Below are 72,089 nucleotides of genomic sequence, written 5' to 3' on the forward strand. Positions count from 1 at the left end.
TGAGAGGCCCGCGTACCGCAAAAACAAAACAAAACAAAACAAAAAAAAGGAGATAGACAGGGAGGCCCCATGAACAGATGGTGAGGATAGAAACTCCATTCTGGGTGGAAGTTCCAACAGCTGGGACCAATATTCCCACTTGTGCTGTCACTTCCTACAGCAAGACAACAGCCAACTAAGATGATAAACTTGTAAAGCAAACCTCCCCGAGCTGAATCAGCTTTGTGTTCCACTTTCAGTTACACCAGGAGAATCCCCTACTGACCCTCGTTCACCCAAGATCCCAATTCGGCCTGTAACCCTGGGAGCTCTTCCTTAAATCTGCCCCTCCTCTCCTGCCCCCAGCCCGGCCTCTTCCTCCCTTATCTCATCGCAGGTGAGGAGGGCTTGAAGAAGAGGAACAGCTTTCATGAGCCTCCTGCTTTCTCCTTTGTTCTTTAGTTCATCCATAAATAACTCAGGATAAATCCAAGGAAGAAAGTGACAGAACCTTAGGGTTTTAAAAATGCAAACCCATGATTTATCCTGGAATCTCAAACCCAAATGCCCTTAAGGACCCGAGGGCGGGTTGGTGGGCGTGAGAGGAAGTGAGCTGAAAGCTCTTGCAGACTACGGGACTAGTGTGTGTCCAGTGCCACTAGAGTTTTAATTTTTGAAGAAACATTGGAAATATAGGTCCTTGTGTGATATCTCCTGGTTTGCAAATAGTGACTATTGCTTTAGAAAAAAATCAAAACACTATGCAAGCCCAAGAAAGCCCATTCGTACGCTTTGCAACATCTAATATGTAGTAATCTTTTTATGCAGACAACTACTCAAAGTATTTTGATTCCTCCACTATGCTAGAAATTAGAAATATTAATTTATTGGATGAGTTTGGTTCACGAATTTTAAAATCTTCGATCTATGACCAATCACAGTAGGTGACCCATGACCTCTTGGAACATTTTGCAAAAGTTTTTTGAGCATGCTCTTTTCTGCAGAAAAGACCCATAACTTTCATTAGTGTTTGTTTCAAAAGGGTCCTTGACCTAAAATATTAAGAATAAAATACCTACAAGTTATAATATTTTATAGACATTGTAATTTTTTTAATGTAAGAACTTATAGATTCTGAGTTGAAAGATAAGGTATTTATGAACCTAAAACTCTTACTGATTTCTTTGGGTTAGAGTTATTGTTAGTGTCATTTCTTTCTCTCTTTTTTTTTTGCAAAATGATTTCTCCAGATATGTTATAAAAAAATGTAAGAAACATCTTAATAGTTGCGAAGATTGGAAATAACCTGAATGTCCATCAACAGGAAAGTACATACAAGTGAATATAATGCAGTTGTAAAAAAGTTCTCTTTCTACGAATGTGGAAAGATCTCCAAGATATATTGTTGAGAAGACAAATAACCAAACAATATGCAAAACTATGTATAGTATGCTGCCTTTTATGTCAGAAGGGAGAAAATAAGTTTTCTGGAGGAAACTGTTGCTGCCATAGAAATCAATGCTGTTGTAACTGCAAGACAAGGATGCCCACTCTCACCACTTTTATTAAATATACTATTGGAAGCCCTAGCCACAGCAATCAGACAAAATAAAGAAAGAAAAGGAATCCAAATTGGAAAGGAAGAAGTAAAACTGTCACTGTTTGCAGAAGATCAAAACAGATGAACAAGAGATGAAAAGATGAAGATTTGAATTTCAATATGATAAAATTTATCAATTAAATTTTTTTTTCTTTATGGTTACTAGGGTTTTTGGGGGGTTTTTTGTTTTTTTTTTTGTTTTTGTCTTTTAAAGAAATTCTTCGGGGACTTACCTGGTGGTCCAATGGTTAAGACTCCATGCTTCCAGTGCAGGGGGCGTGGGTTCAATCCTTGGTCAGGGAACTAAGATTCCACATGCTTTGCAGTGTGGCCAAAAAATAAAAATAAAAAAAATAAGAAATTCCTTCCTCAAAGTCAGAAAGATATTAATCTTTATTTTCTTATAAAAAGTTTAAAGTTCAGCTTTTGACCACTAAGTCCTTACTTAATCCATCTGGAGTTAACTTATTTGCGTGCTATGAAATAGAGATCTAATTTCATTTTTTTTTATATGGAAAACACACTTTTTCTAGCTTTGTTTATTGAATAGTCCCTCTGCCATGCTACCTCCTTCATCATTCCCAAGTTTAATTCTCCATAAATAAACTCTTCCAAGAAAGGTGTGTCTCCACGGAATCAAGAAGGACAACATCTCTGGTGAAATATCTGGGTGACTCAGCTGAACACCGACTTTATTTCAAGTCATCCCAAACAAGAAAAAGCCAAAGTGTATGCATTTGTCAATAAATAAATATATACACACAATTATACTGGGGGTGAAATGATAAAGAAAATGTGATGACTGATAGGTGTCCATGAAATATAGAACTTTCTTGCAGTTTTGAAAAACTTCACCTTCATCTTTGATGAGAGGTCCAGGGATGCATGCAAGCAAGAGCAATCCTGGATTCCTTATGAGCCATGGAAAACAAGATTTAACCTTCCTTTCCACCTGAGAAAGTAGAGGGAACAAGGCTCAGATTCTGGCAGTGGGTAAAGAAATATACTCTCAACCAGGCTTGTTCTTTCCTGATGAATGTTCGGTTGCAATTCCTCAAATCAGTTTGTGAAATCAGAAAGATTGTTTCCAAGACCACCTGGAAGAACTAACAAGAATATATTTCTCTTTTCATTCACATAGGATCCAGATTAATTGTAGAAAACTTAATCCAAGTAGCAAGAATAGGAACTGAAATAATCATTAGGGCCCTGAGGAAACACTCCTATTATTGAAGTGGACTCCATGATGGTTCTGCTTGGGCTCTGCTCCAGGGGAAGTGCTGGGTGTCGTATTGAGATGCCCTAGTGCTATGGTGCTCTGCGGAGCCTATAGGGCTTGAAGTCAGGCTGCTGGAGTTTGAGTTTTCCTGCACACGAACTTCCCTCTGCCTCCCTTTTCTCATCTGCAAGGTGGGAACAGAAGTGGGGTTGTTTGGGGTACAGTGAGATTCCAGGTAGGGTCCTAGCCTAGGGTCTGACCTCTTTCAGCAGCTCATTATTATTACTATTAGTCTCATTATTACTCTTAGTAATAATAGTAGTAATTATTATTCGGCATTTTAATGATGTCTAGCTGACTTGGGTTTTCACGGGCAAAGCTTATAAATAGGACATTTTCTGTGCCCAGTTAGGGTTCATGCTTATTTCCTTCATTTTAATCCACAGCAACATGCCGTTAACCTCTGATTTCTTGAGCCTGGACCTAATCTGGAAGGTCAGAGCCATATTTTAAGGTAATTTCATGCTAGTTACTATGGGACTTCTGAGTTTGTGAAAGAAAGCATGCTTGGGTTTGTACTTGCATCAGATCCTACATGACTTCATGGGGAGATTTGGTTTTAAGGGTCATTGAGAGCAGATTGGGCCATAGCCTTTATCTCTTTTTTCAGGTATAAAAATGAAATAACGAGAAAATAAAACACAACAAATTACATATTTTTGAATAGTCTTCAGATAACACAGCTGTCTCTTAAAACTTCAGTCCACAACTCCTCTCTTATTTATTGGCCAAAGCAAGTCACAGAGCCATGCCTGAGTTTAAGAGGGTGGTCGAGGGAAACTCCTGCATGGTGGAGCGCTGAATATTTGTGAGCACTTGTACCCATTAGAGGCACAGTGTGACCCACTGTACTTGCAGTTTATTTATTTTCTAATATTTTTTTCTCTAAGGGTCCCAGCACATGGTTTGTCCATTTAAAATGACTGAGACATCTCTAGGGAGGGAACTACGGGAGAAGAGGAAAGGAAAAGCCCACAAACCCCACAGATGTACTTTTGGGGAGCAAAGATGCCATCTGATTCCTCCAGGTAGAGTGAGCAGACAGCTGCCCTCACAGGACCCGGGTGGCAGCAGCATTTTAGAGTAGAGACAATAATTTCTGATTCTAAACCTCTGACCTGCCAGGTGCATTCCATCCTGTCTCGCCCACTCCATGCTTTCCCTCTGTCCACTTCCGTAAGCCCTCAGGTCAATTATTAACTCATAGTTTTGTTTTAAATTCTATCCCAGGATTCCATTACCCGCTTCTACGGAGGGGGGACGTCTCTCTTCCATTTCTACCCCGATGTCTCCAAGTGGTTAGTGAGGGTGTCCTGTTCCAGGCCCTGAGGCTGACATCCTGCAGGTCCTTGGGTGCCATCAGGTCCTGGCAGGAGATCCGCTGACATTCTTGGCCTCAACTCCCTACCTGCACCCAGGCTCCTTCCTCGCTGAGGCCTGGAGAGTGTGCGGTCCTTGCCCGCAGTCCCCTCTGGTCCCCATATGGGCACCTGGAGACATTTGGATTCTGTTCAGGCCACGTTCGCCCCGAGGGGAGCTCAGAGCTTAGACCACCTCTGGAAGCTCTCTCTGGCTTTTCCCTCTTCTAACGGTGCAGTATTTGTGTTCCTGCCTACTCTCAAAACAGCCAGCCTTCCCTAGGCTCTTTTTTTTTTTTTTAAACAGCTTTATTGAGATATCTTTGACATATAGAAATTATATACACTTAGGATGTACAACTTGATGTTTGATACAAGTATACATTATGAAAATATCACCAGGATCACGCTAATAAACGTCTCTGTCACTCTACGGTTGCCCCTAGGTTCGTGGGTGTCCCAATTTAATGGGGTGCCTGTATCAGAACCTACCCCCCTCCGCAGAGCGCGGAGCAAGGGAAGGTAGAGGCGCTGAGCTAGACCGCACCCCTTCTCTTCCTTGACCTCAGAGGAGGACCGGGGAGAGTGTGTGTAGGGAAGGAAACCAGTTCTCCCGGTTGTCCCGCAATCCCCCACCTGTTTTGTCCCACACCTGATGGAGTGTTCTTTGAACAGCAGATTAACGTCTGGTGACTTTGATTTCATGAGTACGAGTGTAGGTGGTTGCAGGGGCACAGAGGAGAGTTTGGTGCCGTAATCTCTAGCTCTGCCAAAACATCATACTTTACACATCACCCTATCACAATGTCTATGGAGCCGTCTGTCTGCAGGTTTTCCCTAGAGAGTGGTGCTACATATTTGTAAAACAAATATATGGAAAACTCAAAGTCCAAGGGCCCTAACAGAGGTTTCAACACTGTCGTCTTGATCTACGTGGACTGGATGTCCTGCTCACTGAAATTCACATGTCTCTGGGTGTGTCTGGTGAAACTATAGGGACAGGATGCAGGAATCTATTTGCAGTTTTGGAGAAGTGAGCCCAGGGGACAAGCATAGCGAGGAAGGAAGGGAGGACATCCTTGTGTCTGTCTGAGACTGTCCCGTCGGTCTGGCCCCTTGGCCGTGAGTGAGAACCTGATGGCAGGAAAAGCTATAGGCATGAGCTGAGGGTACAGGATTCCCGGAGGACTTGGTGAGACTCCAGGGCACATGGAACTTGTTTTAGAGCAAATACAGTCCTGACAACCAGATCCCAAAGGTGTCTGAGTGAGACGGGGTGTGTGTGTGTGTGTGTGTGTGTGTGTGTGTGTGTGTGTATGAGACTGTGAGTGTCTCAGCCCATGGATGTGTGCAGGGCTAAAGTCCTTCACTAGCAGGTAGAGCTAGCAGGTTATCACCAACAGCCTGGCTTGGTCTGAACCTACTGGCTCGTGAGGCCAGAAGACATTTCAGTCAGAGAACAGTCCCCTACCCCAACACCCCAAAAACCCAGAACCCTGCCAGGAATTTCAGACAGAGGTGAATTCTTTAGAAAGCATTTTATTGGGGGGTTAATTGAAACTGCACATATATGAAGCATACAATTTGATATGTTTTGACATGTCTGCACCTGTAAAACCACAATCACACAAATGCCCCTTTGTAATCCTCACTCTGCCCTTCCCTGCCCCTCCCCTGACAACCTGCTTTCTGTCACTGTATATTAGTTTGCATTTTACAGAAATTTATATAAAATAAATGGAATCAAGCAGTAAATACTCTTTAAAAATTGTGGTTAAAAACATATAACACAAAATGCACCCTTTTACCCATTTTTAAGTGTACAGTTCGTAGCATTAAGTACATTCAGAATGTTCTGCGACCATCACCACCATCCATCTTCAGAACTCTTTTCATCTTGCAAAATTGAAATTTTGTACCCGTTGAACAGTAACTCACCATTCCCTACTCCCTGCAGCCCTGACAACCCCCATGCTACTTCATGTCTCTGATTCTGACTACTCTAAGTACCTCATATTAGTGGAATCAGACAGTATTTGTGTTTTGTGATTGGCTTATTTCATTAGCACAATGCCCTCAAGATTCATCCATGTTGTTGCATATTGCAAAATTTTCTTCGTTTTTTAAGCCTGCGTAATATTCCATCGTGTATATAGACCACACCTTATTTATCCATTCATCTGTTGATGGACACTTAGGTTGCTTCCATGCTTTAGCTATTATGAATAATACTGCCATGAACGCGGGTGTACAAATATCTTCTTGAGACCCTGCTTTCAGTTCTTTGGGTATATACCCAGAAGTGGGATTACTGGATCATATGTAGTTCTATTTTTTAGTTTTTTGAAACTCCATACTGTTTTCTGTAGTGGCTGCACCATTTCACATTCCCACCAACAGTGCACAGTTTCTCCACATTTTTGCCACCACTTGTTCTTTTTTTTTTTTTAATTAAAAAATTTTTTTGCCTGCGTTGGGTCTTTGTCGCTGCACGCGGGCTTTCTCTAGTTGCGTCAAGCCAGGACTACTCTTCATTGCGGTGCGTGGGCCTTTCATTGCCATGGCTTCTCTTGTTGTGGAGCATGGGCTCTAGGGCGCACACGGACTTCAGTAGTTGTGGCGTGCATGCTCAGTAGTTGTGGCTCACAGGCTCTAGAGCGCAGGCTCCATAGTTGTGGCGCACGGGCTTCGTTGCTCCGCGGCATTTGGGATCTCCCCAGACCAGGGAACCCATGAACCCATGTCCCTTGCAGTGGCAGGTGGATTCTTAACCAGTGCACCACCAGGGAAGTCCCATTTTTCTGTTTTTTTTGATAATAGCCATCCTGATGGGTGGGAGGTGGCATCCCATTGTAGTGTTAATTTGCATTTCCCTAAGATAAGGGATGTTGAATATCTGGGAATATACTTATGGCTGATTCTGGAGGAAACTGTTGCTCTCATAGAAATCAATGCTGTTGTAACTGCAAAAAATTTTGGAGCCTATAATGGCAGTCAACCACTGTTCTCTTTACCAAGGCTGCCAAAGGCTGCTGGAGCCTACAGCCATCTCTCGCTGATGTAGATGCTGCTAAAAGCAGAAAGGAAGGTTTATGCTTCTCTTTGTTCATCTGCCTTCCAAACTCTTCTTAGGACTTCCCATTGGCCACCTAGCCCATGGCTGGGGCAAGAGCATCTGGGAAGTGTAATTTGCAAAGACCCAGCCCCTGACAGTCGAGAACAAGGTGTGGAAGGACAGGAAGTTATCACATATCTGCTGCTGCATCTTTTACTTCTTTGCTGATTAATGGTATTTACCTGCACAATTAATTACTTTGCTCTAAAGCATTTACTCCAATGAAGATTTCAAACACTTTATACCTTCTCTTATTAGGGTCTATTCTATCAAGGTAATCTGAAGAGCTTAAGCCAGATTTTCTCTTCCGAGTCTGCTAATGGAAAACACATAGCCACCCACCTTGCGTGACTGCTTGAAGGTAGTTATTAGCCTTTTTTTTTTTTCCAGATGGAATATTCTCTTAACCTACCCTCGTATCAGTAGGATAACATCATATAACTAGGATAACTTATTGTAGAAGAAGAGGTCATGGGTTTTGCATGGCACTCCTTCAGAGGAGGAATGGAATTACAAAGGGATTGGCTTTGAAAATCTCAGCAGCTGTCTCTTTCTGATTCCTGACTAGCTGGAAAGCACCGTCTGCTAGGAACATCCCCATGTGAGCCCATATTTTTGGAAAGCCTTCAGGGACACCTTAAATTAACTACAGTCATTCTCTGAAGATGAGTAAGGGAGTAGTCAAATTAGTGCAGAAAATTGATGCCATTTTCTCTGATATACTTGTTCACCTCCTGGAGGGAGAATTTTTTTAGATAACATTTGTGGAACAGAAAACATGACTTACTTGAAAGTCTGCTTAAATGTCATATGCTTATGTATATGTATAGCTGATTCACTTTGTGATAACAGCAGAAACCAACACACCATTGTAAAGCAATTATACTCCAATAAAGATGTTAAAAAATAAAAGGGGAGTATTAAAAAAAAATGTCCTATGCTAATTCTTGTCCCATTTCCACTGAAAATATTTTGATACCATTATGACTGTATAAGCCAAATTTGGGGGAGGTGCATGTAGGGTGGATGATTGTTATGGGATGTTTCTACAGCTGCTCTAATGAGGGCAAAGGTCACAGTGGCCTAAAGGGAAGGGTATTTCTTTCTTTTTTTTTTTTGGTAGTTACAACTGTTATAAATATCACATCTGCATTTTATTTTTTTAAAAAACTTCTTATTTTATATTGGAGTATAGTTGATTAACAGTGTTGTGTTAGTTTCAGGCGTACAGCAAAGTGATTCAGTTATACATACACATATATCTATTTTTTTTCAAATTCTTTTCCCATTTGGGTTGTTACAGAATATTGAGCAGAGATCCCTGTGCTGTACAGCAGGTCCTTATTGGTGATCTATTTTAATATAGTAGTGTGTGTGCATGTCAATCCCAAACTCCCAATCTATCCGTAGGGGAGGGTATTTCTGACTCATGTCCAGTGCAAGAGTAAACAGCTGTGGCGGGGCCCCTCCATGTCAGACATCCAGGCTCCTTTGGTTTTATTTCCCTGTTAAACTTAATGTGTAGTTTTTAATTCCACTGCTTGTTCTAGCTCCCACTGCCAAGACCACCTGCCAGCCAGTGGAAGAGGGGAGGAAGGGCAAGGCACACCTGTTCTCTTCAAGGGCACCTTAGAAACTGCTCACTTTACGGCACTCATGTCTCAAGAGTCAGAACTTAGTCACGTGGCCCATTTAGCTGACGGGGAGGCTGGCAAATGTAATCCTCAGCTGGGGGAGGGCTGTGTTCCACTAAAACCTGGGCTTTCATTACCAAGGAAAGACTGGATTTAGGGGTCATAGCAATCTCTGTCAGAATAATTTATTTTCCATAGTTGTTTTAGATTCCCAGTCTGACATCTCTGCCATATCTGAATTTGGTTCTGATGCTGGCTCTGTCTCTTCAGGCTGCATTCTATGCCTTTTAGCATACCTTGTAATTTCTTTCTTTTTTTTTTGGCTGGGCTGGGCGGCTTGCAGTATCTTAGTTCCCTGACCAGGGATTGAGCCCAGGCCCTTGGCAATGAAATCACCGAGTCCTAACCACTGGACCACCAGGGAACTCCCTAGCATGCCTTGTAATTTTTTATTGAAAGCTGGACGTGATGTACTAGGTAAAAGGAACTGAGGTAAGTAGGCCTTATGGTGTGAGGCTTTGTGTTTGTCTGCCTAGGAATTAGTCTGTGTTTAGCGTTTACTATACCTGTGGAGGCTGAAATTGCCTATGGTGTCATTGTTTTTATCTCCCTGGCTTTCCCTGGGTTTTCTCTGCATTTCCCTAGAGACTTTTTCTTAAATAATGTCTAAGATGTGTGGGTCTTTGGGCTGTGTTTCCCCGTTATCATACAGGAGCCATACTGATGTGATGGTGAGGTGTGGGGGAGGCATTGTTTTACAATTATCTTACAATTGTCTTACAATTAGGGGTTAAGTCTCCTTAGTGAGCCTGGGGCTGTGCTTCTCCCCCAACCCCTCAGGTGGGATAGAAAGCCTGGATAGGAATCCAGGAGTCTGGAGTTGATATTTCCCTTTTCCCCGTGTGCAAGGTAGAGCAGGTCAGAATTGGGCATTTCCCTTCCCTCTGGTGTGTTAGGCTTAGATAAAACCCCAGATAGTTAGGGAAGTAGTTTCTCCCAGGGACAGCCCTCCTTAAGGAGAGCAGAGTGTCTGGTATATTTCAAAATTGGTTCCTTTGCCCCCTCCCCCTGCTGCAAGCATGAGGGGGGTTTCTCTGACCGTCACCATGAGGACCTGGTTCACCCCCGGGAGGTAAAACTCATGGAGACGTAGGGCCTCCTATGACTGGACGCCTGGAGTTTATACCTCCCAGACTTGTGCACACTGAGCCTCCAGCAGTCACGGGTTTAGGTTTCCCTGCCCCAGTGTCTGCTCCAGGAGGCCGTTGATTCTTTGCATCCACCTGTCTGTCACTTCACTTTGGGGGCAGAGCTTTGCCCTGTGATGAGGATCTGAGACGAGTCACTGGTATTCAGTTTGTTCAGGCTTTTCTTCTTACCCCAGGCCTGGAAACTGCTCATTTGCTTTCTGTCTCTTTGAAGCTGCCTATTCTGGACATTTCACATAAAAGGAATCATACAACATGTGACCTTTTGTGTCTGGCTTCTTTCACTTGGTGTAATGTTCTTTAGGCTCATCTATGCTGTAGCCTTTATCAGGACTTGATTCCTTTCTATGGCAGAGTCATATTGCAGTGTGTGGAGAGACCATGGTTTGCTTATCCATTCCTCCGTTGGTAGGCCTTTTGGGTTGTTTCCATCTCTTGACTGTTTGGCTGTGATGCTGTTATAAGCAGTTCTATACAAGCTTCTGTGCGGACAAGGGTTTTCTTCCTTCCTATAGAACATGCCCAGGAGTGGAAGTGCAGGGCCACCTGGTAATTCTTTAACTTTTTGAGGAACAACCACCACAATGGCTGCACCATTTTACATTCCCTCCAGCAATGTATGAGGGTTCCTATTTCTCCACATCCTTGTCAACATTTGTTATCTCCTCTTTTTTTCTCCCTTAAAGTCATCTTAACAGTTATGAAGTGGTGTCTCACCATGGTTTTGATTTGCATTTCTTTTTTAAAAAATTTTTATTGAAATGTAGTTGATTTACAGTTTTGTGTGAGTTTCAGGTGTACAGCAAAGTGATTCAGTTATATATATATATTCTTTTTTTACATTCTCTTCCATTATAGGTTATTACAAGATATTGACTATAGTTTCCTGTTCTATATAGTAGGTCCTTGTTGGTTATCTATTTTATATATAGTAGTGTGTATATTTTAATCCCAAGCTCCTAATTTATTCCTCCCCCCACCCCATTTTGGTAACCATCAGTTTGTTTTCTATGTCTGTGAGTCTGTTTCTGTTTTGTAAATAAATTCATTTGTATCATATTTTTTTTTTAGATTCCACATATAAGAGGTATCATATGATATTTGTCTTTCTCTGTCTGGCTTACTTCACTCAGTATTATAATCTCTAGGTTCATCCATGTTGCTGCAAAGGGCATTATTTTATTCTTTTCTATGGCTGGGTAATATTCCATTATACATACATATATATATATATATATATACACATATATATATACATATATATCTGATTTGCATTTCTGAAATGACCAATGATGATGTGCTTGTTAGCCATCTGTCAGGACCTCTTCATATTATTAAAAAGTATTGAGGTTCCTCAAAACTTTTTGTTATGTAGTTACATCTAGTGATACTTATCATACTTAGACACTAAAACCAGGAAATTTAAAAAATATTAGTTATTAATTCTTCTATAAACAGCAGTAGTAAACTCATTATGTGTTACCACCAGAGCGATGACATCATCACATATCATGTAGCTTCTGGAAAACTCCACCATACATTTGTAAGAGAATGAGAGTGAAAAAGGTAAATAACATCTTAATCACAGCTGACCCTTGAACAACACTGGAGTTGGGAGCAATGACCCTCTGTGCAGTAAAAAATCCACGTGTGAGTTATAGTCGGCCTTCCGTATCCATGGTTCTTATGTATCTGTGGTTCCTCTATATCCCCGATTCTGCATCTGCGGATTCAACCAACCAGGGATTGTGTAGCACTGTAGAATTTACTTTAAAGAAAAATCCACATAGGGCTTCCCTGGTGGCACAGTGGTTGAGAGTCCACCTGCCGATGCAGGGGACACGGGTTCGTGCCCTGGTCCGGGAAGATCCCACATGCCGCGGAGCGGCTGGGCCCGTGAGCCATGGCCGCTGAGCCTGCGCGTCCGGAGCCTGTTTTCCGCAACGGGAGAGGCCACAACAGTGAGAGGCCCACGTACCGCAAAAAAAAAAAAAAAAAAAAATCCACATGTAAGTGGACTCATGCAGTTCAGACCTGTGTTGTTCAAGGGTCAACTGTATTATGAAAAAAATTTTGATCTCATGGACCTCCCTCCCCCAAAATGAGTAATGATAATCCAGTTTTATCCAAGTAAGATAAATAAGATTAAAAAAATTTTTTTTCTGGTCTTATATTCATCTTAACATTAGTTTCCCCAGAAAACATATACTTGGGGGATGTTGATGATGGAACCTGATGGTACTTGGTTGGTCACAGAAAGGACAGAAAATGGTTCTTTAATCTAGATATGGACCTGCTGACTCCTGCCCATTTTTTTCATAACATTTTCCTGCCCTTTCAGAAATGAAAACTGGCTGCTGATTTAAATTTTTCATTAATCTTCATTATGTGATTTTGTTTAACCTGGACATCTAAGTCAACTGATTGAGAATTGAGATTTTTGGCAAAAGTCTGAATCTGCACTGAAATCTCAGCCCCTGAGGCTGATTTTTCCAGTGAGAGTTGAGGGTGGGAGGCATAAACCCCATGGTTCTCAAAGTGTGGCCCTGGACCAGCATCATCAGCATCACTTGTAACCTGTTAGAAATGTAAAGTCTCAGGCCCCACCCCAGACCTGCTAACTCAGAAACTCTGGAGGTGGGCCCAGCCTTCTGTGTTTTTTGTTTTGTTTTTTATTTTTGGCTGTGTTGGGTCTTCGTTGCTGCACGTGGGCTTTCTCTAGTTTCAGAGAGCAGGGCTACTCTTCCTTGTGGTGCGTGGGCTTCTCATTGTAGTGGCTTCTCTTGTTGTGGAGCACAGGCTCTAGGTGCATGGGCTTCAGTAGTTGTGGCACGCTGCCTCCGTAGTTGTGACTTGTGGGCTCTAGAGCACAGACTTGGTAGTTGTGGTGCACGGGCTTAGTTGCTCCACAGCATGTGGGATCATCCCAGACCAGGAATCAAACCCATGTCTCCTACATTGGCAGGCGGATTCTTAACCACTGGCGCACAGAGAAGTCCCCCCTTCTATGTTTTAACAAGGCCTCCAGGTGATTTTGATTTGCTCAACGTTGTGCTAACAGTTTGAGGATCACTGGTGTGACCTTGTCCATAATCACATGCTCTCCCACCCCACTCCACCCCGACTTCCTTCTTTCTTTCCTTCCATAAACATTGAACGTATTGCTCCCTTATCAGTGTTTTTATGACACTTCTTTGAAAATGTACACATTTGCACATTGTGTGTCTGTCTGTAAACATCAAATTCGTGCTGGCCAAACACAGAGTATCATTTATAGCAATCCAAGAGAAACTAACTCTTGAAGTGGCCCATTAGTCATGTACAGCTGAAGCTTTTTGACCGAAATAATCCATTACCTAGGATCTAGCTTATACCCCTTCTCCTGACATTAACTCCAGTGAAATCTTTTCAAATATTGAAGCTCCACAGTTCCAAGGGCTTGGTTGTCCTCTTTTGGTATTACCCAAAGACTATTCCCCCATGGACTCTGTTCTTTAGAAACTCAGAATTGAAGGTTCAGTGGAGGGGGGCTAGTTTAGAGCACTGAGCTAAGGTCCAAAGCATTCCTAGTTACCAGTCCAGAGTTCTTAGGGGGCATTCATTAAAGGATGTGATCAGGAGAATGGACTAGTCAACCAGAGGCTGGGAAAGGACCTACATGGACCGAGGAGCAAGGTCCAGTTACATAGGGTAGAGAGCGTGTGTGTCTATTTACATTAGTGCTAGGGTTTTCCTTGGGATTTCTAAACTGGGAAGTTGGGATGAACTTAGCATGAAGCTACTCTTCTTTGTATTATACATGGCATGGAGAGAGTTCCATGCCGGTCATGCTTTAATGAACACATACACATGAAAATGGGACCAAGAGTTCTGGTTTTTCCTCCCTGTTCCTCCAGTGACCTTGGACTTGCTGCCTACGTGCAGGTCAAGCTCGCTCGTTGATACTACAGAGCTGGCTTCACGATGGGGTTGCAGGTGCCTGGTGTCCTGTGATGTGACTTCAGAGCTTTCCAGAACCCATGGGATCAGGAGATGCCTCTTGGATGAGTGTTCAGCTGCCTTGATTTTGATTGTGGTCCATGACATCTGCGGGTTCTTCTTGCCCTTGGTTTTCTAGATTGTCCTTCTGTTCTTCTTCCTGTAGTGATATAACAAGTCATAGTCATGGGTGTAATGCCACACCAAGAAGAATGTGGTCTGTGCCCTAAACGGATGTGGGTGGAGCATTCAACAGAAGCCCCCATTGACCCGCTAACTTTAAATCCCACCCCAGGATATTGTGACCTTCCCACATGCTGACCACCCCTCTAGAGATCAAGACTGGCAGCCCTGGGGTCCTCACAGCGTGATGGTCCTATCATTGTGCGGTGAGTGGGGCTGAGAAAGAGCCTGAGACCCAGACCATTACAGGTGTGGAGGCTGGGTGGGTCTTAGGGAAGGGGCTACAGGAGGGGGTCTGCTCCAGGGCTACTCCCCACGGGGTACATGACCCTCACGTTACACGTCATCCTCGTGTGTAGTGACAACAGTCCCCCGTAACACTCTAACATCTGGTGTCATCCCCAAGTCAACCCTCCTCCTTAACCCTCACTTCTGATCAGCCACGTGAACTTGACTCACGTATTTCTCGATTTTTTTCTCCTTTTTAAAAAAAAATTATTTTTAATTTATTTATTTTTGGCTGTGTTGGGTCTTCGTTGCTGTGCGTGGGCTTCCTCTAGTTGCAGCGAACTTGGGCTTTCTCTAGTTGCAGTGAGCGGGGGCTACTCTTCATTGTGGTGCACGGGCTTCTCATTGCAGTGGCTTCTCTTGCTGTGGAGCACGGGCTCTTGGCGCCTGGGCTTCAGTAGTTGTGGCTCGCGGGCTGTAGAGTGCAGGCTCAGTAGTTGTGGCTCACGGGCTTAGTTGCTCCGCGCATGTGGGATCTTCCCAGACCAGGGCTCGAACCCATGTCCCCTGCATTGGCAGGATTCTTAACCATTGTGCCACCAGGGAAGTCCTTTTCCTCCTTTTTAATTTATGTCCACTGACCTAGTTCATGCTCTCCTCATCCCCTGTATGGATTTATTCCATCGTAACATAATCAAACTGCCACCACCATTACCCACCGTAACTCCAGCCTCTATTGTGGCCAGATTCTTCAGAGGGCCAGTGCTACCATTTATCGCATAATTGGGCTTCTGTGGCTCGCTGTCGTCCTCAGGATCGGGCCCGAGCTCCTCAGTCTGGCCTGATCTTCCAGGCCTTGGTCCCTGGCCATTCCCACAGCACCACTGTCACCACTGCCCCGTGCACTTTACACCCCAGTGTTCAGAACTGCTAGATCCTCCCAGACGTCCTCGTGCCCTTCAGGCTGCCTTACGTCTCCTCCTGCCCCTCTGACTTGCAGCTTCTCCTGCCGTTCTTTATCTGGCCGCTGGTATCAGCTCTGAAAGACTTCTGGGTGTCCCCATATAGGATTAGGTTCCTTTCTCTTCGTTCCTGTAACACCTCAACCTTAGGCTTTAACAAATTACATTTAAAGTCTCAATTTTTTTCCCCTTCTCCTCCACTGATCTGTAAGCTCCTGAGAGCAGGGGCCATTCGTATTCATCCTTAGGCCCCTGGCAAGTGCCTGGTACATAGGAGATATTCTAGTAGTCATTTTAAAATTGAGATATAATTGACATAGAACGTCGTGGAAGTTTAAGGTGTACCATGTGTTGATTTGATACATTTATATATTGAGATGTAATGAACACCGTGGTGTTAAAGCTAACACTTCCATCATATCACATAACTGTCATTTCTTCTTGGTGGTGAGAACATTTAAGATCTAGTCTCTTAGCAACTTTTAAGTATATAATACAATGTTGTTGATTATAATCACCTCTGCTGTGCATTAGATTCCCCAGAACTTATTCATCTTCTAACTGCAAGTTTGTACCCTTTGACCAGCATCTACGTAGGAGATACCCTATCAAAATTTTTTGGAAGTATACGGAAGACAACAGCTGCCTAAAAGGAATAATAAAACCAACTAGCCGTGCTAAGGGGTTTTCATGAATTGAAAACTCCTAGTTTTCTAGCTTGCGCTGTACCATAAGAACTTTCTGTGGTGATGGGAATGTTTTGTATCTATGTTGTCCAATAATGTGGCCACGTGTGGCTATCAAACACCTGAAATGTGGCTGGTGCAACGCGTAGACCGAATTTTTAATTGCATTTAATTTATTTAAGTTTAAACTTAAATATCCACACGTGGCTAGTGGCGACCCTATCAGACAGTACAATCCTAGACTTCCCCAGCCCTTCCTCAGCCCATGGGAACATCTGGTTACTTCCTAATTTGCTCAGAGCTCCCATGGGGCAAGGCTCCAAGAACTGGTGTGTTGGCAAATGTTTAACAACCAGCTGTCTGAAAAAGGCTGCCTGTTTCCATGGTGTAAAAACTCCCACCACTCCCAGTTTCAAGCTACCTTGAATACAGAGTTGGGGAGGGACGTGCAGTATAAAACCATCATATAGATCGTATTTCCTCGATACAGATACACAGATGCAAATAACCCTGAGAATAAAGTAGTAAAATGCAGTAAAACAATTAGAAAGTGATTAATTTTGAGTACTTATTAACTTTCTCTTTTAATAAATTTATTTATTTATTCATTTTTGGCTGCATTGGGTCCTCGTTGCTCTGCGCGGGCTTCTCATTGCGGTGGCTTCTCTTGCTGTGGAGCACAGGCTCTAGGCTCGCGGGTTCAGTAGCTGTGGCTCGTGGGCTTCAGTAGTTGTGGCATGCGGGCTTCAGTAGGTGTGGCTCGCGGGCTGTAGAGCACAGGCTCAGTAGTTGTGGCGCACAGGCTTAGTTGCCCCGCGGCATGTGGGATCTTCTCAGACCAGGGATCAAACCCGTGTCCCCTGCATTGGCAGGTGGATTCTTAGCCACTGTGCCACCAGGGAAGTCCCTGACTTTGTTTTTAATATAATTTATGTAACTGTAAGTTTATATAATTTAATTTTTAATAATGGCTATGCTTAAAAGCAGTTCTCAAAATGCCAGAACATCTAGCTTTTGGCTCTCAGGAGCTGGGGTAAGTCAGCTCCCAGTAATTGCTTTAAAAAATTAAAAAAATCAAATGTAGTATTTCTGTTTGGCCACAAGAGGGCACCATCAGATGAAATTCAATTCTAGGAAGGCTTTTGGACCAGCTCTCTGGGTCAGTTTGAGGTGTCTGTTTAGGTCTCCTGGAAGATTGCAGTTCTGGGAGATCTTGGAAACTCATATAGTTTCAGGCAGTTCTTGGTTTCACAACATCAAGTCCAAACCTTTCCCACTCCCAAATAGCTTCATCCCTTTGTGTCCGAAGGTTTGGGTCTTTAAGCTACCAAATACAAAGATCCTTGATAGGTACTAGGTCCTGTCAGTGAGGGAAGGAGAGGATCTGTCTGTGCAGTAAAAATAGCGTCTTGGGCAATTTACCTGCATCATCTCACAGAATCCTGTAAAAACGCCTCAGGAATTGGCTAACACGTAGAGGGACTGGTAGGTTGCCGGGTATGCGAATAATTCCTAACACGGAAACCCTAGAGGGCTTCTCCTTTGCGTTGCAATCATTTGTGCTTTTTAATTGACGGAAGGAAAACCAGGAGTTTATCGTGGGCCTGACGATCAAGATAAGAATGGAAGGAATCTGATGATTTCTCTCTGGCTAGGCAGGCTGGGGGGTCGGAGGGCTTTGGTTCTTGGCGGGGGGTGGGGGGGTGACTCTCTGTCTTCTCAGGGTCTTCTGGGGGGTTTATATCAGGGTTGGCAGAGTGCACCCGGTGAGGAGGGGGTAGGGGATGCCCTGGGAGGTGAGGAGAGTGACAAGCTAGGTCTCCATAGTCCTCTGTCTAAAGAGAGGGAGAGACTGACTCTGTGTGTGTGTGTGTGAGAGAGAGAGAGAGAGAGAGAGAGAGAAATTATTTCACTCTCTTGATTCTTAACACTGTCAGTGCAGTGGGTCTCAAAGTTTGGTCCCTGGACCAGCAGCATTGACATCACCTGGGCATTTGTTAGACGTAAATTTTCAGGCCCTACCCCAGACCTGCTGAATCAGGGACTTTGGGGGTAGGCTTGGCAGGCTCTGCTTTAAGAAGCCCACAGGGAATTAGGAATTTGGGATTAACAGATACTATATATAGAATAGATAAACAGTGAAAACCTACTGTATAGCACAGAGAATTACATTCAGTATCTGGTGATAACCTATAATGGAAAAGAATCTGAAAAAGTATATATATGTGTATTTATATATATCTGAGTCACTTTGCTGTAACCCTGAAACACTGTAAATCAACTGTACTTCAATTAAAAAAAACAAGCCCCCCTGGGAGATTCTGATGCACTCATGGTTCAGAACCACGGGTCCAGCTCGGGGTTGTCTAAACTGGATGTGTATGTATTAGATGCGACTGAGGAGCTTTTAAAAAGTACTAACATCCCAGTAACAACAGGGCACACAGTATGTACATTGTGGTCCCATTCACATGAAATGGCCAGAACAGGCAAATCCATAGAGATGGAACGTAGATCAGTGGTGGCCAGGGAATTGGGGGGGGAGGGGGATGGAGAATTGGGAAATGTGGTGTTTCTTTTTGGGGTGATGGAATGTTCTGGAATTAGATACTGGTGGTGTATACGCAACAGTGCTGAAAACCACTGAATTACACACTTTAAAATGGTTAAAATGAAGAATTTTATCTCAATTAAAAATTAAAGTACTGATGTCTGGGGCCCACCCAAGCATTGGTATTTTTTAAATCTCACCGGGTTGTTCTCCTCTGCAGCCGGGAGAGTTAATGCAAATAAGTCCACACGTGGGGTCGCGTGGGTCAGGTTCCCAGCCTAGGGGGCTCTGGTGTGAGCGTCTGCATTGGGGGGTGAGGAGCGCAGGAGAGGACCAGGGCTGACGCTGCCCTTGGTTCTCCGCTGCCAGGTGACAGGGGCAAAGAGGTCCTGGGCACTAGACAGAGGTTGCAGTTTGGGCCTCTGCTGTGCAACCTTGTCCACGTTGCTTAACCTGCCAGAGCTTGTAGCAAAGGTTTCAGGTTGCCATAATGTTCGCAAGATAAGCATGGACCCTGGCATACAGTAGGCGCTCAGTGGATGTTCGCTTCCTTGGCTTTCCCATTTCCCTGCGGCTGTAATTCTGTGGGTTGACTCTGGGAAGGCGTGCACTGGCCAGTTCTCCCTCTGCTGCTCCCCAAACCCCTGGTGGTCAGGGAGGAAGGGGGTGGGCTGGGGGGGAAGGGGTCCCTGCCCCGGTGCTTTCCTGCGCGGCGCTCCCCCTCCCTCCAGCGTGGGCGGGGCTTCCTTGCCCACCCGGGACTCACCATTTCTGCTGCCAGGTGAGGCCGGTCAGGAGGAAGATGCTGATGAGCAGCAGGATGCAGCCGGCCACTGTGGACGGAGAGGAAGGTCAGGGGAGGGGGCCCCGGGGCTGAGAGAGCCCGTCCCCTTGTATCCGTCCCCACCCCCAGCAAAGGGCTCGCTGAGAGGCGAGCGCTGCGGGTTTTGCCGCCCGTTTTCAGAACGCGGCTCCCTCCCGGCAGAGTTTCCCTGGAGGCTCCAGGACCAGGGCCTGGGGGTGTGGACTGGAAGGGCACAAACCTTTCCTCAGGGGGCTCCACTCTTTCTGTGAGGAGCAGCTGACAGGCACCCTCTTCAGAAAGGTTCAGAGTCCCCGGCCTCAGTTAAAGAGGCCGTGAGTGAGGCCCGCGATGGGTAAAAGAAATGTTGAAATATAAAGATGCATGATAAACACTTAGCATCTCCTGAAAGTGTTGTTTCCCAGATGCTTCTTTCCTGTGGTCCTGAAGCTGTCAAGTTATCCATACGTCCATCTGTCTATGTGTCTTAGACGTGCCTCAAAGCCTGTTTTGCTCCCCTCACCCCCTCCCCTTATGAGATATAATTGACATGTAACATTGTCTAAGTTTAAGGTGTGCAATGTGTTGCTTTGATACACTTATACATTGCAAAATGTATTGTAATTACCATTTCTTTTTTGGGCCAAGAACATTTCAGATTTACTCTTAGCAACTTGCAAGTCTACAATACAGCATTGTTAGCTGTGATCACCACGCTCTACGTTCAATCTCCATACTTGCTCCACTTCTCACTGGAAGTCTGTGCCTCTGACACCCGCCTCCCCATTGACCCCACCCCCAGCCCCTGGTCACCAGCATTCTGCTCTGTTTCTAAGAGCTCGGTTTTGGTCTTTATTTTGTTTTTTTCTCAAAGCCCGTTTTTGCCTCCCACCAGGAAACACCTGGAGTGTTGGTGGCATGCTTCTCTCTTCCGCTGGTTCCACCACATCCCCGCACCCTGGCCTCCCCTCACACGCAGGTGCCGGGTATTTTGTCCTCTAGGATCTGGTCGGGAGGCACTGGTTGAGGCTGGTTTGAGACCTCACTCCTAACTCACTACAACCGGTGCCTGTGATTCCGAGTCATGTTACTATCTGGATTCGTCTTTGACTCTTATAAACATTATATAGTGTAAAGAGCTAGTTTATAGTAACTAACCAAGCAACTCACCAACCCACCAAGCAAACGTCCCCTGGTCTCTGTCTGGTGCACGTTTGTCACTACCCACCTGCGATCTGATACTCGGTTGTAAATATGAACGTATCCATGGTCGCGGCCACTTCGGTGGGTGTTTGGAAATCTGTGCAAAAGAGAGAGAAGGGTGCTAGTCACTGCTGGTCGTGGGGCTGCACGGGCTGGGAGAGTCCAGGCTTCTCGGGGCTGGGGGCTTGGAAGCCACTGGAGAGCTAAGAGAGACCAGGGGAGCCTGGGGCCAACATCTGAACATTTCGTTCTTCTGCCTCGAGGCGCCGCCCTCATCTTGTTTCTCCTGTGACACTGGCGGCGTTTGAGGACTGGGAGGTTGCCCGCAGGTGTGTGATCATCTCTGGTACCTACGGGCAGCTCCAGGCCAACTCCTCCCCTTATCCTGCATCATGGTTTAATAGCCAACCTTTTATCTTCCAAGAAACTGCAGCCGTACCTGTGGTACCTGCCATCCTCGTTGTTACGGGAAAATCAGTTTCACTGCCAGGGGGAGCATCCGTGCTCTCCTGAGGCTCTTCATCACCTGGAGGAGAGAGTAAGGATGCTTGTGGAACAGAAGGTGGGGAGTGGAGGTCTCATGTCCACTCCCTCCCTGTCCTCCTCAGCTGACTCCAGATGCACTAGCTGAGGTGTGAGTCTCAGTTCTCGGTTCCCCATTAGGGTCACAGCGAAGTGGCTCAGTGGCCACAGCAGAGCAGGAGGGAGGGAATTTTGTGACCCTGACCCTGGCTTTCTACAGAACTCAGCAAGTTTCTCCCCACACTGCCTACTCAGCTCTGGTTTCCTTCTGTGGCTTGGAAACGGGTCATCATAATACAAATACCATCAAACCATTAAACGAAGTAGAAATGCACAAAAGGAGAGCTTTTCTCTGGGACAGGTTCCCCGTTGCTCGTGGACACGCCTGGCGTGCAGTGTGGCTCATGAGGGTCAGGCTATGGGAAAGAAACACGGAAGCCTCCCTAGAAGATCCAAGAGAGAGATGTGGGGTCTGGGAAGCGGGGGTGAGCAAAGAAACCACTAACAGGGTCAAATGGAAGTGACTTTTGACTGTAGAAATAGTAAGACTATTTCAGAATGAAAATAGCAGAAGACCTCAACGTAGGTGGCTTGTCTGCACGTGTGAATGAGCGTGCATGCGTGTGCATGTGTGTTTGTGCTTGAAAAGTCCCTTCCCTGCACATCTGCACTTTGGCAAAGCTCAGGTGGGACTCACACAAGAGGAGGGGGCATGCTAATGGTGTGGCATGGCACAAATAATGGATTTACATTATGTATCAGCAAGTTGGAAATGTGTGCATGGCATGTGGACTTTCCTTTTTGAATGAGGAAATTTTGGTAGCTTAGAGTCAGAAGGAAAATTTCAGGATCAGCTAGAAAAGGGGGCAGCAGGATCACCAGTGAGGTAGCACCCAGGGGGCTTCGGAAGACCTTTCTTCCTCTTCCATCTCCTGTTTATCCCCATCAGGGTACAGGGGACCTCAGGTGATGAAGACCTTGGAGTTTATCTAGTCTGTTTTCTAGAATGAGAAAAAACAGAGGCCCCAAGACAGGAAGAGACTTGCCCAAGGTCACGTAGCGGGTGGGTCAGGGATTCCAGGCTGGTCCGCCCGACAGAAGCAGCGAGGTGGTGGACCTGGCGGGGGGCATCTCCATACCTGGAAACTGACTGTTCTCCCCTTCACTTATGCACTCAAGCTTGGTCTGGGTCCACCTCATGTTCCCATAGATCATCTTGCAGGTGCTCTTGGTAGGGCCTCCCTGTAGGGGCCTGAATCCCTGAATGCACTGGTAGTAAACTGTCTGCCCCGCCATGAAATGGTAAATTCTCTTCAAAGGTTCACGTTCATATTCCCATGGTGGAGGCTCCTTGCAGTCACCTGGAAGAGGGAAAGGAAATTCCAAAGGCAAGCTGGGGAGACATTGTGAGTCCCGGTTGCCTCTTCCTAGAGACTGGACCATGGTTCTTACTCTTTTCTTTGTCCCCTTCCTCCCTCCCTCCCTCCCTTCCTTCCTTCCTTCCAGTAAGTATTGATAACATCTATGTGTTAGGACCTTTGCTAGACATGGTGTGAAAAGGCATAAAGACCCAGTCCCCCTGCAAGGAGCAGACAGTGGATCTGGTAAGGAAGCACATACAGGCAGAACGTGGTGAGGATGACAGCCAAGAGACAGACGCTTGCTCTCGGAATGCAGAGAGATGAGCAATTACTTCTGCTGATGGTGAGAGATTTGATAAGTAGACAGGCGTGCGAATGGTGGTCTCAGTTTAGGGCTAAAGGCAGGCTCAAGCCAATCTGGGCCAATGAAGTGTGGAGACCGTCTGGATCCCCACTGCTAAGTGAGTTGCAGCTGGTGGTCATCTTGGGGCCACGGCGGAAGGACTGGGGACAAATCCAAAGCCAGGAGGAGGGGAACACTAAGATGATCTTGGAGAAATGGAGCCTGATCCCTGATCAAGCCATGCCTGAAGCTTGACCCAGGTGGACCCTTTTAAGGGCTCTGAAAACTCCCATGCCCAGTAACTTCCCACTCACCCAACTAAAACCCAAGCCTGGCTGACCTTTAACCTCAGAGATCATGTCCTGCTCTGATTTAATCCCAGAATCCAACCCCTGCTCCCGCCAAATCTGGACATATGGACCACAGGTCCCTCTAAGCCCAGAAGTGTGAAACTGCATATATGCTCTGACCTTCCACAACCCCAAGGACCCATATAACCTTCCCCCGTGCCCTCTGTAACCCTCTGCAGCAGGAGGCCGAGTGGTCCCGTCCAGGGTGGTCTGCTCAGTGCAGCACCTTGCAAATCATGACTGAACGTGTGTTTCAGTCTCAGAACCAAATTGCCTTTACAGTCAGTAAAATTCATAACCATCTGAACCCATTTGAATTGGGTTTGCTTCTTTCAAGTGAAAACCTCCACATTAAGACAATCTGTGAAATATCCCTTAGCCAGAGCCAGCTGGTTATCTCTTGAGTAAGGACAGTAAACTTTGACCTCTTGAGAAAACTTTCAGTAATTGTGGAAGGTGATGTGGGAGAAACAGAGAGAAACAAATAATTAAATGTGTTCGGAAGCCTTGTTCCAGCACAAAGTCAGAGTGAAAAGGGCTGCAAACAGTATGTTGCAGAGTAGTCCTTGGGTTAGTCATTGGGTTTTAGTTTTTTTAATTAATAGAAGCTGAAAATAAAGTCAGACTAGTTTAAATAATCAGTAGCAAGATCCCTGTTCCAATTCAGGAGACCCAAGGCCTTATTTCAGTCCTATTATGTGAGTTTAGCCAAGTCTTTAAATGTCTCTGTGTCTCAGTTTATTCAGTGAATTGAAGTAATATTTCCTGCTCCCTGACTCACTGGCTTCTGAGGTTCAAATGAGATTATATACAATGTCGTAAAGTTCTTCGTAAGGTTATAAAATTAGCGTAGGACCATGGGGTCTTGTAAGGTCAGCTGGTCCCCCACAAGGCTCAGGTTTTCCTAATGGACTCTCTTTCTTCCTGACGTTATGGCTTGACTTCAACATTTTTTTTTTTTTTTTTTGCGGTACGCGGGGCCTCTCACTGTTGTGGCCTCTTCTGTTGCAGAGCACAGGCTCCGGACACGCAGTGGCCATGGCTCACGGGCCCAGCCGCTCCGCAGCATGTGGGATCTTCCCGGACCAGGGCACGAACCCGCGTCCCCTGCATCAGCAGGTGGACTCTCAACCACTGTGCTACCAGGGAAGCCCCAACGTTATTAATTTTGGGAAGTTGGGGCAGCAACTCGCTAGGCCACAGCCTATTAGCTAGGAGGTGTTTGTCCGCAGCTTCCAGAGGCACCAGTGTGGCACCGCCCACTTCACAACCCTGTCCTGTAAGGAATGTCTGGAAGTAAATTGCTTTGCTTGGAGTTCACTGCCTTGTACTTAAGGGGAAAACACAGCATCTCTTTGAGGGCAGGGGTGACCGTCTACTCAGGTTTGTATTGTCTGGCCGCAGTGCCTGGCACAGTTTGTCCCCAAACATGCTTTTTGAATTGAATTGAAATGAAGTGAATTGAATTGAGTTCTATTTGGCCAGTTCCCAAACCCGGAGGCAACCCAGAGCCCAGGTTGGCTGCTGTAAGAGTGGCTTGAAATGCTGAGCAAACAGCCTGCAAACACTACACAATAGTTCTCGTCCACATGACATCCTTAGGAAAGAGGACAGCAGGACAGATCCTCCTCCTCTGGGGCACACATCCTGTACCTGCAAGAGAATGGGTCCCCTCTTACCTGGAAGGTTAGCTTGGCCTGTGGGCTGCATTTGGCTCTGCATTTCTGTGGTCTTTTCTTCATTCTGTTCTTTGAGTCCAGGAGTAACTTGTTTTCCTGGAGTCTTAGGGGAGGCTAGAGAGTATGGATGGAATGAAGAAGATAGCTTCACAAAAGTTTAAAAGAGAACACGCTCTTCATGTATTCATTTGCTCAAAAAGAGAGTTTTTCTAGGGTCTGTGATGTGCCAGGCAATATCGGGGGATACTGGGGTTATAAAGGTGATCCCCACACACCCTGCCCTTGGGGGGCTCTCAGGGGGCCTGTTCCTGGCCAGTGCAGCACTGGCCTGTCAGTCAGGTTTCCTGTACATGATGTCAGTGGCCTACAACGTGTTTCTGAAGGAGCTGAGATTTTTCTGGTGGAATTGTTTGTGTCTGTGTGTCTCTCCAAAAGGGACGCCATTCTGGCCATCAACCCCATCAACACTGTACGTGGGGATGAGTGTGGTAGCGAGAGGAGCTATTAATTCAACAGCCCGCCCACTCCTCTGTTTCCCAAGGCAGTTCATTTAAAAGTTAGAGAGAGGCCCTCCTAAAGCAATGACAATGGTGCAGCCACTATGGAGAACAGTACGGATGTCCTTAAAAAACTAAAAATAGAGCTACCATATGATGCAGCAATCCCACTCCTGGGTATATATCCAGAAAAGACGAAAACTCTAATTCAAAAAGATACATACACCCCAATGTTCATAGCAGTACTATTTACAATAGCCAAGACATGGAAGCAACATGTCACCGACAGATGAATGGATAAAGAAGATGTAGTGTGTGTGTGTGTGTGTGTGTGTGTGTGTGTATAGTGGAATACTACTCATTCATAAAAAAGAATGAAATAATGCCATTTGCAGCAACATGGATGGATCTACAGATTATCATACTAAGTGAAATAAGTCAGTCAGAGAAAGACAAATATCATATGATATCTTTTATGTGTGGAATCTAATCAACAGTGCTAATAAACTTATTTACAAGACAGAAACAGACTCACAGACATAGAAAACAAACTTATGGTTACCAAAGGGAAAAAGTGTGGGAGGGATATATTAGGAGTATGGGATTAACAGATACACACTACTATATATAAAATAGGTGAATAACAAGAATTTACTGTAAAGCACAGGGAACTATATTCAATACCTTGTAATAATCTATAATGGAAAAACATCTGAAAAAGTGTGTGTGTATACACAAAACTGAATCACTTTACTGTACACCTGAAACTAACACAACATTGTAAATCAACTATACTTCAATTTAAAAGTTGTGATAAAATGTGCATAACATAAAATGTACCATCGTAACCATTTTTAAGTGTACAGTTCAGTGGCATGAGCTACATTCACTAGCTCATTGTGAACTAGAATTATTTTTAGTTGTTTAGTAATTATTAGTGTAATGTCTGTCCTCCCTCCCTCCCCCCGATGTATAGGTTCCTTGAGGGCTGGGTCTGTCATATCCCCAAGTATCTGGAACAGGCCTTGGAACTAGGAGACACTCATTCAATATCTGTTCAGTGAATGACTATTCTGGGAACCACCAACATTAGTTTCCACGTAGATGGGGCGGCCAGTTTTTGTCTGTAGGGCCGTGCGAATAATAGTTGAAGCCCTCTCTCCCTCTTTGCTACAGTTTTTCTCCTTCCCTCCGGGGTTACAAATGGAAACACTTACAGGTGCTGTCGCAGTGGCATCTGTTTTCCCAGGCAGAGTGGCTGGAGTTTCCTGTGCAGCGCATGAAGGGCGACCTTCTGCGGAAGCCTTTCTTGCAGTCACAGTTTATCATGGTGCCCACCTCATACCTGAGGACCTTGAACATGGCGTTTCTGAGACTCGGTGGGTCTTCAAGACAAACATCTGCCAAGACAAAAAGGCACCTTAGGAGTGAGGAGCTTCCAAACATGGGCACATGATCGAATCACACGTTCCTTCGCTCGACTTAAGGGGTTTTGTATGTACCCCACTGTTTCCTGGAGAGAAACTAAGGCTGTTGAAGTTTCTTTAGAAACCTTCATATCAGAGATGGTTCAAAATTTAACTTCAGCCAAGTTCATCTCCAAACTACAGTGTCTTTCAAACGAAATGAATAGAAACGAAGGAGGTTTTATTCTGAATATGCCTCCTGCTGAGCAAGTATAGAATGAGGGGGCACAAGGGACATGAGCAAAGGGAGGGACGAACCACATTGATTTAACTGAGGGATGAGATGTGTCTGTGAGAAATACTTTGAAGGAAATAAAGATTGTCCGACTTTCTGTATTTAATGATTCTGTAAGGTTGTTTATCTTTGAAGAAATATTTGTAAAGTGCTTCACTCAATGTCTGGTGAGTAGGAAATGTGTGTTTCTCACCCACCTACCCACCTCTAAGTTTACCAAATTCCTTCTCACACCACGAAGACCTGACCCTCCCTCGCCCCCCACAATAGTCACTGGCTTCCCACTAAAGACACTTGAATAGTTGAACACCCAACTATTATGGGAGGAAAAGGTGCTGGTCTCATCAGAGCAATGATTCCATTGTATATCTCGCGACAGATTCTCCTGCTTCAAGAGATGAGATTTTTCAGGAAAAAGTCACAGGCTGGATAAAGGAAGCGGACGGGAAGGACCACAGGAAACAGAAAAAAGGGAGGCAGCCAGGGCTCCCGCATCTGGCCTTGCCACCCAGCAAACGGGCACAGGGTCCGGGCAGGTTGCTGCACTCGCTGCTGGCAGAGGACCACCTGCCGATCGTCTGTTAATCACTCAGGGTGGAGTGGAGCTTCTCTGAGCCCTCACAGTCCGCCCAGCATCTTGTCATCCTGGAGACCACCCCCAAGCAAGATGCGGGACCCTCCTGACACCCTTAAGAAGGGGAGGTGAGGGGCTTCCCTAGTGGCGCAGTGGTTGAGAGTCCGCCTGCTGATGCAGGGGTCACGGGTTCGTACCCCTGTTTGGGAAGATCCCACATGCCGCGGAGCGGCTGGGCCCATGAGCCATGGCTGTTGATCCTGCGTGTCCGGAGCCTGTGCTCCGCAATGGGAGAGGCCACAACAGTGAGAGGCCCGTGTATCGCAAAAAAAAAAAAAAAGAAGGTGAGGTGAACCTGGACAGCTTGTCCCACCTCTAACCAAGAAGGAACTACACAAAAGCAGTTTGAATAGCTCACTGGGCCAGCAGTTGTAGAGGAACATGTAAAATAATGTAAATTCCAGGAATTATAAGAATCATAAGGCAAGAAACACAGCATGGTGGAAAGAGGAGAAGGATAGGTTTCTAAATTGTAGTTCTTCCAGCTTACTAGCTATACAGCTTTATTGTTTTGACGTATCTAAGACTTGGCTTCCTTTTTTGTAAAATGGGTATAATAATTATTTTACTGATTTCTTTTAAATATTACATGAAATAACATATTAAGGTAACTTGCAGAGCACCTGGCACATAATAGGCATAGAATAGATGCTAGTCAGTTGCAAACTATCACATATAGAATGGATAAACAACAAGATCCTACTGTATGACACAGGGAACTATATTCAATATCCTGTGATAAAGCATAATGGAAAAGAACATGAAAAAGAATGTATATAGGTATGTATAACTGAATCACTTTGCTATACAGCAGCAATGATCACAACACTGTCAATCAACTGTACTTCAATAAAATTAATTTAAAAAGGAAAAAAAAAAAAAAAGAATAGGTACTAGTTCCGCTCCCTTTTTTTCCTGTCCAGAAAAAGAAAATGTCCAGATAGAGACTCGGCTGAGTTTTACCTTAACCCTTAACTCCTGCAAAAGTTCATCTCTCCCTACAGCCCATGTCATCAGTACCATTCGCTGGCACTTATCATACGTCAATACCAACCAACAATTTAAGTATCGGAAGGTAAATCTGTTGCTAAAACAAGATGTGTGTAATAATCAGAAAAGCCAAATGAAGGAACGAGGCAAGGATGTTCCCTGTTACCACTGCTTTTCAGCATCATATTGGAAGTCCTAGCTAATACAGTTAGAAAAGAAAAGGAAACAAAAGGTATCCAGATTGGGATGGAAGAAACAAAACTGTCTTTGTTTGTAGAAGACATGTTATCTATGTAGAAAATCTGAAAGAATAGACCAAAAATAAAACCTCATACTAATAAGTGATTACAGCAGGGTTACAAGATACAAAGCTAATATACAAAAGTCAACCACTTTGCTAAATACCAGCAATGACCACGAGGAAATTGAAATTAGAAGCACAATACCATTTTCATTAGCACCCAAAAAAGGAAGTACTTGGGTATAAGTAAAAAATATATATATATATGTACAAGATCTACATGAGGAAAAACTATAAAACTCTGATGAAATAAATCAATGAAGAGCTAAATAAATGGAGAGATATTCCATGTTCATGGATAGGAAGATTCAATATTGTCAGTATGTTAGTTCTTCCCAACTTGATCTATAGATTGAAGGCAATCCCAATAAAACGCCCAGCAACTTAATTGGTGGATGACAACAAACTGAATCTAAGTTTATATGAAGAGATAAAAGACTCAGAATAGCTAACACAATATTGACTGAAAGGAGCAAAGTTGGAGGACATACTACCTGACTTCAAGACTTACTATAAAGTTACATTAATCAAGACAGTGTGGTATTGGTGAGAGGATAGACAGATAGATCAGTGGAACAGAATAGAGGGTCCAGAAATAGACCAACTGATCTTTGACAAAGGGGCAAAGGCAATACAATGGAGCAAAGATAGTCTTTTCAACAAATGGTGCTAGAACAACTGGACATTCCACATGCAAAAAAAAATCTAAACACACATCTTATGTCCCTCACAAAAATTAACTCAAAATGGATCACAGACCTAAAAGTAAAACATAAAACTATAAAACTCCTTGAAGATAATATAGGAGAAAATCTAGATGACCTTGGGTTTGGTGACAACTTTTTAGATGCAACACCAAAGGCACGGTCCATGAAGAAAAGAATTGAGAATCTGGACCTCATTAAAATAAAAAAATTTCCAGAGATTGGCACAGCAGTGTAAATAAACTATACTTCAGTAAAAAAAAAGTAAAAGAAAACAAACAAAAAAAAGGAGTAGGATGTTTGTTTTTGTGTTATTTTCTTGTTACCATATGCTTTAAAAAAAATAAATTCTGATTTAACGGAAAAAAAAATTTCTGCTCTTAAGAGACACTGTCACGAGAATGGAAAGACAAGCCACAGACTGGGAGAAAATATTTATATGATAAAGGGCTGGTATCCAAAATATACAAAGAACTCTTAAAACTCAACAGTAAGAACCCTGATTGAAAAAAATGGGCCAAAGTCCTGAACAGACACCTCACCAAAGAAGATATACAGATGGCAAATAAGTATATGAAAAGATGTTCCACATCATGTCATCAGGGAAATGCAAATTAAAACAACAATAAGATGCCACTGCACATCTTTAGAATGACCAAAATTCAGAACACCTAATGCTGGTGAGGGTGTGGTGCAACAGAATCCCTCATACGTTGTGGATGGGAAAGCAAAATGGTACAGACACTTTGGAAGACAGTTTTGGCAGTTTCTGACAAAACTAAACATACTCTTAATGTACCATCCCGCCATCATGCTTCTTGGTATTTACCCAAAGGAGTTGAAAAGCTGAGTCCACAAAAAAAACCTGCACACGGATGTTTCTAGCAGCTTTATTAATAATTGTCAAAATTTGGAAGCAATCTTAGATGTCCCTCAGTAAATGAGTGGATAAATAAACTGTGGTACATTCAGACAATGGGATGTTACTCAATGCTAAAAAGAAATGAATTCTCAAGCCATGAAAAGACATAGAGGAAACTTTAATGCATATTACTAAGTGAAAGAAGACAATCTTAAAAGGCTATACACTGTATGAGTCCAACTATATGACATTCTAGAAAAGGTAAAACTATGAAGGTCGTAAAAAGAATTGGTAGGTTGCCAGGGGGTAGGGAGGAGGAAGGGATGAATATGTGTAGCACAGAGGATTTTTAGGGCAGTGAAATTACTCTGTAGGACACCATAATGATGGATACCTATTAGTCCAAACCCACAGAATATACACCACCAAGAGTGAACCCTAATGTAAACTATGGACTTTAGGCAACGATGATGCATCAGTGTAGGTTTATCAATGGTGACAAACGTACAATCTGGTGGGGGATGTTGATAATGTGACAATGGGGGAGGCTGTGCATGTGTGATGTCAGGAGTATATGGGAAATCTCTGTACCTTCTGCTCAATTTTACTGTGAACCTAAAGCTGTTCTAAAAAGTAAAACCTATTAAAAAAGAACAACTTACAAGCACACAATGGACATTCCCTGAGCTAGATAAAATAATTGAAGGGGAAAAGAAAAACAGCCCATGAGGACTTCTGCTTCCGACCATGACAAAATTTATCTTCCTGCTGAAAGCAACTTTAAAACCAGACAAAATATGTGAACAAGAGTTTGCAGGCATTTAGCAACGGGCAGTGCAGCACAGCATTATTTGAGAGGAAGGAAGCACATGAAGTGAGCCCACCATTGCCATGGCTTTCCTCCTGCGGCACTTTCCTGCCAGGTAGCACCAAAGTGGAGCCAGCAGAGTGGTGGCCTCACTGACCTGAAAGAGGGAAAAAATCAGAGCCCTAGGCTGCTGGCATGGGTGGAATTTGTGGGATGGGGCTCTAGAGAGGAAGGGGGCAGAAGTGTGTGTGAGGATACTCTTCGGGTTTTTAATCCAGCAGCTGGGCTGAATATGAACAGGGCAGGACCCTGTGACTTAGAACCAACTCCCTGCTGTGGAGACTGAGAGAAGAATAGTTATACCAAATTTTATTTACAAAAACAGGCATCTGTTGCCTGTTGCCAGTTGTGGCTGTATTTATATCAGAGAGTAGATTTCAAAGTAAGAAACATTAGTCACAGATGACTTGGTTGGTTCCGTGAAATTACCGAGAAATCTCCAAAATTACTATGAGAACTTATCAAATTTAGCGATCTCAATATACAAAAATCACTTGTGGTTATACTGTGAGCAACCAATTAGAAAATGAAAAATTTTAAAACAATCCCATTTACAATAGCATGAAAAGACATAACATACTCAGGAATAAATTTACTGAAAACTCACACGGCCTTTAAACTGAAAGTTCTGAAACACTGCTAACATAAAGAATTATATAACTGGAGAAACGCACAATATTTATGGATTGGGAGATTCTTTTTTTTTTTAAAGATGTCAACTTATCTTAAATTGATCAATAAACTTAATGCAATTACAATAAAAAAAATCCAACACACTGTTTGGCAGAAATTTGGCAAGACACAGACCTAGAATTTTAAGACAATCTTAAAATGATGTACAAATTTGGAGGATTCACATCATCTGATATCAAGACTTTCTATAAAGCTTCAGTGACCAAGACAGTACATATTGATAAAAGATAGACAAATAGAATAATGGAACAGAATAGAAAATCCAGAAATAGACTGACATAGGTATATTCAGGTGATTTTTTTGCAAACACACCATGGCAATTCGATGAGGGAAGGGAAAATCTCAACAAATGCTTCTGGAACAAGTGATAATTGTATAGGGAAAAAAGAACTTTACTCCACATACAAAAATTAATTTTATTGTACATTTAAACATAAAATATCCATCCATACACCAAATCCATACATTATAGATGTAAACATAAAAGATAAAACTATTACGTTTCTAAAAGAACATAAAGGCGAATAGCTTTGCAAGCTAGGGATAGGCAAAGATTTCCTAGGGAAGACACAAAAAGCACTAACCATAAAATAATAGTAAATTTAAAACTTCTGCTCTTCCTAAGGCATTAAGAACATGAAGAAATGAATGCTACAGGTAGACTGGGAGAAAAATCTTTGCAACACATATATCTGACAAAAAGACTTGTGTCCACATTATACAAAGAACTACAAATCAATACTAAAAGTCAAACAACCCAATAAGTAAATGGGCAAAGACTTGAATGGTCACTTCTCCAAAGAAGATATCTGATTATCAATAAGCACTTGACAATGTGCTGAAGACATCATTAGATATCAAGAAAAAGCAAATTGGAAACCACCATGAAATAGTCCATTAGAATGGATAAAATGGATAAAAGACTGGCAACACCAAATGTTGGCAAGGAGCTACTGGAACTCACTTCCATTACTGTTGGGAGTGTAAAATAATGCCAAAACTCAAAGTTTTTAAAATGAAGTTAAATATATACCTGCCCTATGATCCAGCTGTTCCACTCCTTGGTATTTATCTAGGAGGAGTGAAAGCACATATCTACAAAAAGACTTAAGCAAAACATTTATAGTAGCTTTGAATAATCTCAAAAACATTATGTTGAACAAAAGAAGACACAAAATACACACACTGTTTGATTCCATTTATATGAAGTTTACGAAAAGACAAAACTAGTATGCAGAAAGAAGTCAAAGTAGTGGTTGCTTGTGGTGGGTGGGGATTGACTGGAAGGAGACAGTAGGGGGATGGAAACATGAGTGTACATCTTTGCCCTGCTGACAAATTGAAATTATAATGGACTTGTCACAGTTCAAGTCAGGGGGCCATTGAGGACCTGGTGTCAGACATGTCCCTGCACCACTGAGAACTTGAATTTTCTCTGAACTGCATCAAACTTAAGGACACCACCAGCCATTTTCAAAACAATATCAGCCAGCAGCTGCAACCTTATGGTCTCAAGGTCTCCCCTTGAAATTATGCAACCATTTCAGACCCCAAACAATTCTTACTCAATAAGCACCCTTACTGCTTGCCAGCTCCAATTATAATTCTTGATAGACAACTCATGTCACTAACTGTAACCTTGTGGGGGTTTGCCTTTATAAGTGTCCCCTATTTTGTAGCTGGGGAAACAATTCAAGGTCTTCTTGAATCTGTGTCACTGGGGCATTCCTAACAAACCCCAAATAACACCTTTTTATTTCAATCAGGTCTCCGTTTCTGAAATTTTGGTTAACAGCCCAGACTCGTCAGATTGTACACTTCAGATCTGTGCATTTCACCACATGTAATTTTACTTCAAAAAAATCATTAAGAAGTATATTGAGCAATTCTCGTGATTATCCACTAGCACAAATAATCAAGGATTGACCTCAGCCGCATGTGGAATCTGACGACTCAACCACAAACCAAGAAAGTTTCTAAACACAGAAATTTGAAACGAAGGCAGACAGATTGCCTTCGGGGCAACTTTGTGTCCTTAAAAACTATTTACATGATGATGTGCTTTTCTAAATTAGGCCATGGGAATTTCCAGAATCATCATAAATTAGCCTGAGCATCTGAGGTGGTCATGCGGGGACAAGAGAAATTTCCAGAACTTCTTACTCCCACAGACTTGCCTTTTATAAAAGCATCTTTCCTGTAATCTAGAAGCACTGAAACTTCCCTGGTCTATAGCTAAGAACTAGTAAAGAACTTGACTATAACCCTTTTCCCTGGAACCACGTGAAGAGTGTTCCAAGTATCACCTGAAGAAAGTGTGTGTGTTGGGGCAGGGGAGTGTGCAGGAAAGGTAGACCTGGGGTGCCAGCGGTGTTTCTTTTAACAGGAATAAATCTGGGATTTTTAAAAGCCCTTCTCAGGGCGGTGTCGTAAAAGAAACAGCAGTACAACATCTTTAAAAAAAGGATGAAAACACTTTATCTCTCCTGAAATCTTGCAGAGGAACATTGAAGGGCAGTTGTTTATGTGACTCAGCAAAATGTCTTTACAGCCTCCTTCCCCATATTATCACTTACAAATTTTCACACAGCATGGCAGCTGCCTCATTCTCTAGTTTTACTCCAAAAGCTCTAAAATTTCTCGAAATTCAGCAAACAGGGGCTGTTTCTGCCTTTACTCTTGCACCCACCTTTCCAGATCTATTTCTTGCTTCCACCAGAGGCTCTGACTTTCTAACAGAAATTATTCTCTGCTCTCAGCTCTGGCCCATTCTCCCAGCCCAGGAGGCAAATGCAGAATTTTTTTTGGAAGGTGGGAAGGGAAATGTTTTTCTCTCTGTCATTTTTAAGTATTGGTGCATTTCCAGATTGGATGTCATTTTCTTTTCTGAGAGCTTTGAAAGTGTGTGCTGCCGGCAGATTGGAGGAGAAAGTTGAGACTACTAGCCTCGTGTTGGGACTTGGGGTGAATGCTCAGAGCTGGGACACTGGGGCCCCTGGAGGGGTCCTACCATGGGCTCGGAGGAACATTGATGTGGTCTTGCCTCCTACCTTTTATGTAGGCAGAGGGGAAAGAGAGCCAGTAATTATCATTCATCCTGAAAAATCCCAAGGGATTTTCCCGAAGGCCTTGCATTGAGAGTTAAACTGAGCTCTTCCGATGTTGAAAGTGTTTCACATCTTATTTCAAATTTTTGCTAAGAATGGTACCTGGAAAGACACAGGCAGGACCCCATATGTCCCACCCACCCCCTGCGCCCACCCAGCCTCCATCCCTGTCCCTGAAACACTGTCCCAGGTGCATCCCTCCTTGGGATATTTGTAGGCTTGTTGCCTCCAGGAATTCCCGGCTCAACTGAAATGCAGGAATTCATGGCTGCCTTTGACTTCTTCAGCCGACATTAGCGACAGTAATTGAGAGCCACCTTGCTCTGGGCTGTGTCACCGCACAGGTCTGTGAGGAAGGTGGCTGAGGGTGACGGACCCTGGGACACGCTTCGCCTTTTTTTCTGTGTTGTTTTGCCTTTTGTTTTCTCTCCACTGAATTGCTAGAGGCTCATCTCCTCCATCTCACCACGCCCATGCTAGGGAGGGAAAGATTAGGCATTCGTAGGTTACACAGCAACAGATTTAGGGATTCAGACCAGCTTTTCTGTCTCCCAGGCGTCTGCTCTCTCCTTTCCGCCACTGTTCCCAGAAGGACGGTCGTACAGCTTCTACTGCTTGGGTTTCCAATAAAAGATGAGAAACTTGGTGAAACGAGGCACTCCCTTCTCTTCCTCTAAGTGGCCTGTCACTCACTAAGAGAGACAAGAGATGCAGACCAGGGCTTCCTGATTGGATCTGGAATGCTGACACCCTTTCTCTCATTTAGCATATGACCTCAACTCCACTCCCCTAAATAAAGCTACCCCTTGGTGTCTTGCTGTTTTGTTTTTAGAAGGGAACAGAACTAAGGTAAATTTTGTGCTGATATATTTTTGTGTTCCTCGAGTTAACCAGAAATATCAACACCTGGAAGGCAGTCGGTCCTTTGAGCTGGGAAGTTGGTTTCCTACAGCTGGTAGGACTCTCTGCTTCACTTGTTCACAGCAGAGCTTCTCAAACTTTAATGTGTGTACACGTGGCTTGGGGGGCTTGTTAAATGCACATCTGGGCACAGTGGGGTGAGTGTGGAGGCTGAAACTATTCCTCTCGAGCGCCCCAATGCTGCAGGGGCTGTAGCCGCACTCAGCACCCAGCAGTGGCTGCCCCGTCTTCCCCCCTCTTCTGCCCCCTCCGGAGGGCCCGCCTCCCCAAGGGGACCGAGAGCGGGACCCTCAGGCGGGGCTGAATCTGCTTACAGAACACTTCGTTCCCAGGCAAAGCATCTAAAAGGGTGCAGTGAGAGCTCCCCTGGCTGGAGGAAAGGTGGGTGGGTGAAAATGGCTGTGGGCAAGGTGATTTTTTAAAAGAATTCTTTTCTGATGTTGTTCAAAATGAGAGAGCACTCATCTGGCCCTTGTGGCCTGTGTAATGTGAAAGATAAGGAAAAGGAAGGGGCTTCAAAAGGATGTGGACAGGGTCTGAGATAAGATTCTTTGCTCTGTGGATGAATCAAGGTCAAGTTTTGTTTACCCGTACAGCCCAGCCAGTACTGAGTGCATGGCTTCATCTTTGTGTCCTTCTGCTTGGCCGTCTATACAATAGGGATCGGGGATGAACATTAGAATAACTCACTAAGCACAGAAACTTCTAGATGATGATTTACTAAGCTTTATGCAAGGGACATAGGAGTCCATCAAGAGTTTGGGGCACTGGATAAAGAAATTGTGTAGTTCTGGACCTAAAGACATTCATCTTCTGTTGTCAGATCTGAGAAGAAGCCCAAGATATACCTAATGTCAAAGACAGTCTCCAAATTCCTTGGGAAATCCACCCAGCAGTCTGAGCCTTATAGAAAGCGGGTGTTTTGGGTTCAAAATAAAATATTATAGGACATGTTGACTATTCCTCTCAATAGAATCCCAGGATCTGAGAGCTGGGAGAAACCCCAAAGATGATTTAGGTTAATCTCCCCTTTTGTTGAGAAGGAAACAGGCTGAGTGCTGTTCCTCCAATTGTGGCAAACCTGGGAGTAGAACGGAGTCCTGACTCCCAGTTCAGTGCTTTCTCATCATTATCTTCAGGAACGAGTATGCTTCTCACCCTGCTATGGAAGGTTCTCTCTAGCTAGGAGTTAGAGCTATGCCTAAAGTATCTGGGTTACTGGGAAGTGTTTGTGAGATGTTGTGGTTTAATTCAGATCATTATCTTTGAAGTCAGAGAGCTCAGGTCCTCCATTTGGGGCTATTTATGTAATAGTAACTCACATCTGAGCCCGGCCTGTGTGCTGCTCACTTGTAGAGATCACCTTCCATGCTCACTACAACCCTCAAAGGGACATATTGTCACCCCACTCTGTACAGCAGGAGATTGAGTTTCAGAGAGATTCAGTCAATCGCCCAGGTCACACAGCTCAAGGTAATGGGATCAGAATCACAAGAAAGCCCACTATTGCTGCCCTTATGTCTACCTTTAAAAAAAAAAATCTCACTTTTACTTCCAGGAAATTCTTTCAAATAGCAAACATAAATGTTTCAGGAAGAAGCAAGGAAGAAGAGATCAGAGTGTGGAGAAAAGGTTTGCATGGACCTCAGGTCGCCGTAAAAGTTCAGAGGGCGATGCAGTTGGTTTCTCTGTAGGAGTGAGATTCAAAATGTTGAACAAGCAGGGTAGCAGGGTCAGGAAACCAAGGATGCCAATGAGGATGAAGCCGAGGGTCCTGGAGCCCTGTCTGCCACACAGTAACCCTTCAGTGCTGATATGTGGGAGGAGCCAGAGGAATGAGTAGGGAGGGTCATTTGACAGGTTCAAAGCAGCAGGTGTTTACCAACAAGCTTGGAAGTATCTCAAATTTTAACAACCAGTATGACGAAGGCAGTGATTCTCAAACCTTTTGGTATCAGGACCCCTTTATACTCTCAAAAATTACTGAGGACCCCCCCGCAAAGCTTTTGTTTTTGTGGGTTATGTCCATCATTGTTTGCCATATTAGAAATTAAAACTGAGAAAATTTGAGTACATGTTTATTAATTCTTTTTTTTTTACATCTTTATTGGAGTATAACTGCTTTACAATGGTGTGTTAGTTTCTGCTTTATAACAAAGTGAATCAGTTATACATATACATATGTTCCCATATCTCTTCCCTCTTGTGTCTCCCTCCCTCCCACCCTCCCTATCCCAACCCTCTAGGTGGTCACAAAGCACTGAGCTGATCTCCCTGTGCTATGCGGCTGCTTCCCACTAGTTATCTACCTTACGTTTGGCAGTGTATATATGTCCATGCCACTCTCTCGCTTTGTCACAGCTTACCCTTCCCCCTCCCCATATCCTCAAGTCCATTCTCTAGTAGGTCTGTGTCTTTATTCCTGTCTTACCCCTAGGTTCTTCATGACATTTTTTTTCTTAAATTCCATATATATGTGTTAGCATACGGTATTTGTTTTTCTCTTTCTGACTTACTTCACTCTGTATGACAGACTCTAGGTCCATCCACCTTATTACAAATAGCTCAATTTCTATTAATTCATTTTTAAGTAACAGTAACAAGCCCTCACACATATGAACTAATCTGATCCTGACAACTGTACTATGAAGTGGACATTATCATGATTACTGCCATTTTACAAATGAGACATCAAGGCACAACGAGGTTTGGAGAATTGCCTGAGGTCACCCAGCGAGGTCGCCCAGCTAGAGGACCCACAGGGATGGAGCTGGAGGCTCATCTAGGCTTCCGAGCCATGGTCTTGACAGGATGCTGTGCTGCCTCTTCTAAATTCCTACCTCTAGCCCTGAGCTGTAGTCTAGACGGAATGCCTTCCACCTTTCCATCTGGCCATCCTCTGGTACTTCAACTCTGTTCAAAACTTCTAGGTGAAGATACTATTTCTTCTTCTACTTAACATTGCCATTGGGGTTTTAGTCAATTCAATCAGATGAAAGAATGTAGGGGCATAAAAACTGGAAAGAAAAGAAATAAAGCTATCTCTGCTTGCAGATTATACAGTAGTGTGTCTAGTAAACCCAAGAGAATCAATGGTGGGAGTAATAAAATAATGAAATAATTTTAAAAGAGAACAATCAAGAGTGATACTAAAGAAGTGTGGCATGGGGTGGGTAGGGAAGAAACACTTTTTTTTACAGGATAATGCCAGCTAAGGAATGCAGAAAGATGGATCACAAGGAAATTGTGTGCAGAAAGGTGGATCTCAAGGGAATTATGTGCAGTGCAGAAAGATGGATCGTAAGAGAATTACGTGCAGAAAGGGAATTAGGTTGAGTGAAAAAAGCCAGTTTCAAAGGTTACATATTGTGTGATTCCATTTATTTTGCAGTCTTAAAAATGACAAAATTATAGAGATGGAGAGCAGCTTAGTGTCTGCCAGGGATTAGGGAGGAAGGAGGCGTGTGGCTGTGGCCATGATAGGGCAGCGGGAAGGATCCTTGTGAAGAGAACTGCTGTGTATCTTGGCTCTGGTGATGGTCACATGAATCTACACATGTGGGACAGTTGTGTAGAACCAAAGACACACATGCACGGATGAGAGCATATAAAATTGGTGAGATCTGAGTAAGACTGATGGATTGTAGCAAGGTCAATTTCCTGGTTGTGATATCATGCTATAATTTGGAGGTAAATTGAATGAAGGCTATATTGGATCTCTCGATATTATTATTTACAACTGCATGTGAGTCTATAATTATCTCAAAAAGTTAAAAACATAGATTTACAATAGCTGGTCCAAGATCAAGCAGAACTAGAATTTGAACCCAGCTCATTCTAAACTCCAAAGCCCAACATCTTAACCATTACAATACAGAGCTTCAATACGTAGTTATCAAAATCTACATAATCTTTTGCCCATGCATCCTATATCTGGAAATGTATCCTGAGAAAATCACAAAATAAAAACTTTATACATAAAAAAAAAGTTAAAAACAAACACACACACACAATCCTCTGTTCCTCTTCTTGTCCTTGTTTCTCTTGGTGACCCTGACATTCCTGTGATGTGACACTTCAGCATCTCCCTTAAATTCCACTTTCCTTTGCCGTCAGGTCCAAACCCTTCTCAAGAGTCCTTGCTTAGACCTCTGCGGGAGCCCCGCACACGCCCCCTCTCTTCTGTAATGTTCACCACTCTCCTGCAGCCCTCCCAGCTGCAGACCCGCCAGAGCAGTAGCATCTTATCATTTCCCTCCACCTCCCGTGTCTCCCCGCCTCCGATATGTCTTTTAAAATATCGTCAAGCCAAGCATCCTAGGGTCCCAGAGCACAGAGCTGATACGCTAGTGTCACGGTAAATGCCTGCAGGTGAGGTATTCTCTGCCTCCGTGATTCACCGCTGGGTACCACAACTGCCCCTCCCTCTTTTTCCTTTAATCTGGGAAGTGACTTTGTCAAACACTGGACTCCCTCCTGTCGGGAGGGATTGACAGCATTTCCTTGCTTTGCTTTGGGGACTGAGTCTGCCAATCAAATAGCAGATGGCAGATTCCTCAGAGCCATTAAGGAGCTTGTGACCATAGGAGCTTCTTAGATACTCCAGGTCACTGCCTTTGCCATGCTGATCGGTTTTCTGGGCCTCCTGGCGTGGTGCCCCAGATGGGGGGGTGGAATCCTTCCTGGCCTGTGAGCCAGGTAAGGAGGAAGGCTGCTCCTGGCTGTACCTCGTTTGAAGGGTGAACAGGGTTCACCTGGCAGGTTCGGCAGAATATGTCACCCTGGCAGGGGGAATGCCAGGTTCAGGGGACTATAAGTGGAATGTTTGCTGGAGTGTGAATGGCAAGGGTGTGAATGACAGAAATGTATCTGTGGAAATAATGTAAGTGAAAGGACCTTGATATCTGTAAAATGTCCCACAAGTCTTGATTGTTGCTATTATTATCTCTCGAGCAGTGTTGTTTTTAGGACCAAATGATAAAATATGTAAGGTTCCTTCGTGAGTTGGAAAAGAAATTATCTAAAATGTTAATTACTTAAAGCTTGATTGTGTCAGAGCAAGGAAATGGAGTTTCTTTTGATGTCATCTTCTAAGGACTATTTATGAGAATTCGTTTCCTTCCTCTCACCTATATTCACAATGGCCTTCACATCTAATAAAACATGGTCAACTTCCTGATCACTGCCGACTAGCTCCCCATGGTTTAATTTGAAAACTTCCAGTCGTTTCTGGTTGTTGTTGGCTGTCCATGCCACCTACTATTTATTTAAACTGTTTCTTCAACGTGGGCAGCCGTAGGCACTGAATGAATGCTTGAGTGTATTGGCAATTGCGTCGATATTATGGTCTATTAATCAGTTAATTCAGACACATACCCATCTTTGTTCAGCATAAATGCTGAGGGGAACGTGGCAGAGCCAAGTTTGTTTGTGCTCAGGGCTGGGGGGACGGGTTAAGGCAATTTAATGGCATCAAAGAAAAGGTGTCTGATTCCCTGGGTAAGAATAAGAGGAGGCTGTGTACTCCGAAGGGGACGATCTCAGTGCAGCTGGGCTCATTCTGCAGTAATTAGCATCCTTCATCTGTGAGTTCTGTGTGTGTCTGACCCACAGTTTCTGAGACCCGGCTGGGCCTCCCAGGCCAAAGAGTCAGAATTTCCACTACCCAAGAATGAGTGACTCATGGGGTAAGATCCTTCTGGAGAACATCTTCTTCCTTAATCAACACTTATTACCAAGATAAAAGAAGGTGGGGGAGATGGGTGGGAATCCAGTTATTTTCTCTTTCCCTTGGAAGGGAAAAAAGGAGACTGAGAACCGACAATATTCCTCCCAGAAGCTGTCCCTGAATCAAAGCTCTCATGTTTCGGGGTCTCAAATGCTTCTGTGAATGAAATTTTGGGGGTGGTTGTGTTTTGCCCCTGGGAGCCTTAGCTGATAACAAACTTCTGTACTTGAAAGGGTTAACCACAAGTTTACTGCAGAATGTCAACCTGATGAAAATTAAAGTTTGTCAGATAAGAAAAACAAGGGGGATAGAAATAGACCCGTGTTTTTTCTCTGAAATCAAAAAGCAGTTTTCCTTCAAATCTTTGAAACCCATTTCTTGGGACGAAATAATGTATTTAGTAGAAATGTGCTACGTTGGTGAATCCCACCCATTCGGGTCTCTAACAGCAGCTGACACGGACCCTAAGTGTGGCAGGCACCCCAAATCCACGTGTACAGAGCCTGGGGGGACCCGGGTCAGGTGTTGCCAGCAGGAACCCACACCTGCTGCCTCCACTCCACCTCCCGGGGATGCCCGCCATCCCCTTAACTCTGGGACACTCTTCTTCACGCCTGCTCTCATGAATCACACTCAGTTTTAAACAAGACACACGTGTGTGCTGTTTGGATTCAATGTTTGAGGCCCCCCTGCCCCCCCAAATCCGTATGCCGAATCCTTACTGTCCAGCGTGATGGTGTTAGAAGGTGGGGCCTTGAGGTGAGATGAGGCCATGAGGGTGGAGCCTCAGGGGTGAGTTTGTGCCCCTGTAGGAGTCATGAGAGAGCCGGCATCCTCTCTGCTTCCAGCCATGTGGGGACACAACGGCCCTCCCCCAAACCCCACCACGCAGGCCCCCTGATCCCAGCCTCCAGGAATAAGTGAGGAATGAAGTTCTGTTGTTCTGAGCCCCCCAGGCTTTGGTATTCTGTTAGAGCAGCCTGCACAGACATCACCGTGCGTTTTGGATGGGGATCAGACCCTTGCGTGGAGAATGTCAATGCAGACATGGACATGGAGGCCACAGACTGCCCGGAGGGGAAGGTGCTGATTTAGGTTCTGGGGTTCTCGGTGCTTTGGGAGCAGCCCTGATCTGCTTGTCCACTGTGACTCGCTTAAGTCGGGTTCAGGGTAGACAAACAGCAGCCTGAACGTATTTCCCAAATCCGCATGTCGGCAGGCGCTGCCCCATAAACAGAAGAAGGATGAGGATGTGTCAGAGTGGGCGCGTGATGGGGTGGGTGACACAGGGTCGGGAGGAGGTTATGTTAGGATCGTCGATTAAATGAGACCCAAAGCCCTCCCCAGTACTCCAGGGACTGGCCTCGGAAAAGCAGCCTCAGCTGAAAGGCTTTTGATGAATTCAGTCTGTGGACTCAGCCTGGGCTGTCCTCCCTCAGCCGGCACTGAAGGAAACGGGCTCCGTGTTCCCCAGAGCGCCCTTTAAAGGGCCAGCTCTGCACCATTCCTGCCTTCCCTAAATTCTTAGGTAGCACCGAAATCCGGCCCTCTGCTCAGTGCCATAGGTGGGTGCTGTTCCTTTCAACAGACACCTCAGGCTTGACGACCACAGGTGATGGTCCTGCAAGGGGCATTTGTGTCGGGCTTCTTATAGAATTTAAACCCCAGGTGGCAGCGCTTTCCCAGGGCATGGGAACTTAAGACCTGTTACCATGATTCACTGGGAATTGCTTTGCGCTGAAAAGGACAGATGGGACTCGCCAAGGATGTGGTAATTGTAGCGTGAACTAGATAGACTTCCTTCCGTAGTGTGAACTGATACCTTCAGTCCTGCTTACAAATGGACCGGATGCAGGTAGGGGAGCTTGCCGGCCGCTGGGGGGCTGAATGGCTCGGTCAGCACAGGGCTGAAGGGATGACTTCACTCCGCTATAGGGTGTTTATTAAGCCGTAGAATGTCGGGACAGAAAGGGGCTTAGAGACCCTCCCTATCCATCTCCTCGCATGCTTAGACAGTGCCCACTCTGTCCAAGGTGTGTGAGACATTGCACACCGGGCACTGATCGGGGTACATATATGGACCTCTCTGGTCCTCACAGCCCCCTATGAAGTAGGCTGTTAGGAATATTCATGACAATTAATACAATGATTATTATATAGTACATTATTATAATTAAAATATTAAATGTATAATAATTTGATATACAAAGTACTACAGTATGATTAATATAGTTATAAATAAGAAACATTTAAATATGATTAATTATTACATAGTCATTCTTACTGGCTCTGTGTCATGCACGATGGCGGTGAGGCCCCGACAGGGTCAGTGACCTTCGCGGAGTCGCACAGCTGGTCGGTGTGAGGCCAGCGTTTGGATCCGCAGCCTCACAGATGGAGGTGCTCGTGACCCCGTTCGCCCACAGTTTCCTCCCTGTGTCTCAGCTGCATCCTGTTCATGTGGCCACTGTATGTTCTGACCGTCCCCCGCCCCGTCCCACATGTGTCCCGCATGGTGGGAAGGCCATTGTGGGCATCTTGGGGTGGGGTGGGTGCTGGAGCTTGAAGAGCAGATGCTGGGTGCTAACGTGCAGAGATCATTCGGGCTGGACTCTACAGGGACTGGGGCTTCATAGGGAGTGCCAGCCAAGGGAAAGGAATAAGGATTTTGCCCAGGGTTCCTGGGCAGCTGGGTGGATAGTAATGTCTTTCACTAAAATGGGAAATAGAGGAGGAAGACCAGGCCTGGGACCACAGCTTTGGCTGTACTGAGTTTGAGAAGTCTGTGAGACAGCCCTGTGGAGAGGTGCTCTGGGCCTTGGCTGTGCAGACTGGAAGCCCAGCAAGCCATGTTTACTGAGCACCTACTATATCCTGGTTACTGTAGGCAGGCCGCCGCGTCCCACTTTATACCCACAGCAACTGAAGCCCGTGGAGGTTAGAAGAACCTGCCCATGACCAGCTCCCCACTAGGTCACTCAGCGCCCTCCGGGGCTGCACCCCCTCCCCCTGTCCCGCCTGCCGTCATACGCACGGATGCCAGAGCCAACGCTCTAAAGCCCAGACTGCATCCTTCCCTTGCCCGCGCAGCTCTGTGGTACCCATTCCTCCCAGGATACAGTCGAAGCCCCTGTACTTGGCAAGGCTCCATGACATAGCTCACAGCCCAGCCTCAACAGCCTCCACCTCTGCCCCCCGCCTGAGCTCTCCAGCCTGGTGAACTATGCTCTGTCTTTTGTCGTTAACCTTGCTCACGACTTCGCTTCCACCTTCTCTACTTCTGCTTGTCCTGCAGGCCTCCCTTGCTGTCACATTTCTCTGGGAAGCCTCCTGGACCTGTCTCTTTGGTTTTGGGCATTCCGCTGCACTCCCAAGCTACCCGCCATTTCTTTACACAGTGCTTGCCACACCGTGTCCATCAGATGCCCCCACCCTGCTGGAGCCTGCAGAGAATGGTACCCAGGGATTGTTTTAAAGGAAAGGAGAGTCACACAAGTCCAAACCAGGATCTGAATCCAAGCCTGCAGAATCCCAAATTCATGAGCCCTTTCTGCTCTCCCAAGATGCTTTCCAGTTGGGAAGAATTCCAAATAGGCCGACGAGACGCAGAAGATTATAAGAGGCGAGGATGCCCCTAGGCTTTGAAATCATAGGCGAGGAAGCTACGGTTGCAGAATAGGAGACCTGCGGGCTGGGGTGCCTGGAGCTGGGGGGCCTGATGTGCAGAAGACATGCAGATGGTCCAGGTCAGAAAGAATATGGGATGCCAGGCAGAGGAAGTGTGCCCCACAGGCAGCAGGGAATGATTTGAGCTCTTTGATCTGGGGAAAGGCATCACGAAAGTTGTTTTCAGGAGAATTAATTTGGGGATGGATCAAAGAGTGACTTAAAATGAGACCTGGAAGGCTTACCTAAGAAGCCCAGGGGAGTTAATGAGACCTGTGGACTGTGTGCTTCCTTTGTACAGGGATGGAGCCGGTAGCCCGCCTCCATCACTTTCTTGGGCGCAGGAATGACTGCTTCACAACTTCAGTCTCCTCATCTGTAAAATGGGAATGATCATGGTGGTACCTGACTCACAGGGTCATTGTGAGGCTTCTGTGAGGTAACAGGTGCAGCGCACACACTTACTCTCCCAGGAGGAGGAGGGCGGGAGGCTGAGGTGTCCTGACAGCTCTGCTCGCAGACCCTCTGCACAAGCCCACTGCAAACTCAGGCTAGAGGAGTGAGGTTAACGAAGCCCTGGGAAGAGGGAAAGTGAAACTTGATGGCCAGTGAAAGGCGTTGAAAGCCAAAAGTGAGATAAACAACGACCCGTTTGCACATCAGAGCCGAAATGCTCACCCTTTGTGGTACCCGTGCTCTCCTGGGTGTCAGCAGGGTGTCAGCGGAAACTGCCCTTTTATTTTTAAAAGGTTTTGGGGTTTGTAATTTTTTTTGTAGTTGTTTGTTTTGCTTTCCACTTAAAATAAGGAGTTTTCTCTTCACAAAGATCCTTTTATTCTAAATCAGGCTCTGAACAGAGGTGTCACTACCACAGGGACCGGAAACGGATACCACATTCAGCTGGGTGTGCAGGCTCTGGCGGGTTTCATCAGCCGGGGACGCCGTGACAGCCCCGGCCGCAGCCAGGAAAGATGCCAGATGCGCAGCCTCCCCCGAAACTCCCGGGAAACTCACAGAGCCCCGAGGCAGGAAGAAGCTGACGTCAACTTAGCCTTCGGGGATTTCAAGCAAAACTCTTAGAAATGATTCCTCTGCCCTTTATTTGGTATCACGATCTTTCTCTGAGGAGATGAGCCAATTTGCTCCAAGGACCTCATTTCATGAAACTATGTATATGTAGTTATACACACACACACATATATATACACATATTATATACACGTGTGTGTGTATATATATACACACATGTACATATATACACATAGTATATATATGTATGTGTATACATACACAAACATGTATACATATAAACACATACTATATATATATATATATATATATATGTTTTAAAGAAACACTGTTGCTTTGCTTTTAAGTATATAAGGTAACCGGACTGACTAGGTTCCCTTCATCTCTTCCTTGGAGAGGAAGGTCCTTCCTGGGCGTTTAGAATTGGGGAGTGGTTCACACTCCGCTGAGGACATGCCATCGGTCAGCACTGTGTATAAATAGTACTTCTGCAATACCTGGGGGCTGTGGGAGCCATTAGTTTCTTCTTCGAGGAATGTAACTACTCCCACCTGAAATGTTCCCACTTTCTTGGTCAGGGACTTTCTCGAGCAAAAGAAAGCTTCTGCACATCCTCTATGTTGTTATAAATTCAAAATCTGTGGTGTTTGATTTTAATAACTTCAGTAGTTGATAATGACCAAGTAATGCTCTCAGCCCTCCTTTCTGTCCCAGATGTTAGTGTAAAGGTGGGGCAGTTCTTGATTCAGTAGGTACGGGGAGGGCTTCCCTGGTGGCGCAGTGGTTGAGAATCTGCCTGCCAATGCAGGGGACACGGGTTCGAGCCCTGGTCTGGGAAGATCCCACGTGCCGCGGAGCAACTAAGCCCATGCGCCACAGCTACTGAGCCTGGGCGTCTGGAGCCTGTGCGCTGCAGCAAGAGAGGCCGCGATAGTGAGAGGCCCGCGCACCGCGGTGAAGAGTGGCCCCCGCTCGTCGCAACTAGAGAAAGCCCTCGCACAGAAACGAAGACCCAACACAGCCGAAAATAAATAAATAAATAAATAAATAAATAAATAAAGAAGTACGGGGACTCGTATAAGAACAAACATTTGTCTGTGTGTTCCATCCACTCTTTCTTTGTATTTGCATTTTAGATCTCAGCTTGTGTTGGCATTATCTGTGCGATATATTTCTCTCCTGCTGGATGGTGTGTTCCTGGAGGCCAAGGACTGGGTTACATTCATCTCCTAACCCTGTATCTGACACATAGTAGTTGCTCAATAAATATTTGCCGAATGAATGAATCAACAAAGGAATGAAGGTGATGCCACAGGCGAGACTGTCCCCATCCACCCTCCTGTGTCCCTCCTCCACCTGTCACACCCATCCTGTCTGTCTACCTTGGCAGCAGTGTTTTCACTCTGAAAAACTTCACAGCAGAGAAGATTCCCACCATCATGCCTCAGAGGCACACCTGTCCTCACCTTTGTTTTCTTATTGCTGAGGATACAAAAAGCAGCAAGACTTCTGAAGGAGGTATCTATTTTGGGCCCAAACAGAAAAGAGTGGGTGATTCTGTGGGCAGAGATTCCTGAACGTGGTGGGGTTGACTCATGCCCGGAGGTGCTCAGAATTTCCTCTGTTTCGTGGGCGTCTGGGGCAGACGTGGCTCGACTCGAGTGCTTTCTTTCAAGCACAGTCAAATGCAGGAAAGACACCCCTAGCTGCTGTTTGGGGCGTAGAAGGAGGGGAAGAGCGGGATTCAGAGAATTTAAGTCTGCAGGGGCTCTGTGTGCCTGAAGAGGTCACCTCCTAGAGGAGATGGAGGGATCGCTGCTGGGCATCTGGGGTCGGAGTCTGTAGGAACAGGCTCATTCACTTACGCACAACCAGAGCAGCAGCGGGACCTCTTCAGAGCGGACTCTCTTCCACTTTTAAAAAAGTGAAATTAAACTTGTTTACTAACGTGGGTTCAGGAGAATCATCAAGAACGAGGGCTCTGCACCACTGCAGCCTGGTTCACATCCTCGCTCCCCACCCCGGTTGTGTTCCATGGGCTAACTTACTCACTTCTGTGAGCCTCAGTTTACCAGGTGCAAAATGGGGGTGAGAGCAAGGCCGACCTGATTTTCAGGATTATTGGAAGGAACACTACGTTTTCACATAATGCCTGTAAGAGAGCATGTAGGCTGTGAATATTAGCTCTTGTTATTATCATTCGTGTTTAAAATGTTTCTTGGGGAGTTCCCTGGTGGTCCAGTGGTTAGGACTCGGTGCCTTCGCTGCCGTGGCCCCGGGTTCAGTCCCGGGTCGGGGAACGAAGGTTCCACAAGCCACGCGGCATAGCCAAAAAAAAAAAAAAAAGTTTCCTGCAACAAGGCTGAAGGCAAATAAGCCTCAAAGGAAAAAGTGGGTACTGGGATCACGGTTTGTGCCAGGCCTGCCCCAGATAGCCGTCTGTTCTCCAGTTCACAGCTTCGCCCACCACTCAGCTTTCTCTCTCAAGACGGCCTCCTGAAGACCAGCGGGCTTTCCACGCTCTTTCTTTTAAAGGAACCAATCGCCTTCTTAGCACTTACTTTTTATTCTTTAGAAACCTGCTTCTCTTTCTTCTTCTTTTGGGAAAAATTATTTAACTGTTCCTAGCCTCCTGATGCCCGCCTGGCCTTTCACTGCATCCAGAATGATTGGAAAAGGGGGGAAAGCAACCCAGGAAGCAGGTCTGACTAGTCTGACCCAGGCTATCCACCTTACTTGGTCCCTTGTGAGCTTCTGGTCACCCCCCACCCATGGCATCCACACTTAGGTGCCTTAGTGTTTCTGCTGCCTGAAATCCTCCTGGGTACCTGACGCTGGGTTCAGAGTGCAGGCACTGTGGCTGATGGAAAGCCGCGTGGCCAGGGTGGGTGGGGGCAAAGTGTCACGTGGGCAGTCAGGATGGAGGTCCCAGAGCTCTGGCCTTGTGGTGTGCCGTTGGCCAGGGCTAGGTCGGGGCACAATTTGGATGTAGGGGAATAAGACCCCGGACTTCTTGACTGTTACCCAGAGGTGTCATGTGGTCCTGGTGATGCTGATTCAGTGACCCATTGTGGGAATGAAGTCTACCAGACCCCAACAAGGTGTGTAGACACTAGAGGATCAAAATGAGAGGAGGAGAACACAGGTGCTTCTTGTCGGAGCAAAAGTACTAGTTTTTATCAGATCATCATTAGCCATTTGAGCCTCATCTTGCATGCAGCCAACACAAAATATGAAAAAGTTCGTTCGGGTTTTTCCGTACCATCTTATGGAAAACCCCAAACAAACATTTTGGCCAACCCAATATTTGAAATATGCGTCATTTGTTTCGTTGCTCTCATTAACACCCCAATTTTCAGTTGTTACTCAAGGAGCATGACCCACGTATACAACTGTAGCAACATCATTAGGAAACACCACCCTCCAGCCTCTTCTGAGATTCACAAGCACAAGCTTAGAGCCCCCTTCTCCAAGAAGCCTTTCTGAACGCTCCGCAAAGCACCTTACCCTGCTTTTGTCGCTGTGGCATGTGTCAACTTTGCTACATACCACTTTGTAATATTTGATCTTGTGTCTTTCCCAGACTGGTTTTCCCATTTTACTTGCAAGTTCTGTGTGGGGTGGACACAGCACACATTTCTTCTCTCCTGTGACAGCCTTGCTACTCAAAATGGGGTTAGGGCATTAGCAACATGGGCCTCACAGGGAGCCTGAACCAGAATCTCAGCCCCCATCCCTGACATCCTGAGTTAGAATCTGCCTCACAACAGGCCCCTAGGTGATCTATAATAGATTAAACTTTGGGAAATACTGTGCTAGGGCACCTATTCCTAGTGAATAGAAATAAAACAATGGAATTGGACCAACCATGAAATCATTATTCTGTGGATTTCAATCCTAACCGCATCTTGAATCATCTGAGGAGCTTAAAAATAATGTTATCTTTATGTCCGATTCTCATCCCCAGAGAGTCTGACCTAATTGGTCTTAATTGGTCTTGGGTGAGGCTTGGGCATCATTTGTTAAAGTTTCCCAGACGCACACTTAATGTGCAGTTCATGCTAGGAACCACTGCTCTAAATACATTTCCCAGTTGGACTTGTGTTTTCTCCCTGATGGAGGCAAACCCCAGAGTAACCTCCAAACAAGTCAAACAGCCAAAAACTTCCTGAGTAATCTTAGAGTGGAAAATACCTAGAGATGATTCTATTATTGTTTTCCCCTAAATGGGTGGCTTATTTGAAAGCCTGAGAGGGGGAGGGATTCAGTGATGGCTGTTGACTCGCTGGCAAACACTGCTGCCTCCATTGGCAAGTCTTCAAGGTGGGAGTTGCTCAGCAGATGTTTTATCTCCAGTCTTAGGCCAGAAGCAGTTTGAGAGCAAAGACCTTTTCCATCTTGGTAATCCTAACGCGTGGATGGATGGATGGATGGATGGATGGATGGATGGATGGATGGAAAGATGGATGGATGGATGTCACTGAGAGTCGACGTGAAGACCTAAGGGGAATATTGGACTGGAATTTGGGAAGCCTGGATTCTAGTCCTGGCTCTTCACTTTTCCTGTTTGCCTTGTGTCCTTGGTACCTTTTTCTTACTATCTTGTCTAGGCACCCAGGCCTTTTAGGTTGCTTTTGCCAAACCAACTATAGCTCCCTTACCAGGGAGCATAACTTCCTGTGTCTCATCCTCTGTGCTCACAACTATAGCTGTTCAGATATTAAAGAACCTCATTAGAGGTCCTTCCTGGAGACCCTGGTTGATAGGGAGGCTACAACCCTAAATATTATCCTCAAAATTTTGTGCATATGTACAGTTTTCTAAGGAGACAGTTAACAGCACTCATCAAATTTGCTCAAGGACTCACCACTCAAGAAAGATTAAGCCAGATGGAGTCTTGCTATCACTTTGTTCTTCCTGTTGGGAGATTCAGGATGTATGTATAGGAGTGACAAATGAGGTCTGTCTTTATGTGGTGAGGTTCTATGGACCATATTTTTTTGCCCCCTTGATAATACTTGGGGCAGTGGCTGACTCCACCGAAGCAGAACTTCCTGAAGAAATTACTAGAAAGGGTGGCCAAAGAGGGGATGAGGGAGCTCGTTAAGGGTCTCCAATCTCTCTTCCCCTGATACCTTCCTGGATGAAGAACAAGAGAGGAGAGTGTCTGGAAGTTTAGATACCCCCAGTGGCTTCAGAGGGCCCCTGGGTGGGCCATGACTGGTACCAAGGTGACACACATTGTTAGCCTGGAGAGAAGGAATCCTAGCTTCTAAGTCCAAAGGGATCAGAGGCCATTCCTGCCTGGCTTGGGAAATCTCTACACCACTTTTGACAAATTTCCATTTAGGCTCTGCTTAAACACTTGCAGAGAAAGGGAGCCCAGGGGTTAATGGAGAGGAAAAGGATAGAGGAACTCTTTACTCTGTTTGGCTGTTGGACATTCACCAGACTCGAATAAACCCACAGTTCAAAGTTTTACCTTGTTTTTTGGCCTTGCCACGCAGCATGTGGGATCTTAGTTCCCTGACCAGGGATCGAACCTGTGACCCCTGCATTGGAAGTGCAGAGTCTTAACCACTGCACCACCAGGGAAGTTCCCAACGTTTTACCTTTTCAGCGGCATCCCCCACCCAGCCTCTGTCACCTTTCCACTCAAGTCTCCTTCCTTTTCTGATTCTCACTGCCGCCTAAAGTCTGGGGCAGGGGAGCAGATGAGGAACAAAAGCCAAGATCCTCTCCTAAAGCCAAGAATCTACTGGTTTGCCATCTGGGTGCTCTTTCATTTGAAAAGTATGAAAGACACATATCCCTAATTTCATTTTCTAGGAGGGGAAGTTAAAACATAGAGATTGGAGGGCAGCAGAGAACAACTGGAATTCCGCCCCATCCATCTTCCCAGCCAGCATACGCGCCCCTCTGTGGCTCCCCTGACGTGGCTGGAAAGCCTTGACCACTTTCAGGGATGCAGGGCTTATAGCTTTTTGAAACAATCGATTGAATTAAGGTCCTCTTTCCTTTTGTCATAGGGAATGGCCTCGGATAAAGAGAAGGAGACCTCCCCTGTGAGAAGCAAGGAAATCATCTGAGGGCAAAAATGCCCGAAAAGCGAATAGCAGGAGCCTCACCCAGCAGTGAGAAGTGTTTTTGCCTTGACGTTTACAACCTCGCCTGAGTGCTGCGCGGTACCTTCCAGGAGCTGGAAATAACCTACAATGATACGTCAGCCTCGGCACTTGGGCCCGCAAAGGTCTCTTAACCCAGACCCTGCTGTGTATGTCTTCGGTTTGGAAACTTTTTCATCCAAAAGTACGCCGGCTTGAAAAGACCTTTCGACAGAGCTTATTTTATTTCCTGTTCAGAATTCTTGACATAGAGCGATAGAGCTAGAAGTCAGTCTCAGGATCAGCTCCATCAACCTTTTCATTTTGCAGAGAAACTGAGGCCCAGGGAGGTATAGAAATTTGCCAAAAATCACGCCCTTCACCTCCTCCAACGATGGTCGTTCGGAGGTGCCTTGGACCACTTTCTGTTCCCTGCGAAGTTCAGTATCCCTGACTCTTCTATCCACTGACCTCAGGTGACATGGCCCCCCTTCCCAAAGGAACTCTGTTTATTTTTACAGTTTCTACTGATCATTGGAAATGAAGGGAGCGGGAAATGAACTTGAATGACCACCACATTGAGGGCTAGCCTGACTTAAGGGTGACTGTCACTATGATAGGAATGACTTCAACAAGAAACAACACAGAAGCCTCCAGACTACTCAGGGCTTTAGCCAAAGAAGCTAAGAAGTCTTCTCTTCGGGTGAGTGAAGTTGAGGATAGGAGCTGTAGAGCTCATCAGCTGTCCTCTATAGCATCTCTAGCTGACTGTCCGTCAGTGAAGTCAACTCTTTTTGGTGCCTTAATTCTCTCAGATCTCAAAAGGAGCAGATGTACGGGTGATAAACAGAACTGCCTATTTAAGACATGCTGTTTTTAAAGAAAGTAGCAACTGTTTCATGAGGTACTTCCTAAGTTTACCAAAGCCCCATATATATATATATATATATATATATATATATATACATCTTCTCCAAAGTACATCTTAAAGATGAGCAAGGAAACAGTGGTAATAACACCTTGGGATCTAGAGAAATTGAATGATTAAATATGAAGAGTTAAACATTTTGTGTTTTAATGATACATGTGAAGATGGAAATTCCAGTGTGGGCAGTCATCTTTACAAGAAAGGATAATTAGACAAAAATATCATCTTAATGGTTTTCTGCATTGTTTTTTTTTTGAGTCTAGGGCATGAAGATTTGATCACAGAATTCCTAGAATGAAAGAAAGATGATCAAGGCATAGATAAACTCTCAGAATTTCCACAATGCTGAGAAAGGCACCTTCAATAACGTGCCTGTTGGCAACATCAGGAGAATTCTCTTTTCAACCACATCCCAGGACCCAATAATACAGAGACTCAAAACTCTCACGTTGACTAATACATCCCCTGTCACCCATCACAATTTTAAATGGTGGCTTTGGAAATTTTCAGACCGAAAATCTGCCTTATGAATCAGCTAGAAATTTCATCTGTTGGCAGTCTGATTGATTTCGTTAGCAACTCTCCCTTCTGAGGAATAAAAAGATTTGTTTATTTGAAGACTGGGTTCCCCTAGGAGGAAAAAGCCTGAGATGAGATTATTTCTCACCCTGGAATGGTTCCTAAGCCATATGTGGATCCCAGAAACTCAGCCCGTATCATTCTCTTTAGCTACCAAGTCCTCACTTGCCTCTGGATGGGACCATTTCATGCCCTGTCTGTGCACTTACTCTCTCTACGGAATCATCTCGGTAGAGCTCGGACCCTGTCTGCAGGGACCAGAAAGAGCACATGGCTGAGAAAACTGGGCTTGAGTCCTGGCTCTGTCACTGCCTGTGTGACCTCTGAGTTTTGAGGTCTTCTTCATCTCATGGGTTGGTGACATCCACCTTGCAAAGGGGCTATGAAGAGGAAAAGAAGACTTATACGTCTGGCACATAGAAGGTACTCTATAAATGGTCATTTTTACTTTCTAGTAGTCTTTTATTGACTCCCAAATGAAGTTTAAATTTTTAAACTTGTTACGAAGGCCTTGGGTCATTCATTTGACGCCATCCTACCTTTCCAGTCTCAATCCCCAGCAACCCCACATCCCTGTCCAAGGCTGGGGGCTGTTCCCTGATGCTCTGCTGTGTCTTTGCTCCTGTGGGCCTCTCTATCTGGAATCTCCGCTCAGGGAAATTCACTGCCCCCTCAGGGTACTTTTTGCTGCTGCTTTCAGGCAGCTTTCCCTGATATACCCCTGCTCCCCTAGATCTTATCCCATTCCACCCATACTGCTGTTATTATATCTATGCCTTTCTTCCCCTTACTAGGTTATATGTCTCTTAAGGAGTGAGGCTATGTCTTGTTCATTTTAGTATTTCCTACAGTGTTGAAAAGGGGAACAAGACGTATTGGATAGATTTTTGAAGATGCGAGTGTATGAAGGAGGCCTCACTGCTACAAGACCATTCAAATCTTCAGATAAGTCATCATCGGCTGGCAATAACACGCGTTTACTTGAAATGTGTTTCCCAGAGATGAGGCATGATTAACTGTAAAGACTTTTCTGTTCTGGCTTGGCTTGACCTCCCACTTTGCAAAGACCCTGTGGAGGTAGAAATCTCATTATGAGCCTTCCTAAAATCACGCCCACTTTTCACTTTAAAGTAAAGAATATCCTACACCTGGGTCAGTTCACAGCCCAGTGACTTGGTCATTTCCCCTAAACAAGCAAAAAAGACTCCTTATGCATCATCCTGTTTCACTTCTTAGCATATCTTTCTGTGGCCACTTAGCATCATTATATATCTAGAAACGAAGGATATAAAATCATAGACTCTGATATCTTACCTGTTTTCCTGCATAAGCAAGGGAAGATGTTATTAGAAAGTTCACACTCAATTAAGAAGGAGGTTTGAGGTAGAAGTTGGTGGTTTCTTATTGCTTAAAAAAAAAACCTGACAAACCCTTTTGAAAGGATGAAAGGAATTCAAAACTTTCATATATATATATATGTATATATCCACACACATACATACATGCATATATACACATAAGAACCTAAGAATTAATGTTCTGAAAGTGATATGCTTATTTTTTTAAAACTTCTATAAAGTTACACATATAAGAAACTTCCTAGGTATTATTTCCCAAGACAGTAAAAAACAAAGTATACATCCTTGAGGCTTAACTCTTCTGAGATCTTAAATGATCCCAATGTTTCACATATGAGTTAGTAATGTCTGCCAGACATTCACCTGGTCTTAGACTCCTAGTAAATTCTTGGTATTATCTTACAGCTTTGTGGGTGCAGTGGAAAACTGAATTCAGTGGAAAATCCAAGTTCTTGAGGACTCTGCTCATTAGTATGCTAACATTCAAATATCACATCACCCTATTCTTCCCAGAATCAGCCGTCAAAGACTTTGAGCGACAGAGAGCCCACCGTTCCAAGTTCTCTTTATAGGTCGGCGATAATTGAGGCATAAAACGGGCCCCCGGTGGGCTGTGGACATAGGGGTAGAACCCAGGATTCAACCCCCTTCCCCGTACTTTCTACTTAGGTGCCTCTCGGATTCTGTGGCTGGGGAGAGTCGACATCCTTAGCCTTCCCAGGACTCCGAGGACACCAGTGACCCCTTACCTGTCACGCAGCCAGGTACGACGATGAATACGAAGAATCCCCACATCAGCAAGCCTGGCTCCATCCTCCGGGCCCCTGGGATCAGCTGCCGATGTGAGGGCCGGGAAGAAAAGGTACTTCTCTGCAGAGTGCGGGGTTTCCTTTCAGCCTCTTGCTGGCGTCGCGCTGGGAGGCTGGGGAAGGATCAGTCCGCCCAGGTTGTCATCCTCGCTGGTCCATCCGCCTCTAGGACAGTCAGCACTTGCTCTATATAAGTATTAGCCTGGTTTGTTCAGTCAGGAAATCGTGCCTACCACTCTCTTCTCTAGTCTCAAATATAGGAAGTGGTTTTAACCAGCTTTTTTTTTTTTTTTTTCAAGCTCAGTTGCTGGGAGGTGTGGGCCGGGGTTGGTGAGAAGATTGGGGTTCGTGTATGAATCCTTCCTTCAGCGTCCCCCTGAAAAGGGGAGGGAGAGTCCCCCTGCCGTTGAAGGAGGGTGAACAAGCACTTCTTGGCAGTGGTCTCAGCTAGAGTTTCATAAACTGGTGTCACTGTGAAGCTGAGGTCCTTCCCCAGACTTGCAGCTCCCGGAGGATTGGGCAGGTGCCACACAAGATGGCGGCAAGGTCATGCCAGGAGTGTGGGGGAGCAGTCTCGGTCCTGGACGGGAATTTCCTAAAGCTGTCTGACCACGGATCCCTTTAAAAAGTCTAGTGGGCATCCGGGTGGGGTCTCCATACTCAGAACTCATGAATACTCTCCCAAGATTTATAATCAGTACTAGCCATAATTATTTCACCACGATGCTCTGGGTTCCTGCATGTGAGTTGTCATTTTATAAGATGTTTTGCCACCAGATGTGTCTTTCTCTTAAAAGATCATTACTGGGGACTTCCCTGGTGGTGCAGTGGTTAAGAATCCGCCTGCCAATGCAGGGGACAACGTGTTCGAGCCCTGGTCCGGGAAGATCCCACATGCCGCGGAGCAACTAAGTCCATGCGCCACAACTACTGAAGCCCACGTGCCTAGAGCCCGTGCTCCGCAACAAGAGAAGCCACCACAATGAGAGGCCCACGCACCGCAACGAAGAGTAGCCCCTGCTCGCCACGACTAGAGAAAGCCCGCGCGCATCAATGAAAACCCAAGGCAGCCAAAAATAAATAAATTTGTGGAAAAAAAAAACCCCAAAACAAGGATCATTACTAAAATGTGGACTTTGGTTTTCGATGTTGGGGGTACTCAGGACTTTTGCTGCCATGTGTGGGATCTTTAGTTGCAGCATTCAAACTCTTAGTTGCGGCCTGTGGGATGTAGTTCCCCGACTAGGGATCGAACCTGGGCCCCCTGCATTGGGAGCGCAGAGTCTTAGCCACTGGACTGCCAGGGAAGTCCCTTCCCTGTTAGAGATCAGAGCTATCTTCTGATTTTCACGAAATGGTTGACTATGTTTTGCTAAGTGGAGATTCACGTAATCATGTAGTTATAGTAAAATACAATTTAAAAGATATTAGAAAGCAAGTGAAAATATTGACAAAAGGAAGAACCATCCAGGCAAGCCAAAGCAGTTCATGGTTCCAATATGTGTTGTTGATAATTCTCTAAGAACATTCTGATATTCTCTAAGAAAGGTAATTATGATCTCTGAAAAGGGCTTTGAAAGGCTGCACATGGACCAAGAGTGGTTTCCAGATTAAGTACCAGAGTTTGCAGAGAAAAGCATGAACTGATCTCTTTCCGCGAGTGAAATACTTTATCGAAATGTGACAGGATTATCTTTTACGATTCCAGAGCAGGCTTACGCTCATTGCTGGAAACATTTCAACCATGTGATGAGTGCGGCAATTCCTGTTATCTGCCAGGCTGTCCCTGTTATTAAGCTGGAGACTTTGCCTGGCTACAGTTATCATCGTATAGTTTTGAAATAAACTTACAGAAAAATTGGAAGTATAATATAAATAACTCCCCCCCCACAAACCATGGAAGAGTAGCTGCCACTGTGATGTTCCAAATACAGAATTGACGATGTTCACTTTGATCCCTTGATCCAGGTGGTGTCTCCCAGGGGCCCCCACTTTACAGTCACTATAACCCTAACCCTAACCCTCTTTGTAATAAATAAGGACTTGGTGATAAGAAGTAAATATCGTGTTACACATCAGACTTTCAATTTATTCATTTATTTGTGTGTACAGACTCAGGATTTTCTTTTTCACTGGGTTATAATCTATCGCTGTCATTTATTTCAGTGCTCAAACTGTCTCCTGTTTGTCCACCGCGAGTCCATTCAAGGTGGCTTCTGTGTCCTTTTGACACATCCCCATCATTCTTTCTGTACTTCTTTGCTTTGGGAGCATAAGGAGATTTTTCCAGGCTCATCTTGTGCTTTCTCTGTCTCAGCCCTGGAATCAGCCATTAATCCAAAGAGTCCGGGTTCCTTCAGAGGGAAATAGTGTTTTGATGCCAAGATATGCTCATTGCTATTGGGGTGGCACTACTCCTAGGCTCCCCCAATGAACAGAGCTAGGGACAGAGGTAAGGAATACAGGCATGTACACACACACACACACACCCCCTTTATATTTCTGTATCCATCTATACATATTGGAAACCATGAGTTCACACTGATACATCCCAACATCCCAATTGCACCTGAGCACCACAGGATTGAATTCTAGTTTTTTTCCTTTTCTGTATGTGTTGGTAACTCTCTTCCCTGATGGTGGGAAATCGGCTTCGTTAGCCCTTGTCTGTTTACATTTGATCAGTCCCCCTGCATGTTACCAGTCTCTCATCTCTGCCGCCATCCCCTTCCCCACACAGGTACCCTATTCTGCCTGCTCAGGCTCTGAATCCCTGTTCTGAGCCCACCCCCAGACTCTGAGGGAATGGCCCCCTCGCCTGATCAGGCTCTGACAGCTCTTACCAGGTCACCCCCCCGCCCCCATGGATGTCCTTCTGACCCTGCTTGAGTGCTGCACCCCCATCCCAAGTCGTTCCCCTTGGGAATGACCTCCTCCCCTTGTGTGAGCTCTGACAACCTTGCCACCAGCACTAGGTGTCAGCCCCCTCCCCCCACGTGGACTCCGATAACACTAGTGTATCTGCCTGTCTTTGTGGACCCCCCCCACCTGATCAGGTTCTGACTCCCCCCACTGGGTTGCTCCCTGTGGGGACCTCTGCTCCCCTCTGCTTGGACCCTGGCTCCTCATCTTGGATGGTCTCCCCATAAAGACACCGTCCTCACCCCCTTTGGGCTGTGACCGCCCCCCAACTCTGGGCTACAGTGTCACCTCCCACCGGACACACAGTTGTCTCCCCTCCTTTGCTCCACCAGAAAGCTTTAGCTGAATTATTCAGAAAGGGAAGAAGAGGACGGTTAGTGCCCACACTTCAAGAGTAAAGCCGTAAAAGGAAAATGAGGCCAAAATGTGCAATCCAGGCAAGCTCAGAGAATGAGCACACGTGCAGTGAAGAAGCAAACAAATCATAATGACCTCCAAGCTTTGAAGGTGCTTCATATGTTTTTAAACTCTAGAGGGTCTTAGGAATTAATATTTCTTCTTGGAAAGTAACAGTTACCTAAAGTTTACTAAAACCTTCAGTTTTATTTTTTTTTAATTTATTTATTTTTGGCTAGGTTGGGTCTTTATCGCTGCGTGCGGGCTTTCTCTAGTTGTGGTAAGCGGGGGCTACTCTTCGTTGCGGTGCGCCGGCTTCTCATTGCGGTGGCTTCTCTTGTTGCGGAGCACGGGCTCTAGGCGCGCAGCCTTCAGTAGTTGTGGTGCGTGGGCTTCAGTAGTTGTGGCTTGCGGGCTCTAGAGCGCCGGCTCAGTAGTTGTGGCGCACGCGTTTAGTTGCTCCACGGCATGTGGCATCTTCCCGGATCAGGGCTCGAACCCGTGTCCCCTGCATTGGCAGGCGGATTCTTAACCACTGTGCCACCAGGGAGGTCCTCAAAACCTTCAGTTTTATATCAGTTTCTTTTTCTTCTATGAAGTTAAAGTAAAATTAAATTTAATGATATATATTTACAAATTTTTGAGGATCAAAGAAATATTAACCAGGACTTACAAGGTACATTTGGACTGAAGTAAGTAGCAAACATTAATCTCACAGATTAATTCACTGCTATGTAAAATAATTATCAAAACTTGAATTGTAATTTTTTTTGCTTTACAACAGAACCTCCCTCAACCCCTCCTCACAATAATTAGAAGAGTTAAATCCATTTTATTAGTAACAAAATAATAGCAAAATAGATTAAACATCTTTTATTTTACATTTTTATTATTAAAAATAATATACAAACTATGAAAACAAAAATAGTGATTTGGGGGTCTTTTTTATAATTTAGAAACTTTATTCCCACCCCCACTGCCAATTAGCAGATGGGTTTCATATTAGTTCAACTGGAGGTTTTCTTCCTGTAGTTGTCTGGGGGGTCTTTTTAGTCAAATAACTATAATTTTTTTTTTTTTTTTTTTTTTTTTTTTTTGCGGTACGCGGGCCTCTCACTGTTGTGGCCTCTCCCGCTGCGGAGCACAGGCTCCGGACGCACAGGCTCAGTGGCCATGGCTCACGGGCCCAGCTGCTCCGCGGAATGTGGGATCTTCCCAGACCGGGGCACGAACCCGTGTCCCCTGCATCAGCAGGCGGACTCTCAACCACTGCAACACCAGGGAAGCCCAAATAACTATAATTTTTATGAGTGGTGTTCCTGAATTAGAGCCTCGTATCAGAGGCTCACATTTGACATCTTATCCTACACTGGAATGCTGAGGAAAGAGGAAGAATGTAGAAATTGCACACTGCTCAAAAAAATGATCAGTTGTTTTATCTTGGGAAGCTCACCTCTCCATTTTTAAGAAATTTCAGGTTGGAATTTTTCATTTTCACTTTGAAATGTTAGGACGTGTTTTTAAGTCAGTCCCATTGGGAGAACCATGTTAAAACTCTTTTAGTCACAGAGCCAAGTCAACATGATAAAAAGGTGGGGATTCGTTAAACTGAATAATATCATAAACACATGATGAAATTAAAACCCCAGTTACAGAACAGAGACTAGAGACCAATAAGTTGACAACCACACCATGACAGTTGGTGGGATGGAGACGGCCAGCAGGTCCCCCAAATCATCCTTCCCTTCGTCTTGGGCGAATGATTAGAACACATTCCCTAGCCTCCTGGAGCTAAGTGTGGTTCTGTGGTGATGTTCTTGCCAGGAAATGTTAGCGGAAGTGATGTTTAGCACCTCTGCGTGGCTTCCCTTCTTTCCAGCTGGCTGGAAGGCTGTGACCAGAGTAATCGTGGAAGTTGGGTTTCTGAATGCCTGGAGCACAGCTACCTATGACCTGAAACATGTACCTCAAATTGCTATATAGAAAAGTGGTAGATTTTTTTGTACATCAAGTCACATTCTTGTTGGGTCTTTTGTTACAGCAGCTTAGCTTACCCTGACTAATATCATTGGTCCCAGTAGACTGATCAAACATCATGTGCTTCTGTATCGGTGATTTCCTTGGGGCAGCAGGCTTGCTTAGGAAGGACTCATCCATTCTCAAATCCCGTAAGAACAACCATCATAACAGCCTCAGTCTTACTCATCATAAATGGAAAAAAACCCCAGCATTTTGTGAGCTTCTAACCAAAAATGTTTTAACCTTGCCTTTTCAAAATGTAGGGCTCTAAACACTAAATCTAGCTAAATGATTCAATTGTTTGACATGTTATTCAATCCAGGTTTCTTCTTAATATTATTTTAAAGTTTCACAGAAACATCTTGACCTCTGAACCAAGACGTTGCTGAAGTTCAAGTAGCTAAGCAACACCTAGTCCACTAGTACAGCAGCAGAAAAAATATCCTTAAGTATTTAATGGATTGCAATGATGAAATATTTACATTCATATTAATGAAAAGCTTTAAAAATATATCACAAAGTCCCCTGAATTTTTCTAACAAAATAAGAAGACCAGGTGTCTCTCGGCGCTAAGATGGACTCATGTAAGACAGATAACTTGGTTATCTTTTACAGTTTGCACTGAGCTGAGCTTTCCGTCTTGTCTCCTGATCTTGACAGCACAGTGTCAAGGCCGAGATGGGAGGAGAGGAGGAGAAAGCAGATCGATTCTGTCGTGAGTTGTGTATAATTTCGTACTGAGGCTCCATAGAGCAAAGCTGCTGCCCTTAGTGGATTTACGATTAAGAAGGAAAGACACTTGACTGTCACTTTCTAATCCTTTAGCCTCGAAACCCTGGGTTAAATCCATTTCACCCATCTTCACTCATCAAGGTCATTTTAAGACTTGCACGTCCTTGAAGTGGCATGTAGCCTAAACAATAAGGTATTTGCCCAAGTTGTCTTTTAGGAGTTGGGAGTCAGCTGTGTCTATTTCAAGCTGAGCTGGTTATGACTAGACAGGACCACTGACCCTTCAACTGGACAGGTGCACGTGTCCACGTGGTGACCTTTGGAACATGCAGAGGCCTGTAGCTTAGTTACGCCTGCGCAGAACGACCATCACCACACCTTTTCCCAATCAGCTTTCCCCACGCTCCCTACGCCTCAGATCACCCTGCTCCTTTAGTCTTCATCCCATAAATGCCCCGGCCCCTTGTCTTAGGGGAGCTGGATTTGAGACTTGTTTTTCCATCTCCTCGCCTGGCTGCCTTGTGAATAATCCCTCTCTGCTTCAAACCTCAGCGTCCCAGCGTTTTTGTCTTGCTGTGTTGGGTAAGATGAACCTGGTTCCGTAACAGACCGACTCTATCATTCACTATTCCTACGCCTTTTTTCCCTCTAGTCTGGTGGTTAATCTTTGGTGGGGGGAGGGGTGATGAGGCTTTTGAGAATCTGATGGAATCTCTGATTTCTTCCCTTGGAAAAAATGTACATCAGCACATCCCCAGGAATTTGGCAGGCCGTTTCAGGAGACTCTCGGTCACTTTGAGGACCTCAGATTAAAGATCTTCATGCCAAGTTACGGGCCTCTAGGAGGCTGAACTCACTTGACTCAACACACTGTGTAACACACGTGGGTATCCAACTGCTATTTTTAAAGATACATACCCATAAAAATGTAACTGGCATCTATTAAAGCAACTTCAGACAAATTCTTTGTGAGCACGTGTTGAAGGTTTGTTTCAGGCCTACTGCAGGGAGGTAATTTCCAATCAATCCAGGTCACAGTTTTCTTTCCTGGTAGAGATTCTTTATGGAAGGAAAGCTGGCTAGTTAACACTGATTATGTTCAAGAAAGGAACATTTGGTTAAAGGTAACTAAGTTCCTCCCAGGAGAGATGGTTAACTGTGCAAGCTGAATCTCAATTTTTCAGGAAATTGCTCAATTCTATTATCAGAAACACTTGGTACTTCCCAGAAGGGACTGTTCATTGCATCAGACAACACATTTCTGACCCACACTGCCTTATCTGAGGTTTGTGACAATTTTGTAGCAGTAAAAGATGACAAATAGTAATGATCATGATAAAAGCAATAGAAATTCAGGAAGGGAAAACTACTGGGTTGATATGATCTGGACCGGCTAAGAATTGTCCTTGAAGCATGGCTGTCACCTTGGTAGGTGGATACTGAGGTGGGAAGGTGTGGTCTATGGCCAAATAGAAACAGAGGTAGGTAGACAGGTGGTGGGAGCCAAGGGTAGAAATGTCAGTTGGATTTAGACTGAGGTGGACCTCAAAGGACAGAATGAGATGTTTGGACTTCAGCCACTGATAATGTCTAAAGAGGGGTGGGACATAATTCAAGTGACATAATTAGCCTGAGCTGGTACAGGAGTGATTTAAGTTGCAGGGGAGATTAGAGGGACAGAGATGCTCTTTGGCCATGAAATAATGAGGACCCGAATGAGGTGATGATGCAAATTGGAATGGCTGAAGGATTGATGTCAGAATATCTTGCAAAGGAAAAATGCAGTTTTTTTAAAAAATTTATTTATTTTTGCTGTGTTGGGTCTTCGTTTCTGTGCGAGGGCTTTCTCTAGTTGCGGCAAGCGGGGGCCACTCTTCATCGTGGTGCGCGGGCCTCTCACTGTCGCGGCCTCTCTTGTTGCGGAGCACAGGCTCCAGACGCGCAGACTCAGTAGTTGTGGCTCACGGGCCTACCTGCTCTGCGGCATGTGGGATCCTCCCAGACCAGGGCTCGAACCCATGTCCCCTGCATTAGCAGGAAGATTCTCAACCACTGCGCCACCAGGGAAGCCCAAAAAATGCAGTTTTTTAATACCTGGTATTTGGAAGCAAGAGGTAGAGGATGGAAGTTGTGAGCTTTGGCAGAAGTGAAATTCATTGATTTGAGTTTCAGCTTTTCCTTCCCTTGAACACTCCCAGGCAAAGTTGCTAGTAAATGTGAAATAAAGAGGGCGGCGGGGTGGGGAGTGGGGCCGGGGGGGGGGGGAGGGGAGGTGGAAGACGATGGCAGATGATTCAATCCAGGTGTGTGAGGCTGAGGTTAGGTGAGTTCCAAAAAGCTCGATTAATGGATAGACGTTAGTTGTTCAGTCCTGGTTGTTCTCTCATTCCCACTCTCTTGTTTGGTCTTTGAAGACAGGAACTTTGTCTGTGTCATTTATCACCCAGAGCATCTTAAGCCTTGGCTCTCCAATCTCTCCCTCCATCCCACTAATGAACAGCTTATAACAAACTGTTTCTATTGATCAGAATCTAGATTGGGGAGGAGGGGGTCTAAAGGAGTAGCAGGTGAAAGAGGAAGAGGCGGTGAGAAATCAATCACCTTCTTTCACTTTTCCTTCACTCGCCATTATGGCTTGTCAATGGTCATTTCAACAATGCCCCTAGTCCCAAGTGGCACAGATTCTCCTATGAAAGAAAGATTAAAAAAGAGGGTCATGAGGGCTTCCCTGGTGGCGCAGTGGTTGAGAGTCCGCCTGCCGATGCAGGGGACACGGGTTCGTGTCCCGGTCCGGGAAGATCCCACATGCCGCGGAGCGGCTGGGCCCGTGAGCCATGGCCGCTGAGCCTGCGCGTCCGGAGCCTGTGCTCTGCAACGGGAGAGGCCGCAACAGTGAGAGACCCGCGTGCCGCAAAAAAAAAAAAAAAAAAAAAAAAAAAAAAAAAAAAGTGGGTTATGAAAGAATGAATGCAGAAATTAAAAAGGATGAAATAAGAGAAGGCTGGGGTAAGGAAGAAAGAGATAAGTGACCACAGTGAGTGATGGTGAGTCCCACCTGGTGGTGCTAGCCCCGACCATCGTGGGAGGGGGTCATCCTGGAGACTAAAGTTTGCTAGGGTGAGCTCTCTACTGAATCCACGTATTACTGTTTTCGGGTATTAAAACGCTAGTTCTCCAAGGCGTCCTTGCAAGGATGGGTATGAGTATGCACACTAGAGAAGCCAAGGGCGAGAAAAATTGCTCCACAGAAAAAAGAAATGGTGGATGAATGAGGGGGAAGGAGGGTTGAGAGAAAGTGGCAGAGAAGGGATTAGGATAGAGTGAAAAATTAAGGGAAACTTTGGGGGGATAATAGAGAGCTCAGAAGAGATTTAAAAAATCACTGGAGGGTAACACTTCGCGATTTGCTTTGCAATGTTCACCCTTTTCCCCAACATTCCACAATTCCACAAAAATCTTGAGTCAAATGCCCATTTCTTGTTCATGCCTTTTGGAGTTGCATTCGCTTTGAGGATGCGTTCAAGTGCTGAGCACGGCTTTCTATGTGAGATTGGGACAAGAGGGAAACATATTTAGCTCAGAATCACATGATTTCTCCCCTTTCTTTCCTGCTTCTGCCCTTTTTACCATTTCATTTTTTCTAACATCTTCAAGGGAAGTCCAAGAAAGAGAGAAGGTGAGACTTGGATAAAAGGATTTCACTTCTGTCAAGTCATCCATCTACAGATGTTGACTGAGCACCTATAGTTAAACAAGTGCTGTGATAGGACCTGGGGAATCCAAGAAATGAGGGCATATCCCCGCTCAGAGGGTGCTCACGATCTACTCAAAGAGAAAAGGAGGTTGGCCCTTGACAAGGGAAATGACTGATGGGTTTGCAGGGACGCTTAGCCGCCCAGGCCTGCCCTGCCTCACCCAGCTGCACCACATGAAAGCAGCCTTGCTCTCTCATCTCACACCCTCCTTTCTCTAGCAGAGCGATGTGCTGAGCTGTGGTCTCAGAGTCAGAATCCAAGAGAAGAGAACCTTTGCCTTCTTGGATAATGGCAGTGTGATGACCACAGGTGGTACAGGGAACCTGTTGTTTACATAGTGGGTATGCCTTATGCGGTTCTGTAAGAGGTGGTTTTCTCAGGCCTGTGGTGTCCCAGCCCTTTCTCTGCCCCTTATGTCTTAGCTGTGGACCTGAAATCTCCACTGGAGGTCCCACAATTTACTTTATTCCATAGTTCATGCACTCTGGGGGAGCGTTCTTTAGTATAATCCAATTCAATGAGTACTGGGAGATGCACATGCTCTCAAAGAGCCCACCATCTAATTTGGGGGGCTGGGAATCAGACAAGCTCCCAGCTAACTGCAAACATATCTGTCAGATTGGTAATCCCTCAAGTAGAGAATCAATCAATGCAAGAGAGGCCGGAACGCAGAAGTCTTCAATCCGTGTTTGTTAGATGGTGGACTGTATCTGCCGTGATTGATGCCTGCCATCATTGAGGGGATGAGCAGTATTGATGTAATGCTGCTTCAGATTTGGCCCCAGTTGGTTCTGTGAAAACAGTCTTATTTCTCTCCAACTGGTGTCAAGAGAATGCTGCTGCAAATTCTACGAAATCTACAGGTACATCCTGTTATTGAGACGCTGAGTTGAATTTCTACAATTTGTAATTTCCACCAGATTTTACTAGTAGCAGGGTACCATGGAAAATCAAAATCCACTTTGAATCAAATTCCTCTTCCCCTACTCACATGTCTAGTTTCTAAGGAACTGTTTGATTGCTGTGAATTGCCCTGCGCATAAAATCCTGGGCGCGAACAGTTGGTGTGTATGAATCAAAAACCAAGTCCTCTGTCTCTAATGGTTAAAAATTGACTTTGCTATCATTTTGTAGCTTGTGAAGACTCTTCCTATTGGATGCCACAGAGGTTGTCAAAAAGTGACGCTCCTTTTCTCCCTTTCTGTTTGAGAGCAGGATACGTTTGCTAGATGGAAATCAGCAAAACCCCCTCACCTCTTCCATTGTGGCTCTAGTTCAGGGATGGGTAGTAATGCATTTTATCTCTCAAGCCAGAGCTGATCAATTACCAATAGTTGCCTGGAGCAGATTCTGGGCCCCATCTGAGCTCAGTGGCTGTGGGTATTTGGAGGGGGTATGTAGGAATACCTGTATCATTTTGTTTGTTTGTTTGTTTGTTTTTTTGCATACGCGGGCCTCTCATGTTGTGGCCTTTCCCGTTGCGGAGCACGGGCTCCGGATGCGCAGGCTCAGCGGCCACAGCTCACGGGCGCAGCCGCTCCGCGGCATGTGGGATCTTCCTGGACCGGGGCACGAACCCGTGTCCCCTGCATCGGCAGGCGGACTCTCAACCACCGCGCCACCAGGGAAGCCCCCCTGTATCATTTTTTGTCTAGACCTCTACCTAGGTTCCCAAGTGGATTCCCTGGCTCAAATGTATTATTACCTCTTACTCCTCCATAATTCTTACCCATTATGTTCAGCTTAATCTTTCTGAAGAACATGGTAATTTCCCCCCTTCTTTTATCGAAAACTTAGAAATGTCCTTAATGTCCTTGAAATTAAGCCCAGATTCCTTAGCCTGGCATTCAAGATCCTTCATCATCTGCCCTAGCCTATCTCTCCAACATGAATTCTCCCCCCGATTCTCCTTCATGCTGTCTCTGCTACAGAAAAAACAAACAAAATGAAAATCGTCAACTGCTCACTAATCCCCTAGCATGGCCCCCTCTGTTCTTGGTTCTGTCTGCCAAATCCTTAAGTCCAAATCTAACTTGCTCTTTAAGATCCAGCTCAAACACTACATCTGTGCTAAAGGGAATCTCACCTAATCCCTCTGTCTGGACGTGCCCTCTCTTCCCCATGTCTCAGTAATACCAATAATAATCACTGACATTGATGAAATGCATGCTACAGGGCAGGCACCGAGCTAAGCTTTTTTTTTTTTTTTAATTTTTATTTCATTTATTTATTTATTTATTTATGGCTGTGTTGGGTCTTCGTTTCTGTGCGAGGGCTTCCTCTAGTTGCGGTGAGCGGGGGCCACTCTTCATCGCAGTGCGCGGGTCTCTCACTGTCGCAGCCTCTCTTGTTGCGGAGCACAAGCTCGAGACGCGCAGGCTCAGTAGTTGTGGCTCACGGGCCTAGTTGCTCTGCTGCATGTGGGATCTTCCCAGACCAGGGCTCGAACCCGTGTCCCCTGCATTGGTAGGCAGATTCTCAACCACTGCACCACCAGCGAAGACCCCGAGCTAAGCTTTTCATACGTATTATCCCACCTACTTCTCACAGAAATTGGATGAGGTCCCTGTACTATATCAGGATTTCCATTTTACAAATGAAGACAGACTCTCCTTGTGGTTGTGAAATGCCCACACTTACGATTAGCTGGGAGTGGTGTCATGTCTGGGTCCCCAGGTCTCCCGCCACATCCCATCATTCTCAGGGCACTTCCCAATTTACAACTGTGTCCAGGGTCTCTGGAGACACGTCTGATCATTCCTACTCGACTCTACGTGTCTTAGAGGCAGGAAATGCCTCCACGTGCCCTTTCATTCCCAGAGCAGTACCTGGCACAGAACAGAAACTCGCTAAGAATCTGTTAAATGTAGATTGCGTGGGGAACCCATTCAGACCTCTGCTTTTCAGAGACAAGAGTAATATGGTATCAGTCCTCACTGGTTTTCATCAGGCTTTTACTTTATGAAATTGGGTTTCGGGAGAAATCATTTGATTGTGGCACATCTGAGTCCACACTTACACCAAGAGTTTGGTTTATACTCACACCTTCAGTTTTAGGAGGCAGGATGGTCAGTATTTTCAACCAAGAATCCAGAGAATCGGATGCAATCAACCAGCTGATGTAAGGAGCTGAGTGTGTTCTCTTAAGCTCTGGACTCACCTCTTCTTAAGAGCAGATGGGCCTCCAGGAACTCAGCTGGGCAGGCCAAGCAAGGGGAGGGGCATGGAGGGAGGAACATAACATTTTGCTTCTTTAGGTTCTGAGCAACTTTGATCCTCTGTTTAAAAACTTGCAGTTTTTCCACAATTCTTTCTGGCAACTTCTAGTTTCAGAGCTTGAGAAAACAAAATGAAACAAAACAAAAATAAAAACAAAGCAGGGGGCTTCCCTGGTGGCGCAGTGGTTGAGAGTCCGCCTGCCGATGCAGGGGACACGGGTTCATGCTCTGGTCCGGGAGGATCCCGCATGCCGCGGAGCGGCTGGGCCCGTGAGCCATGGCCGCTGAGCCTGCGCTTCCGGGGCCTGTGCTCCGCAACGGGAGAGGCCACAACAGTGAGAGGCCCGCGTACCGCAAAAAAAAAAAAAGCAAAAAAACAACAACAAAAAAACAAAGCAGGGACTTTGGGGGGTAATGAAGCCAGAAGATTATTTCATAATGGGCAAATTTTTTTTTATGACACCTAGAGGACGAAAACAGAACAGAGGAGCTCATTTGAAGAATCTAGAAGTGACATTAGCAAGTGGTTAAATTCATGGAATCCAAATATCTGTCTCATCAGTCAGGTGAGGTATTAACAATACCTCGAATTGATGAAATTATTTCTTTCTGAGAAGTTCAAAACTTTTTGAGTAACCTCATATTTTTCCTTCCCAAACTACTGTGACATATTCTGTTTCTTGTTTGCAAAACGACAAGATTGAGAGCTGTTGAGACTAGGTTAATTTCATCCTGGCTGGAGACAGGACTAATTTCTAATTTACTCACTTGCCTTTTTCTGAAAAATCCCTATCTTGCCTATTGTTACCTGTATTTCCTACCTTGGCAACTTGGCTGTTTTATACAAAGAAGGGAATTCTTCATTTTCTGCCGAACTCATTTTTGAGCTCATTTGCCGTTACCACTGCTATTTGTTGATACCTACTGTTTGCCAGGCACATTGCACTGGCATTATAGTGAGAATAAAACAGACAGCAATCCTCGCCATTATTATGGTGCTTAAGTTCTGGTGAGGCAGACAATAAACAAATAAACACATGAACCTACAGTGTAATGTTCCATGGTGATAAGCGTTACAAAGAAAAACAATACAGGTAGGTAAAGCAGGCCAGGGATGGGGATGGAGAGGATGCTTCTTTAGGTAAAGAGGTCAAGAAAGGCCCCTCAAGGACTTCTCTGGCGGTCCAGTGGTTAAGACTCTGTGCTTCCACTGCAGGGGGTGTGGGTTCTGTGTCTGGTAGGGGAACTAAGATCCTGCATGCTGTGTGGCACAGCCAAAAAATTAAAAATAAATTTTTTTTAAAAAGCCCCTTGGAGGAGCTGACACTTGGCCAGAGACTTGGGTGAAGTGAGGGAACAAGGCATGTAACTCTTTGGGGGAAAACCAGGAATGAGCTCAACATCTAGGAACAGAAAGCAGGATGGTGTGAGTGGATGAGCCGGAAGACAGAGGTAAGATGCATTTGGAAATGTTAAGAGGGGTGGCTTGTTTCAGGGTCTGTAGACCAGGTCAGGAGTTTGGGATTTTATTCTGAGTCAATGGGAAGCCACAGGAAAGTTGAAAGCAGAGGAGTAAAGTGACCAGGTTATCACCATTGTCCAAGCGAGATGATGGTGGCTTGGTCTGGAGGCGGTGAGAAGTGCCCACTCTGGGGATACATTTTAAAAGTAGAGCCCATAGGGAACAGGTACCACAGATCCGCAGGTGGCCCGGATTGCTAGTGACCAAACCCACGATCAGTCAGAAAAGACCCTGCTCCTTGAAAATAATCAAGGGGAACTGAGAGCTATGTTCCGGGTCCAGGGCAGGAACAAGGAAGTTAGCAAAGGAAGAAGAGAAAGAGGACAGAAAGCACGCTGGGCAAATCTTTCAGTCTCTCTCTGCCTCAAGTTCCTCATCTGTAACATGGGAGATACAAGTTCTCTCTCCCAGGGTAGTTAGTGAAATCATGAACACATTTAAGGAGTCTGAGCTGTAGACTGCTAGTTATCCTCCAATATCCATTGTCCCCTCTCTCTGATCTTTCGCTGGGCCCATGGCTTCCTGGAATCAAGACTCTCTTCTCAACCTCCCTTGCCTCCATCTTACCCATCTGATGACTAAATTCTGACCCTAACACTGTAAACACAAGTATGGTGTGAAGCTCTGGAGAGTGTCTGTAAAGGGAGGACATGCACTTCTTTGTCCCTTTCTCCTCCTGAGGGCTGGAACCAAGCAGCCATCTTGGGCCATGAAGTGGGAGTCATTGGAAGAAGACGGCTGAGCAGCAAGAAAGAATGATTGATGCCGGCTTTGAGAAACCTCTCTTCCAGCCTCTAGGCTCTTGATTGTTTGAGACAGAAATAAATTTCTATCATTTTGGCAAAAAAAAAAGAAAGTAGAGCCCATAGGACTTGCTTCATTGATTGGATGAAGACGTCAGGAAAAGAGAAGAATCAAGAACGACTCAGACCTTTGGCTTGAGTACTTGTAAAAGAGGTCGCCATTGACTGAGATCGGGAAGCCGAGTAGGAGTTGGTTTAGGTTCTGAGGGAGAAATGGAATC

At 45.1% G+C, this 72,089-nt stretch overlaps 1 protein-coding gene across 2 annotated transcripts; it reads right to left on the reverse strand.

Annotated features, from left to right (window-relative positions):
* Positions 1 to 14,061: 14,061 nt before the first annotated feature.
* IL2RA (interleukin 2 receptor subunit alpha) lies at positions 14,062 to 57,144 on the reverse strand (the record flags this gene model as incomplete). Of its 2 annotated transcripts, XM_082834525.1 has the most annotated exons (8): positions 56,442 to 57,144; positions 26,736 to 26,918; positions 25,022 to 25,135; positions 22,428 to 22,649; positions 21,206 to 21,292; positions 20,792 to 20,863; positions 19,528 to 19,594; positions 19,294 to 19,405 (listed from the first exon to the last, which is right to left on the reverse strand). In XM_082834525.1, the coding sequence occupies exons 1-8, from the start codon at positions 56,503 to 56,505 to the stop codon at positions 19,294 to 19,296; spliced, it is 921 nt and encodes a 306-aa protein (XP_082690651.1). In that variant the 5' UTR covers positions 56,506 to 57,144. The 2 variants fall into 2 exon arrangements, 1 of the variants encoding a protein (XP_082690651.1); XR_014326027.1 differs by lacking the exons at positions 19,294 to 19,405; positions 21,206 to 21,292; positions 22,428 to 22,649; ... (1 more) ...; positions 26,736 to 26,918; positions 56,442 to 57,144 and adding an exon at positions 14,062 to 14,311 and having other exon boundaries at positions 20,792 to 20,820.
* Positions 57,145 to 72,089: the final 14,945 nt, after the last annotated feature.

This window comes from Leucopleurus acutus (genome assembly GCF_964270905.1).
Source record: "Leucopleurus acutus genome assembly, chromosome: 1".
Lineage (NCBI taxonomy): Eukaryota > Metazoa > Chordata > Mammalia > Artiodactyla > Delphinidae > Leucopleurus > Leucopleurus acutus.